The following is a 72,089-nucleotide window of genomic DNA, read 5'->3' as shown; positions in this document are numbered from 1 at the left end:
TAAAACTTTTTGGATCATTAATAACTTGCTTATGTTGTACTTTTCCTTTATATTTATCTGCATATCTCCTATTTTTTCTGTCTACGCTGATATCTTAAGATATTATTTGCAGTAGTGCACGATGGATCCTGGTCTAATCTAATACTATGCATTGCTTTTATCAGGTCTACTTTTGTAAATATTTTTGTTGATCTGTTCCCTGCTCTATGCTTTTCAAACAGTGACACTTCTTGTCGTAATTGCTTCATAGTTTTCTCTGTTCAATAAATCCATGATGGCATTTGATTTCTTCCCTTTCTTTTCCTTATTAACCTGTATTTTATGGTAAGACTTTCCCACAGATTTAATAAACTCTGTGTAGGAATATTGTAAGTCCTACATGGAGTGTACTATGACCATGCCTGCAGCTCCCACTCGGCAGCTTGCCTTGCATATTAATGAAGGCTTGCTACTGAGAGACAGCCATGTAACACAGTGTCTGCAGATGAGTAACACACCCCCTGAACTATTAACGTGCTGTATGGCACTGAAATAATAAAGCAAAATACGTTTAAATAATTTTTTTTTTGTATTTGGGTGGCACGGCGTGGCACTTAGCAAAAGACATGTCCCAGACATGTAAAAATAGAAACCAAATGCATTTAATTAGTTAGAAAAGGTCATGTTTAAGCATAGCTAAGTGGGTTTGCATGGTGTGGCATGCTGCTCAGCAGTGCTTAAATGCAACTGTGAGCTATACAGAACTGTGTAGCTCTACTTACCATATCCATGGTAGCTGAATGTTAGAGTGATGGCCTCGTGTGCAGCAAATGCGTGGTTCTAATACAGGCCGTTCAGCTTTTTATATTCAGTAGGGAAATGTTTTATTTTTTTTTATGTATACATTGACATTTGTCAACTGGGTTAGTCCAGCTGGACCAGAAGCCCATATTCAGTGGAGACCCAAGGATAAAAGTCCCAGTTACACACAAGTGTCTAATACATCAAAGTTACACTCCAAGATAATGCAGTGAAATACATATGTTTAGGAGATACAAAGTAAAATATACACACATAATAAAGTATCATTAATGAACAATTACTTTCAATAGCTGTTTTTTTTGTTATTTTTGAAAAACTCTGGTTTGCCCATAGCTAAGCTCTGCTAAGCATTGCTAAGCCAAGCCAACCAGTGCTTAAACAGGACCTGTTTTTGCAGTACTTAGCAACACACAGCTCTGCTTAGCTAAGCAATCCCAGTTTAAGCAGTCCTCAGCTCAGGTAAGTGAGTTTGTGCACCGCTAAGCATTGCTAAGCATTGTCAGTTTAAGCTCTGCTCAGCTAAGCAGGTTTGAGCAGTGCTGATCTTTGCATCGAATTTTTTAAAAATGGTCCAGTGGTGGCAAAGTGGTGGCAAAGGGTGGGAAAACAACCTTATTTGAGCTGAACAGGCAGAAATATAGCCAGAACCTGTTGGAGTTTGATCAATGCAGGAACTATGGCTGGAGCTAGAGAGGCTGCATGCTTCTGAGTTAAGCACTGGGGCATTTTGGTGTTCAGGGTCATGGTTGGCCTCCTTCTGAAAGACCATGGTGACTGGTGGCTATAGAGTCAGTACCAGGGCTCTGAATACAAGTCAGAGGCCTGGAACTGGATGTTACATGATCTCACCACTGCAACTGGCATCCTCACACTGGTGAGCAGGTGTTTCATCATTATGATGACCTGAAGCATAGGATGTGGGCACTCTTGGCCCAGTGGATCCAAGAGGCTTGAAACCGCAATGTCCCAGAAGTTTGTAAGCATAGGAACCAAATTCTAGCATGAATATCTGATAGACAGGTAAGCATAATGGTGTATTTTCCTCCCACAGCTGCATAGTTGAGGGCTCACAACCTGGAGGCCCATGCACGGTGCCTGGCCAGGATGCACCAAGAGTGTGGTAAGTACAGATATATCTTGCAATATATAGTAATCTACTTAAGCAAGAGTACAGTAGCAACTGCCAGTAGGTATAGTCTGTTGCGAGTGTACTGCAATGAATGTGTACATAGACCTGGACTGATATACGTGAGTATTGCCAGGTATAGTTCAATATAGATGAAAGCATGAAACATGCTACTGTTATGGAAAGAAAGTTAATACAGCATTAATAATGTTTGGGGATAACATGTATAATATATTCATAATGCATGTTCTGGTAAAAAAGTGCACTGGCATTGAAAATGTGAAGGGAATAAATGAAATGCATTCCTAATCTACAGGACGTGCAGTGCAACTGCTGTCAGAATTGTGAAGAAATAAAGGTAGTACAGCATAGATTGTGTAATAACAGATGTCTTCCAATGCCTGCATTATGCTAAAGTGTAGAACAATAAAGATTGTCATCTGTTTACCAATCACTGTGTCATCTCACCCACTATAAATATGTGTTTTGCCAGTTGTTGTGTGTATTCTGGACTGTTGTACAAGAAAACAAATATTATGGGTTTTGCGAAGTAAACATGGGTATAACACCATGAAGTGACTGAAGGTTGGCCAATAAATAACTGTTATGCTAAAGTGTAGCTGTAGAGCTATACTACAAGATATAATGCAATATGATATTTGTTCTGCATTAAGATGTGAACCTGGAGTAGTACTATCTAAGGAATTATAGTGTGTTTCTCCCCAGGATTGTCTTATGTTAACCTTTGGATTTCAGCTATATGCATCCGTGAATGTAGGTATGCTAATACAGGCAAGTATGAAACTATAATAGCTGTAGACTGCAAATATACAATCTGCAAATGTATATTGGTCAATTAGGCAACCCAGCACCCCAATATGGGCTGTACAGATCACACATATTCCCATCCACTAGGGATTAATTGTGTGCACCTGCATTCCATGCATTAACACACAGTTCACCTACTATCTCTGTCATGCATTAATCTCATGCATGTATGTTCAACTGTCATTGCAGTCTTGTGTGACACTCTACCTATATTACCAGGTCATGATTTGTCACCAGGTGAGCTTTAGTTACATATCACTTGTTCAGCACACAGCAGTGGCCCACTAGCTCAGTGTGATAAGCAATATATAGGTTATTCATTTTGCCACACACAGGCCAGGGTTTGAATCCAGGGAAAGGTACTAAGATATATTTATAGTAACAGACAAGTAGTACTGGCTATTTATAGAAACAGTTATGTATTGTTAACAGATATTCTCCCCGCAGGACTTACATGTAAATAAATGTCTGTAGTAGCTGTATGAGGGGTATACTAATGTTTGTGTCCAGATGTAGTAGTGCATAAACAGTATTTCTCAGCAAGGTTATAAGACTCCATTAAATAAAACAACATGAAGTACAGTACTGTTCCAAGTTAATAAGACAAATTAAATAGTCTGTTGTTGGTACGACTGTAGGGCTGGTGTGTCTGTGAATGACTGCTGATAGTCTAACTCTATGCCTGCCAATGATGCCAGGATAAGTGTAAACTTACTGTACTGTGCACGGTGCATGTCTCTCAAGTGTCACACTGTCACAGATAGTGATCACTGCTGCCAAAAACCTTGGACACAGATATAAACCCAGTTGAAGTATGCCATTAGCACACTCACACAACATCAGTGCACAGTACACCTTGGTAGTCGTATGTTCCCCTGACATGTAGTAGTCCCCTGTAGTTATGTAACTGTAGGTGATACTGCTTGACCAATACCATCACATCTGGATAGCTTGACAGTTATGCATGTGCTACAGAAGCTATAGGTCACTTGTAGACATAAAGTAAGGGCAGACATGTAGAGTATTGAGCAGTACTGTTGTGAAAAATATAGCCTATATAGATGGTAATGGAATGTCTCCCCCCCACCCCTTATCTGCATCACACATGATTATTCTTATACTATGTGTATGGTTCCATTTTCACATATGTTGTTCTCAAAACCTAATGTTGGGCCTTGTATTGCATTATTGGTTATATATTACAATGGTTGCATACTAACATACCTTGTTGAAATACCAATGTTGTTGGCCTTTTGTTGTAAATGTTACTGGCATACTGTTACAATATTGACTGTTATTCTGTTTATGCCTGTGTTCTGTATGCTATGCACTTCTATTGTTCTGCGTTAATTGGAACACCCATGCATGCTGTTATAACTAATGTTGAAATGTTCTGTTCTAACTAACCAATACACTTTGACAAACCTCAACACCATAGCATGATTGGGTAGGCCGGTTCCAGCGGATCCACCTATCTCACTTCATCTGGCTGTGGCAGCGGGTCTCAGCATGTCTGGGACCCAACCTGCAGCTGCCCCCCTGCTGGTCCTGCACCCCCCCCCCACAGGTGGAACTGCCTCATGGAACAGGGCCCATTCCCTCCGGGCACAGGCATGGAGAGGATGTGGTCACCAGAAATCAATTCCCAGGGATGGTGTACAGGGTTATCCAGCATGATTTGGATGACCGACTGCACCAGATCAAGGGCAGACTGACACTTTGAGGGGCAGGCTGGCCCCAGCGCCCAGCCCACAACCACCTTTGGGGCCATAAAGGAGCATTGGTGACTGCCCATGGGTGAGAAGTTCAGTCTCACTGTTGCCATGTGGGGGATTTGAGGCTCCAAATTCCAAATTCTCCACAACATGCATAGCTGTTGCTGTACAAGAAATGGAGAGCTATCGTCCTTTCCTACACCCTTCATGCACATTCCTACCTGCCTTTCACATTGTTTTTCCCCCTGCTTGCCCCCATTTCACCACTTTCCTATCACCCCTTTTTTCTTTTCTTTTTTTGGAAATAGCACGGGTTTAAGTGGGACAAAGCACCTCTAAGCATTGCTGCTCAGCATGCAAACCCACACAAACCCACTTAAAACTGCTTTAATCACCTTATTCATTTATTTATTTATTTTACATTTGTTGACCGGGATACTCCAACTAGATTAATGTCCATTTTCATAGGCAGCCTGTGGAGAAAAGCTCCAAGATAGACAGATAAGTAATAACAAAGAAGGCATATTACCAATGTAGACAGATAAGTAATAACAAAGAAGACATATTACAGATGAGATATTTACAAATGATATAAGCAGACAAGAAATAGACAATATCACAAGTTTGAGTAACACCTGGTAACAGTCAGGGAAAAAAATAACAGTAATTTGGTTAATAGATTATATACATTCATGGTGAGAGTTAGCCATGCTTGTTACAGTGGCAAAGCCAGTTTAGTGCCAGATGTTGTTTGAGTTTAGCTTTGAATTGGGATAGGGAGGAGAGCAAAGTAATGTTAGCTGGAAGGAAGTTCGATGCTTTGCCTGCAGAGTTTACAAAGATGGAGTCACTGGCTACATTGTTAATTTTAATTGTCTTAATTTGTAGTCTGTTTTTAAGAGCTGGTGTGTTATCTGGATAATAGAGGATTTTATTAGCCATAATCAAAAGGTTAGATTGGATTAGACTGGGAAGTTCTAGCCACCCAAGTTGTTTAACTTTGATGCAATGCTGTGTTCTAAAAGGTAGGCCAGTGGCAAACCTGGCAATGTGGTTGTAACAGATTGAGAGTCTATTAAGTTCAGTTTTATTTAGATAAGAAAGAGGGGGGAATGCATACAAAAGTGTTGAAAGCAGGTGGGAGCGAGCTATGGCAACCATAGCTGGAGGGGTTAGGAAGGCTTTCATTCTATACAGTGACCCTAGTTTTTTTATTGATTGTTTTGATGGTTTTGTTTACATGAAGGTCAAATTATTTTAGGTTATTATCAATTATTACTCCTAACAGTTTTGCAGAGGAGTCAGGGGTGATTATTGTGCCATCTTTTGCATTTATGGTGAAGGTAAACAGTGTAGACCTTTGTGCTGAAGAGAATAATAGCATTTTAGTTTTTTGTGGGATTTAGCAACAATCGACATTTGGAGAGCCAGTTTCTATAGTATTAAAGATGGATTGAGTAACAGACCTTAATTCTGATGGAGATGTGGCTGAGCAAATTGGGGTGGAATCATCAGTGTATTGGATACAGCTGGCATTTGGGAATACTGTAAACAGGTTGTTTATAAAGATGGAAAACAGTAGGGGTTCTAATATGGAGCCTTGTGGCACTCCAAGGGTGTTAGGTAATAGGTTTGAGAGCTTGTTCTGCCAGAGGACAGTGTGCTGCCTCTTACTGCGGTAGGATTTAAACCATTGAATGGCACTGGTATTTAAACAGAAAGATTGCAGGGTGTGAATCAAAAGTTGGTGATCCACCATGTCAAATGCCTTTGAAAGATCTAAGAAAAGGGCTGAGGATATTTAATTATTGTTGCAATTATTATTAATGGTATTGGTGAATGCTAGTAGGGCTGTGGTTGTGCTGTGGTGTGGACAGAAGCCATGTTGGGTATCGGCCATGAGGTGATTCTGAATTAAGTGGTGCATGAGTTGTTTGTGTATACATTTTTTACATAATCTTAGCTAGTGGAGAAAGTATAGCTATTGGTCTGTAATTGGAGAATTCAGTGGAAAAACCTCCTTTATGTAATGCGATTACATAGGATGTTTTCCAAATGGTGGAAATTTCTGCCTCTGCTATGGTGCGGTTAATTAGTATAGATTCTGGATAGGCTATGGCATCAGCTGATTTTTTAAGGTACTCAGCAGGGAGTTAATCAGCTGAGAGTGTGGTGGGTTTTAATTTTTTGAGCAAGGTATGGATAAGTGATGTGGACACTGGTTGGAAGCTGAAAGGGAGTAGGCTTATAGGGGTGGTACGATCAGGGCCAGGGGAGCTGGGAGGTAATTGGCTAGCTAGGGCTTGAATTGTCTCTGTAAAGAAATGGTTAAAATTATCTGAGACATCCTCAGGAGATTTATCAATGGTAGCAATGGGGATAGGGGTAGACATTTTATCAGGATGGAGTAGATTATTCAGACCTGCCCAGAACTTCTGAGGATTGTTCTGGTTTGCTGTCTGTAAATTACAGTAGTATTGTTTTTTGTCTTATAGAATGGATTTTTTAGTCTCATTCCTAGCTTGCCTGTATTTAACATGATTGTAGGAGTCTTTAGTGAAGCGCAATAGAGCCTAGATTTTGTTTCTGCTGGAAATTTTTAGTCTAGATTCTTTAGACAGCCATGGGACAGTTATCTGATTCTAACACTGTTATGCACATCAATAAAATGATCACTGCTGCCAAGTCTTAAACCCAGGACCCTCTGAACTATAGCATAGTGTGTTAGTCCACTAGGACAACTCAGCTCTGGAGACTAGCTGGTGTTTCTATAAATATATAATTCATTACACTGACATCACACAACTATGCACCCCTGCCAAGTATCAAACTCAGGACCATGTCAAATACAGCATAGTGCATTAGCCCATGAAGTCAATTCAGCTGTGAATAACAGCTGTTGTTTTTGCAAAGATATCCTGATTGCCAGTGACACAATACTTCTATGTATAATGGGATAAATGACAGTGTACTTGGGCCTGTGATGTAGACACTGAACCAGCACACAGCCAAATACATGTTGCTGAACGTATATGATGTCTATGATGTCAGGTAGAGGACAACTGCTCAGACTGTTGCAGAATGTCCACAGTTGTGCCACCTACTTATGGCATGGTTGTCATAAAACCTATTCTGTGTGCTGAAGTACTGGCAAGTCAGTGCAGATTTAATTTACAAAATCAGGACAGACAGGTCAGTGTCACACGTCATACCCATCCAAACACATATGCTCATGCCAATCTTGTGTAACACAGTGTATGCGTGTACGTATGCCTTGTAAATACATCTGCCATAATAATGACTCAGTAGCTCTATCTGTTCCATTCCTAGCATGTGTGACATCTGGACACCCACAGTCCTGGCCCACAGTCCTGTCTGTTGCACAACAACTACATGCTTGTCAATACTACATAGAAATAACTGAGCCCTGCAAAGTCCAGCAGATCTGGTTGCTGCTATTGCAGTCATTGCCACCCAGAGTAGCTCATCAAAGGCCTGCAGGGTGAGACACATGTCACAAATATGAATACGTCTCTTAAATGTCGCCTACCACTCTCTGGATGGCACTATTCCTTAACAGATGTACCAGAGGCACATGCCTCACCTGTACTGTTATGGGTACCCTCACCCTGACCATGCTGTGACACAAGAGCTGACACTGCTCCCTCACTGATATATACAGCTTGCTGTCCCCCAATGTGTTCAGAATCCCCAGTATGACTCTTGGCCACACATGCAGCAGTGTGTTCAGCTACCTACTACAGACCTACCATACCTCTCAAACACCTAGAACAGGGTATCCACACAACACCCATACATGAAGGGTTAGGGGAAATGGTCAGGTGACAGGGACATGTGTCACAGTCTCCCCCTACAAACATACACAGCTGATAGACCAGCATCAACTGCAGCAGCATGCACATTCAGATAAAAATGATGTATGACACTGACATCTGCCTGTCTTCTTACTGACCCCAATGCACATTGTTAAACAGTAAACTGCCACAGAATCAGAAAGTCTGTTAACAACGGTCAAACATAGCTTGCAAAGCTGTGGACATACCACATCAATCTTAACAGTGGTCAGTATTTCTGCCTACCCTCTGTGATGATGTCGCTCCCACACCTCGATAATGTCTTCTTCATAGGCCAGGAAAAGGGCCAAGGCCTACATGAAGGCTTTAATTGCAGGACTGTGTTGACATGCCATTGGCTAATGTAAAAGCAACTCAGCTGTTCTGGATGCTATTAGCAAGTGTGAGTCACAGATTGGTGCACAGGCGATCACATATTTATGAGCATTACCTACAAAAGGCAATTTGCTGCCTATGATAAAGAAGTCTGTGACTTTCTTCATGAAGACAGACTGCAATTTCCAAGGAAAAATACCACTGGATTTCTGCTCACAAAGGAGTACAGCACTATACCATGTATGTCATAGAAATAACCATGTAATGGAATGCAGATGGGGGGATGCAGTCATGGGAAATAGGAATTTCAACAGTAGGTCTCAATAACATGTCTTGGAATGACTTGTTGCTGTTAGTCAGGTGTCTAGCACCTATAGTCTTCCCTTTTGGCTCTGTCTGCAGTATCATTGATCACAGCTCTGGTCCCTGCATGCCCCCAGCAATGATCAGCTCACGTACGGATGCTGCTGGACTGTCTGTTGTACAATAGTGACAGTAACTACTGGTGGGTACAGCTGGCAAATCACATCATGTACACTGTCAGTGAGCCTCTCGCAGTCTGTGAATGTCATACAGGCTTAGTTCAAAGACTGTCCAGGTGTCCCCAACTGTTCCTGATGTACTCTGGCTAGGTCACTGTGTACTCCACACCTGTATCCCATCACCTGACAGCTATGGCTAGCATACCTGGTGACCTCCTGCAGCAGGACAGCAGGTTATAGGCAGTAGTAGTGGGGGACACAGGCTGTGCCTCAGCAACAGTGTGTACGTATTGAGCATACAATGAATACATTACCAGATATTAATGTACCATTACTGTGTTCTGAGGGGTCTGGCATGTCACAGACACATTCTTCACACTCTGGGGACAACTATTACATATTGTCCAACTGGTTTCCAGACATCTACATTTGTCTGGCAGGGGGTCTACATATATCAGGCACATGTACACATTCCGCAGGCATCTGGGTACTGCAGATGTTGGACACTAATGAGGAGGAAACCCTACACCACATATGCACTGCTCTTGGTTATTGTGTAGCACAGATGTTGCTGGAATGTCCACATGCACTTGTAGTAGTACTAAAACTAAACTCATGATATTTACTGTTTCCAAAACCACCACCCTAGCTAAAACCTCATTCTCAGTCACCAGTCAAAATAATACTCTTCTCGAAACAGTCTCTAATGCTAAACTACTAGGAGTCCTGATCAATGACCAGCTAAAGTTTGATAATCATCTACAAGTAAATATCAAAAGAACACACAATAAATAGGCATACTTTACTGCCACAACTGTTACATCTCTCCCTCCACTAGGCTCATCCTCGCCAACACTTACCTTATCCCATCCCTCCTATATGTGCCTCTAGCCTTACTAACCTGCAATCCTCCCTCAAGACTAAACTCTCCTCTTGCTATAATAAAATAACCAAATTTGCAACTGGCCATAGATCCACTTCCCATCACTGCACTGCCCTACACCAACTGAATAGGCTTGAGCCTTCCAATTACCTTATCTATATTCAACTTGTCCAAGCACACAAACTTATTCTCACCCCCTCTCTCTGTCCCTCTCTTGCCAACACCTTTAAAATGCACCAATCAAATAGACTTTTGAGATCTAATTCCCAATATCTAATTGAACTGCATAAACCTGGCTGTCCACCACGCAAACATCTAATGTCCTTCTCTCTAGCACACCATTGGAATTCCCTCCCACCTCTCATCCGCACCACCAGCAACCTGTCTTCATTCAAAACCTTACTTCACACACACCTAACTTCACTATGGGAATTCTCTTGCCCCACCCCACATAATCACCCTACACTATAACTACTCTCTATATGCTATAATTCATAATAGTCTCCCATTGTTTTTTACCCCTAATAAACTCTAAAAATTAGCATAACTCCCAGAATGGTACAATTCAGTAGCCTAGATGTTAACTGCATGAATTAGCATAACTGTTAAAAATTTTAGACTGTTTTTGTTATTGCATTGTACTACTATGTTAAACTGTTAAAAACTTTGACTGTTTGCAAATATTACTCTTATTCCATTGTATTAATATGTGTACTCTATGTGTTTTTCTATTTGTTTAATTTTGCTTCATTTGTGCACATTGCATTTCTCTAATAACTTACTCTTATGTTAAATCTGTAATTTGTAATTTTCTGGAGCTTTTCTCCCCAGGACTCCATTGAAAATGGGCTCCTCATGGCCCAATGGACTATCCTGGCAAACAAACTATAAATAACTGAATGAATAAATAAATAAATAGTACCTCTCACCTATTTGTCAGATGTTGGCTGTATGACATGGTACTGTAATGTTGCTCATAGGGGATACACCACTGTCGGCAGTAATGGGTGTGGACACATAAAAACATAGTCTGGCACAGCACACAGGCCATAGCTGGTATACCTAGGACCATACAAGGTTACTGAGCCCCCATCTGCCTAGGCCAGATGTTAGCTCATGTGTATGCAAGACAACACCTGATGCCCCAGTCCAACAGGGACACAGGTGTTATCCCAAGGGTGTATGTGCAGTTAACCATCCAGTTATCCAGGTTCCGACTGCAAAGGTGTAGACAGCTATTTTGCTGATGTGGACAGGGTGACTATTCCACAGCAGGGTGAGTGTGTGGGACACACATGTGATTCACCAACAAGCCCAGTTGATGCCACATGCCAGGTTGAGGGTGCATGTGTGTGTTAATAGGGTGGAGCTTGAGTTGCACTTGTGCAGCAGTGCCAGCAATGTGGAATTCGTGATTGCCTTGCATGCCAGACAGAGGTCACCTCTGTGGAGTATGTATGAAACCAGGTAGAGGGTTGGGCATATAGCCTTTCTGTGTACTGTAGATGCTTGAGACCCTGTTATTCCCTGGTGGTGAACCTCTGAGAAGTCCCCAGCTGCTGCATGTGCTGTGTGAGGTGAATGACAAACGGAGCATTTTACACAATAATGGGGCTTATTGGGGGGAAATACAGGTATGTTAGGACCCCATGTCCCTGGATGACATACTCTTATTTATGAGGTGGGCCATGCCGAAGGTTTACCATACAATGGAAGCAACATGGTGGTGAAATGTCATGTTGCCATCAACCTGTGTGCACAGATCCCTCACAACTGATATTGTGCCTAGGATGTTGTTAGTACTGTGATAATATGTGGGGACATCACTCTCCCCAAAAGGGTTGACACTGCATTTCCTGGTATGTGGCCTGAGGCCATGTTTCTGGCACCAGTCATGTATCTGTGTGAGACCCTCCTAGGTAGATGTCCACAGACATGGTCGGCCATAGGCCAATGGCTGTGCTCTGCACCTCAAAAGTGTACATCACACATAACAGAGGCCCAAACACAGAACAACAGGCTATGCCACTAGTTATGGGTCAACCGCTTGAGGTGGATTCCCCTATGTGGAGTACTTGGGTCATGTCAGTGCACCAGTGTTCTACCCCTATGGTAACATATGGTGTGATACATACTTGGGAGCATATATCTATTATGGCCAAGTGGGTTATACTGTCAAAAACTTTGTCCAGATCAAGGTAGGCAGTGTGCACTGTCACCCCCATCCATGGCTTTGGTGACTGTGTCAAAAAGGTCAACCGAGTGTAACAAACATGATCCCTTCCTTGACAAATCCTAACCACATGTGATGGAGTGTATGGAATTCACTAATGTCCTTGTTAATGAGGTTCACTATAAACTGTGCTATGGCCTTGCAGAGCAGTCTAGTCGGGTATATAATGTGACAGATTGGTGGATGCCCCACCTTAGTGCAAAGGGGTGATAGTGGTTGTCCTTCACATGGCTGGGACAAAGGCGGTAGACAGGCCTCCTTTGAATACAGTGCCTTACGGTGTTGCAAGGCTATGCTTGGGGTCATGTAGGATGCATCCTGTGATGTGAAAGGCTCCCATGGCATATGTATACCATGACTTTCACATGGCAGTGGTGACCTGTTCCCTACATATTGGAGAAGGGGGCAGGTACTGTGGACATCCTGATGTACTGATGGGAGAGGACAGGGGTGAAGCTTACACTGACTCGGTCAGGCATCAAGTATGCTATACCTACAGCACTGGTATATCTGATGTCCTTGATCACCACATGTGAGCAGATGCAAGTGCTTCCTGTGATGTTGCAGACATATGTGCAGAACGGGAGATGATTGTCTGTAGTGGATGTCGACAATGTGGGCTTGAGGTTTGCTGTGCAGGTTTCCAGGAGTGATCCCATTCACTTGTTCATGCTAAGGAGACATTGCTTCAAAATGGGCACCTGCTCATACTTTGTTTCGGGCAGTGGTCATCCCTGTTATAGACACTATATATTGCAGATGTCCACCAGACAGATGTATGTATCCTTGCAGAGGATGATGTAGTTCTGTCAGTTATACCTGTCTCCATGCATCTATACAAATGCACATATAGCATTTGTGTGTATGTGTGGATATTGGTGCCAGTCCCTACAGAGGGGGTTGGGGGCTATGAAGCTGTGTATATCACCCCCAGGAGGCTGTATTCCATGTAGGAGGTGTATGTATGTCTGACCCTAGCCAGATGGGTATTGTGGGAGATGGTGACTGCAAACATGACCGCATGGTGGTTGCTCTGCCATGGAGGATGCCACTGTAGGGATGCTGCAGTGGTAACCCATGTTGTGTAATATCAACTCCAACACACCTTCACCTTATGTGGAGGTAGCCCCTAGCTGCACTGAGGTGTTTGTAATTCCACTGCTGATGGCTCTCTGGCCATTTTTGTGCTGGCATGAGTATGTCTTCCAATGTATGTTTGGGTCATTCAAGTGACCCAGGATCAGGGTACAGACCCAAATCATAATACAGCTGATGAGGTCCATATAGGCAGAATGCGCTTCCTGGTCACATGTGGTGGCTGGTAGCTAGTTATGATTTGAGTAGGTGTGTTGGCAATGGTGAACTGCCCCTGCAGTGTCCCCTGTGTATCTTACTGCCTGTACAGTGTGGAGGGGTGTATGTGCCTCATATATATACTGAAATCCCATGTCCTATAGCATTTCTGCTCACACTTTGGGGTATGACTGTATGATAGCATGGTTGACAAGGTAAGGCTCGGGTACTCTGTGCAGCTTTGAACCATGTGTATGTGACTGCATAGATGTCAGCATCTCCCAGGTTTAAGAATGCTTGCATTAAGGGCCGAGTCATGTGTAGACACCTAGTATTTAGCAGCATGTCCTTCAATGTGTGCTGCACTGACAGTTGTATGTTGGTAGTGATAACCTCACCACTTTTCCTAAGGAAGGCACTATGGGGGTGGTGAGAACCATTGTCAGATGCCTGAAGGGCAGTTGAGACAGATGGAGGCCATCTCTGGCTAAGCATTATGGTCTGTTGACCATATCATCCCAGGCTCACAGATACTGGAACCCCGTGGAATATCGCAGGATAAAAGGCCACATGTTAAGGTCAATGATTTCCTGAGTATATTGCAGCATCAGTCTAGGTGGCAATGGAATGCTGCATAAGTCTAAGGACATACCTGCTTGGGACACATAATCAGTGTGTTCACTCATATCTCACTGCATATAGTCCAGGTATGTACATCTCAGGTCAGCCACACCAACATGGACTGTGAAAGACTCATGACAGTACCTGTTGATGAGAGACAACAGTGTGTTTGCAATATGGTGAATTCTGTCACCTGACAAACAGGTAACTCTGACCATCCACATATACAGCCAGGTGAGAGGCACATCAGTGTGTCTCACAATGGAGTCTTCTATGTGTAATATGTTTGACATGTGGTGATGCCTGTGTGGCTGTGGGAGACAGGTTTGTGGTCATGTGTGGTATGTGCTGTGTAGAGCTGTGGCATTCACATATGGCTTTGCCTCGGAGGTCTCCTTTGTTTCTGGATGTGTATATTGAGGACCTCTGCAAATGTGTGTGTGTGTGTGCTGTGTAGGTGGTGTGGAAGGTGTACTGATTGTGTTCACAACCTGTTTTTGAATAGATATGTGCACTTTACGGGTAGAGAACATGGACTGTAGGTTCCTAATGTCATTGCATCTCTCACACAGCGTGTTCCTTGGTGATGTTTGTAGATTGTTGTCCATCCATGTACATAAGGCAGGTGCTACACTGTGGCAGGATGCCCATATCAACTGGACTGGCAGGGGAAATGGTAGGACATTGTCCAGCCATATAGTCCAGAATCTGAGGGAGGAAGGCCAGGGGCACCTAAGGGGCAGGCCTACAGCCCAGGTGCACAATACAACAATAGGAGGCTGATACCACTGCATACAATGTAGACAGACTATGAACAAGCAATAATAGATGCAACAGGAAAATGCATCTGAACACCTTATAGGAGATTCAGCAAGTAGCAGGAAACATCAAGATCAGGAGGGCAATGCATGATGTATTGCCACTATGTTGCTGATAGCCACATACATACTGTGGTGATAGATGGCAGGGTATGATGTGGGAATTAGTGGTGGATAGTTCTGGCAAATGTGGATGTGCAGGGTGTGTACATAATGGTGAGCAATGTATGTGGTCTTGTGATGTCTTCCCCTCTTCTTATCTTTCAGGTGGGATGTACCACTGTAGGAATCCACCTTTCTTAGAAGCTGAGAACACTACCATAATTGATGCCCTGAGACTCCATCAGCAGGAGCTGTTCTCAAGGAGTTGCCATAGCCAGCTACACTGTGGGCAGACCTCATGGCATAGGTTAATCATGTGGGCCAGCACGACAGGAGCTGTGAGCAGGTCCGACACCAGGCCACTGATCTGATACATCATGCATAGCAAAGGGCCGCAGCTGTGGCCAGAGACCATGGTGGCACCAGTGGAGAGCCAGCTATACAACAACCACTCTCGGCCACAGAGGAGTTCCTGGCAAACCTGGGTTCAACCACCATCTCACAAGAATCAATCACACCATATGTCAAGGAGGTGGGTGGCACAGTTTCCATGGCTGAGGACCTTCCAGATAAGCCTCCAGTTGACATCACATTCATACTGTGGCATTCATAGTGGCAGCCTCTGCATACCTGTACATATATGTCAGGTCAATCTGTATTTGTGAAGGGGGGTGTTGTAATGCCACACATATTGTGAATGTTGGCAGTGTGGGTAGTATCACAGTTTGTACTGCACATGTTGATATATGCACATATTATTCTGTACCAATGCCACATCTGTGTCTGCTAAAAATACCACTCCCCTACACATCCATAGGTACCTCTGGTGTGGCCAGGGTCCATCATCCTGTAGCCGGTGAGTGTGGAATTGTTTTGTTATGGGTCATCTATACCCTAAGCATGTTAAGGGATGCTAGTTTGCCATAGACACAACTGTTAAGCTTAGCTGTATTGCAATACTTGCATGTTCACTTGTGGAGGTGTTCACTGCAGTCCATTACATCAGTAATCACATTAGAATATTTTCAGGAGTTGTAACATATTGGCATGTATTTTTGTGAAGGTGTAGGCGTTCTGCTATAAAGGGGTGCATTAATATTGTGGAAATGGGTGCGGTGTGTTTTAGGTGAAAGTCCAACACATACAGTGACATGTCTCTTATCTCACAGGTGTATAGCACTAGCAACATTAACTGGACATAGTTGCACTGCATGTTGTTAAGGGCCTGTCTTGTGTGAGTGCCTACTGTGGTCTGCATGTGTGTTGTGCATGGCAACAGTCATAACGTGTGATCTGTATAATGCATTTGTGGCACCTCATGTGTGTGTGTGTGTGTGTGTGTGTGTGTGTGTGTGTGTGTGTGTGTGTGTGTGTGTGTGTGTGTGTGTGTGCGCGTGTGTGGATCATCAGACATTATAGTGCAGGAATTAATGTAGTCCTCTTGTTTTCCCCTCACAGGTGATCATGGGGGTTGGAGTATGTCCCCCTCACAACCTGATGTCAGTGTCTCATCAGATTCTGATGATGATGGTGGCCATAGTGAGGCAGAGGTGGGGTTGCTGGGGGCTGAATCTGTCCGATTGGTTGACATCCCACTTCCTCCCCCAATGTCCCTGCACACAGTCACTATGCCCACACATACCCAGTCCCCAGCAGCCATAGATATTGGACAGTCAGAGGGTAATGGCATTGAATAAGAGAGTGTAGTGAATATGGCATCTGTGACTGTAGGCACTAGCCATAGCCAGAGAGCTGGTGAGGTCCCACACAGGTAGATTGACAGGTGTGATCGCAGGAGGACTGCTGTCCATCCAGCACCTGTCAGAGGTGTCACAGCAAGTGTCACCCAAAGCATGTTTTGGCCTGTCATGGAGGCACAGGCATGTTGTGAACGGTACAAAAGATGGATGCTCAAGGTCATGGATGCCACACTCCTTGCATGCATGACTCCATCCATGGCATTGGTGATGTATTTTGTCATTTTGCTGATGTAGTGGATAGACGGTGGGGTGAGACATTATCAGTCCTTAACCGTGCAATGTCTGTGCTTGAAATTGTAGTGGGAGTAGGACATTGGACACGTGGACGTATGCAGCAATGACATCAGCTGAGAGCTCACGTGACCATGCACAGTCATACTCCCATAGTGACAATACCACCAGCACTACTGAAGGGAGGGTGCTGTCCACACCATGATGTGACAGGCCATGGACATGTGGTACTGGGTAGTTCCGTGAGGGACACAGACCCAGCAGACACTGTTCACCATCAGCAAGTGGTAGTACCTCTGGCCCTGGGTATGGTAGTGCCAGTGCCAATCCTGGTGGAACCAATTCCTGTGTTTGTGGCCAGATAAGCTGAACTGTAAATTCTGCCATGTATGGTCAACACCTTTCCATCATACCCTCATGTAGGGCTGGCACATGGCTTGACTGTGTACATGCACAAACACACACTTCACTGTCATATGCAGGTCACTACCAGATATACACAGCTCTTCTCCATGGCCCAGCTGGTCAGCACCCTTCCAGACACACACACATGATGTCAACTGTGTGTCACAGCCTAGACCTTTGGCAACCTCACACCACACCTGTGCATGTGATGATACCTGTGGAAAATCCCTGTCATCCATATCATCAATGCAGGGACATGCTAATATGTGTCTGATGCACAGGGTGAATATAGTACACTTAATGGCAGTCTGTAGTGCAGTAGTGCTATGCCCTGTAAGGTGTTGCTTGCTGGCAGTTGTCATGTGTACACATCAAAGTGTATTGCTGTTAGTATTGCTGACTGACTGTTGTCTCCCATACCTTATTCTTTATCTGTTCCAGGTATCTGTGTGTCTATATCATGGGGACCTGCTGCCAATACAGCAGCTCAGGATGGCATAGTGGCAACACAGAAATGTGACACCACCAATGTATGGCTGTATATGTGCATGGTTACCTAGGTGTGTATGTGTAGAACAGTGTGTGAGGAACAATGGGGGCAGATAGCATAATCTAGCATGCATACCCCTTGACACAGCATGCTACTCTTGATACATGTCACCTGGGAGTTTTGTAGGATCACAGTTTCAAAGGATCATAGTATTTTACTAGAGTAATGGCCCTTGGTCCCTTACAAACCTAGCCATTACTTTATCCTCAGCAGAATCATTGATCAGCACCTGCTGCCCCATCATTGAGGGACACAGGTGTGACCCCCTGGGACAGACTTGTGGTTTCCCATCCACTCCTCATGGGTGCACTTGATGAGGGTCTGCATGGTAATTTGTTTGACATGTCTGGGAAGTGCATTCCTGACAGACAAAACTGTTTCTCCACCAGGTTTTGTTGATGTTGCATATTAGATTCAAGCCTGCCATGCTGGTAATGGGTGAAGAGTTACACTCATATATATGAGCCAACTGTTGAAGTTCTGGGCACAACATTGCCCTCTAGGCGTGTGCAGCCCACATGTGAACAACCTGTCCTATACCCAGTGGGGCACTACTGATTCAAGGCTGTCTGCATGGAACAGGTGTTGGAGGCCATGGATTACCTTTGTGGGTATTACTATGGCCTTTCCAGTTGCTGCAGATGTCTGGATAGGTACATACCAAACAGACCATGGTACTACATTATTGTTGTACTGACTGTCTGAGGACTATACAGAGGTAATAATAGTCCAATAATAGTGACCAGTGAATAAACGCTCTCAAAACTTGAACCATGAATAAACTTTGGAAATATATCATGTTTGTTGCCTATAAGTGATTTGGTTTGCTACGTTTATGTGGATTTATTTGGTCAGCCTTGGAGCGCTCCTGTACTTGCTTTTTACTTACTATACAGAGGTAATGTCCACCTTTAGTCTGGATGCACTCCCTTTAACTATGTGGTGTACCATGTGCAAGTCTTTTCTGACCACTGTTGTTACTTCAGCGCTGAATGTAACAGTGTTATCAACCTGACTACCCAGGTCTCTCATGGCAGGTTGTGTGTTTATGGGGTTGCCATTAATCTGGGAAATAGTGGGGCCATGTCCTTGCCATATGGTATGATGGTACTGTTTCCTGCATTCAGCTTGAGGCCAGGACCTTGGTCCAATCCATACTCAATGTATGACCCCATTGCAGTGTGTTAACATCAGTTGGTGGGTCAATGACAGACAGCACACTACTTACAGTCACCACAGCCTTAGGCAATACCTACAAATGTGTGTGGAGGCAGTTAACATTCATGCCTAGCTACATGTGAGTCATTGGGGGCTGCAGCTACTCACAGTGCCTCCAAATGTCTATGTATTGAGCATACATGGGCAACACAAAGTAGGGTTGCCACCTTATAAATGTGCAATGTGGGACACTTCTTGTAGTATCGTGAGAGTTGGCAGGAAAAAACATACCTATGGCAAGTGCAACGGACATAACATGTCTTGGTCTTCCAATATGCCAGCTTATTTTTGTCACATTTCCATAGCTTATGCTATTCCTCATAACATTAAGGTACTTCTGATGTACAATAACTGCTTTATGCAACTATTACACAACTTTAAGAAATGATTGTTGTCTTACACTCTTGGGACCTCTGTATTGTTTGAGTTGTTTTCATAGGTCACACCTGGCCACACATGGACTGCAACCTGAAGGGTGGGACAGATGGTGGCCATACCTCCCACCTGTACAGATTTCTGCAGATTGTCCTGATGTTTGCTATATATTTTTGGTCTGTTTTTTATAACATTGTGGTTTGCTGGCAAATTACTGGGAAATCATTAAAGACTGAAGTTAGACAATAATGACAGATATTTTATTTTCAGACTTCATACCTTTTAGAAAATTCATGCTAATATACAACCTGTTATACTATCAACTTTCTATGTTTGAAAGAGCAATATTTAAACATTGCCCCTATTACTTGGCTTTGTCATAATCTTCTAAGAGGTTGAGAGTTATGATGGGGGGGGGACTAACACAACCACACTGCTGTAAGGGGATCTACTCACAAAGCTCCCTGTTTTGGGAATAGAGCCCCTACCTATTTAGTTATATATACTATAGCACTGCATACATATTGCATGCGCCACAGAGCTTATGCACTTGGAGAGGGTCTAACAGTGCATCTACGGTAAATGACACCAGCAGGCCCTGTAAAGTAATCCAATGGGGGGATTAACAGGGTGGAACAGGCCCTCAAAATGGTATAACCATCACACACACAAGGCAGCCACACTGCTGCAAGGGATATATATGTCTCACACACATACACACACACACACACACACACACACACACACACACACACACACACACACACACACACACAGTTTCCAGTTGTGAGATTAGAACCCCTACCTATCTAGTGGTATGTACTATAGTACTATGTACTTATCACATGCGCTATAGAGCTTATGTGCCTGGAGAATGTCTAATGGTACATTTAAGGTGAATGACACCAGCAGGCCCTGTAAAGTAATTCAATGAGGGGGTTAACAGGGTGGAACAGGCCTTAAAATGTACACACATAGTCAAGACATATGCACCACTGCAAGGGGATATTGTTACGCACATGCACTGAATTACCATTGTTGGGATTAGAACCCCTACCTATCTAGCTGTATACACTATAGTGCAACACACTTATCCCATGCACCACAGACCTTATGTGTTTGGAGAGTGTCTAACTGTGCTTCTAAGGTTGATGACATTAGCAGGCCCTGTAAAGAAGGCCAATGGGGGGGGGTTCACAGTTAGTCACAGGCTTTAAAATGTATTGGCATTTCACATTCATAGGCAAGGACTACACACAGCTGCAAGGGGATATATTTACACAAATGTACATATGCTCACTGAGTTGCTGTTGGCGGGATTAGAACCACTACCTATCTAGCTGTATACATTATAATGATATGTAGTTATCGCGTGTTCCACAGAGCTTATGCATTTGGATAGTGTCTGCCACTGCTGTTGGGGTGGATGACATCTGTAGCTGCTGACAGGGAGGCCACTGTTGTGGAGGACACCCATTACAGGCCATAAAATGAGTGAACATTGTTTAGACATAAGCCTGTTGTGCATGTGCATTCTGCTGTATGTGGAATATATACACAGACACAGACAAGACAGCCGATGTGAGATTAGAACCACTTCCTACCTACTCTTACACACTACTGCTCACATTACTATTTGCGCACATCACTGGTTACAATTGGTGTACAAGTGGCTGCAGCACTACATCACACTATGCCTTTCTGGGTCTCTCTCTCTCTCTCTCTCTATCTCTCTCTCTCCCTATCTGTCTCTTTCTCTCTCCCCCTCTGTCTGCCTCTCTATAAATGATATATATCTGTCTACATTAAACTCAACAGTTCCAGATATATCTTATATGTGCCACATAAACATATATAAGGGCAATTATGTCTGATGGTGATAGGGAGAGACAGTCAAGGTATACATAGCTCTCTGTATGAGCAGAGACATATGGACATCATAGTTCTATAGTAAGATGTGGGTTCAGACATGGGCTGAAATTAGCTAAGTGTAGGAGCATGCCCAGTAAGACCATCATTAATTATAATGGGACTCCAGGCCAGAAATACCTGTACTTCAGTCCAGGATTTTTTGTGCTACAGCCAATTGTCTGCTGTACCTGGTGGAACAGTACAGCACCTCCCTGATATACTGCCTGAGGGATTTCCTGGCTATGTGCTGTCTGTAATATCTGACCCATATGTAGGGTGTGTACAGAGTGTATTGGAGTGAACCAAGTTTTGCATAATATATCTGGTACATTTTACATAGCACTTTGATATCTTGGTACATCACTGGCAGATCATTATACATTGATGTGAGGAAACGCTGACAGACATTTGGGTTACCAACACCATACACTGCAGGGAACCTATGCTACTACATGAACTGTTGTATTCTGCACTTTCTACATTAACCTGGCTAGTAGTTCCTCCTTCCACTTATATGTGGGCCTTTGTCCTGCCATACTCCAGTTCCGGGCTTTGCCCTCAGTTGCTGTTCTATGTAGTTGTAGGTATGTTGTGACTGGGGTAAGAGATGTAACACCACACACAGCGTTTCTTACTTCACACCTCTGACTGTGCTTGTTTTGCAGGTTGTCCAGTATAGTGCCCCATATGTCTGCTCTGGTCCTCAGACATTTTGTCTTGTACTGTTATAAGGCTACATGTTGCCCAATCCTCTCATACTTTTTCAGCCATTAATGTGGACAGGGCAATATATAACATTGGGACATAGGCACACACATGTTATTAGTTTTTCTCTTCAGCCTTTAGTCATTTGCTAATAGTTTGCCTGAAAACTGCAAATGTTATGACAAACAGAACAGATATATGAGACATAAATGTGGATATTCTCTTAAACTCTGTACATTTGTGGGGTATGGATGGTGCCCACTGACTTGTTGTAAGTACTGACACAGTTACGTGACAGCCTTTATATCCTACTGCTACACTGACTTGTTATAACCTGCTGTTCTACTAGCCACCATCTAGGTTACTGAGGGTTGCATACTGTCCATCTCCATGGCACTCTGTCCCTCCATTGTGTCTGTCTTTGTCCAGCTTTCTTGCAGTAAGAAATACTGACATATGGACAGTCTGTAGAACTCCTATCATAGATGTAGCTCACATGCAAAACAGTAGGTGCAGCCAGTCTTGAACCATGTACCCCATCATCCATGGCAATGTGCTTACCCACTAAGCCACAACAGCCACCAGTCAGTGCAGTTTACTTCCTGATGCTGTCAACCACAGACAAGCATAGCACTTTGACCCCTACATATTGTGGGAATTGTAGATGTCACCAGGTTTATTGGGACAGCCCAAGGATTGTGTGGTCTGCTGCTACTACCTTGCAAACATACTGTGACTGCAGTTGTATGGGAACATGGGTATGTTGGGGGTAGGGGACTCTAGCATTGAAAGTCAAGCATCTGTCCAGTGACCCCGCTGTATGTCATTCTGTCACATAGTGCATTAGGTTTTGCTGGCATGGAGCCTGCAGCATATTAAGGGTCGGCCAGTATTGGATGGAGAGTTCCTGTTGTCCCACACAGCTGTCAGTTGTCTGCAGCTATCCTGGTAGCCCACTCTATTCTCTTGCATATAAGCGGCAGGTCCATACATATGCTACTACAGTCTACTAACCCATTCATTTCTTGTAAGGAAGAGTGACTTACCTTGTGCCATCAGTGATTGAGATAGTGTTTCAGGGCTGTCGCTGTGTGATGCATGCCATACACAGCCAATACATGGTAAGGTACAGGTTGTGTAGTGTGGCTGGCATCCTTTTTACTATGTATGTGAGTTTGAGTGAGGTTTCAGTCCCTAGGTTCCTAGGTTGTCAGTGCATGTGCTGTGCATTGCCTCTGGCAAAGCCAGGGCATAGTGAACATGCCTACATCTCCCTACAGGGATAGGCTCAGGGGGTTCCTCCTCTGAGTTCTCCTGTGGCTGTGGGGACCTTGGCACTGGTGGGGGGCTGTGTGTCCCTTCCCTGTGATGTTCCTGCCACAGCTGTTTCCACAGAATCATATTGTGTAGTATGGCACATACTGTAAACGTGTGCACATGTGGCTGGAGAGTACTGCATGGCTCCACCACATATATCGAGGCAGTGGAACCGTGACTTGAGCAGTCCAAATACATGCTCTATGATGTTCCTAGTTTGTGCATGTGCCTCAGTATGGCTTTCTTAAGTAGGTGTGTGTGTGTGTGTGTGTGTGTGTGTGTGTGTGTGTGTGTGTGTGTGTGTGTGTGTGTGTGTGTGTGTGTGTGTGTGTGTGTGTGTGTGTGTGTTTGTGTGTGTGCATTTCTGATGGGTGTCATCATCCATGGTTCTAGTGTGTAGGCAGCATCCCCCAGTAGATAGCCTTATGGGATGTCCCCCCTGGCAAACATCTAGTACAGCTTTGAGGCATGCCAGATGTGGGAGTCGTGATGGCTGCCAAGGCAGCCAACACATGCATTCATGATAATGCCCTGGGCACATAACCTGGCAGTTGATGGAGTGATACCCCTTGAGGTTGACATAGACCCTACTCTCTTCACCTGGTGGTGCTTTGATGTACGCATGAATGTTGTCTATGACACCCAGTACCTCAGGGTAGTGTGCTACATGGTGAAAAAGATGCATATTGCTGGCCATCTCCTCAGGGATGTGGGGTAAATAAAGGTGCTCACTGGCATGTGCTTGCACAGCATCCAGGATCTGGTGGAGTACCCAGGATGCAGATGCCCTTGAGATCCCCATTATATCCCCAGTTGGTCTTTGAAAAGGACTTGTAGCTAATATTCTAAGGGCTAAACGTACCTTTGTTTCCACGGAGATGGGTTCCCCTCTTGTTGGCTCTGGCTCTGAGTTGAGGGTGGCAGGGCTCGGTGAGTTCTTTTAGTATGTCCTTGTCCTCCTGTAGCACTCTATAATCTCCAACTCATGTAGCCCCTGGAAGGTCACCCTGAGTCTGAACACTCTTCTTCTTCTCAGTCTGGACCTATTGTCAGCATCATCATCTTCACTGACCTCAGCCTGAAGCACAAGTTAAAAATTCCAAGTGTGTACTCCAGTGGTACAGAGTATGTCTGAAAATCAGATTGTAGGATGTATGCATACTTTATAGTGGTGTGCTGCATTTGCAGCCTGTGTGATTGGCTCATTGTGCTGCATTCCACCTGATAGGTATTGCACTGGGGGGTTGAATGGGCCAGTGTCTGTTGAACACGGCTTATCAGTCATTTCTACCTGATTGGCTTTCCAAGGCAATTTTTTTTTTTTTACTTTTTTTTCCTATTTCTTTCACTGCTAAGCAGTGCAGCGTGCCTTGCAAACCCACCATGCTACTGTAAACAATGCTCAGCAGTTTTGATCCTCCCACAACCATGCCCATGCTCAGCTTTTCTTTAACTAGCTAAGACACACTCAGCAGCATCATAAACACCCCCTGCTTAGCTGTGCTTAGCTGACCACAAACTGCCGCCGCTGAGCTCCAGTCCACATTAACATAGCGAGACACTCCTCCTTCTGATGTCAGGTACCTGTTCTACCACTACCTACATGGTTCTAGCCCAACCACTGGCTGTATCTGTGGACACTGTAGCCCTTTTTGCTTTTCAGTAACCCCAGCTCATTTACATACGGCTAATTGAGTATACCCTGGATACTGCACTACTCCAGGTCCTGCCTCCATAGCAACCACTGACACCTGCATTGTAATGCTCTATATCCTGGTCACTATAATCCATTATATTGCCAAATGTGTACTTTTGACTTTTTTACACTTAAATATATGTATTAACAAAAAATATTAATTTTTAATGATTTGAATTGCTTTCAGGACTCACTGCCCTTAGTTTGACCATTTGTATGCATACAGTCCCATATCCACCCTTTTCTCTAGCCTTTTACAGCTCCTGTGTGATTTTTGTAGTCCAGTACACAGTTTGTATTCTCATACATTTCTTGCACCAACACAGCACCTACACGGGTGCCTTTCTGTTTACTGGATCACATATCAACCTCATTTGCATGGTTTTCACCAGCTTATGAGGTGATTTGCATCCTGCAGACCCCTCCATGTCTGCACGCTCATGCATGCCCCTCAGCCCTTTTTCCTGGATTGCTCGGCGACCATGTTCCATGTTTGGGCTGCAGCACTATTCCTACATGGAGACTCGCTCCTTGTAGGCTTTAATGAATTCCACCCCTTATCTATTATTAATTTTGTTGCATGGTAATGTATCCCATTTATTTCTGTCATATCTCACAAATTTCTGTAAATAGTCTTAATTAGTGTTTACATTTCTAACATGTTGTGTCTTATTGGCTTTTTGTAACCTATTTCTTTCATCAATCTTAATATGTCTATCTAACACTATTAAATCAAGCAACTCTTCCCTTAGATCTTTTTCTTCTAAACTGAGTGCACATTATTTATTCTCCATTTTCTGTGGGCATTCTAGAGAAAGTTCCAGAATCACTTTCTGTGACATATTTTCTTCAGCTATATCATGCCTTATCCATTGCTCTTTCATCTGGGAACTCAATGGGCTATCACTCCACAACATTAACTTTGTCAACGTTGCCACCATTTCCTGTTTCATCCCTTGCTGTGCAGCTCCAACTAAAGTTTTGTACTTGTTTCCTACTGAGAGCTCCAAAGTATCTTCATGTGGCAACTGATCAGATGCTTCCTGTTACAGCTGATTCTCCTTAGTTTGGGGACTCACTGTTCCATTATGCTGTGACAGTACGCAAGTTGAATTTTCTACACTAAATCCTTCATTTCACAGGTAATCTATAACATCAGTTTCTATTTCTTTAACTTCTTCATTACTAATCCTGATTTTTTTCTTTCCCTTTTCTTTTTTTTTTTTTTTTTTTGTATTGTAAAAATGTCCATATCTGGCTGCATCTGCCTGCTATTTCTTTTCATATACTTTTGGTGCTGCTTTTTTGTATTGATTATTTTTGCTTTCTTCTTTCCATAAATATTGTACCATATTAAATGACTTTTTCTTTTCCGCAGCCATATTACATCTTCATATGTCTCTCACTTCACGTATTTCTCCTTACTTTGGGACTCATTGTTCCATAATGCTGTGACATAACATATGTTAGACTTTCTACACTAAATCTTTCACTTCTCAGGTATTCCATAACTTCAGCTCGTATTTGTCTAACTTCTGCTTTACTAATCTTCTGTTCTACATTCTCCCTTTGTGATCATATTTTTCATATTGTGAAATTTTCCATATCTAGGTGTCTTTGCCTGTATTTCTCTTCAAATATCATTGGAGCTGCTTTTTTGTATTGGTTAGTTTAGCTTTTTCCTTTGTATAAATATCACCCCATACCTGATCTCACTTTCTTTCCCATGTTTATGTTTCTTTTTTATACCTTTCAAAAATATCTAGGTTTTGTTCTTTATATTTTTGCACTTCCTCAGTCACTTCTTTTTCCAAATACCCCAGTGTATCTTGATCTATATAATCATGAATCTGTTGTATTATTGATCATGAATTTGCATTTGAAGCTTTTAAAGTTTTTTCTTGGGCAAGTATTTTTCTTTCCCCTAATTTCTCTCTTAATCTTTTTAAATAGCTTCTATCCAGAAATTCTGGGCTTCTCGCATAATAGTAACAATACATAATTTCCTTCTTCTCCTCAATAATCCACTCTACCATCTTTATGACTCTTTTGGCCTGTCAGTTCTTTTTTTGTTTTTATGCACTACTACTTCCTTCTACCACAGGGGGGCACCATCCTCTCTCTAAGCCTGACCTAACCCCATTGTAGGAATGTTTCTGTGTCTTGAGGATACTATGCTGTTTTTTTCCCAGTCCTGGCAACAGTGTACTTACCAGGGCTGGGCACTTTTTTATACTGGGTCTTGTGCACACAGGTGTCTTTTTTTTTAATTTTATAACCTACTTCTGTCCATGATATATGCTATGTAAAATACCGTTTATATATCAGTGTCATCTTGGTGAGATTTTGTAAAAACATGGTCCGCCTCAAGAAGGTGCTCACAAAGACCTGAGGATGAATTTAATTTCTTTTCCTTTGCTTGCTGATTTTATCATTTTTCCATTCCAACCACTATAACCTTTTTTTGAGTTACCATTGAAATAGTAATTACATATTTGGGAGTTTTTACCCATGCTGATTGACTGGAAGAAAAAAATACAGTCTGCTTTCTGGGAATAGGGGCTATAGTGTCAGTTATTACATGCAATTCAGTGAGCATTTCTCTGGGCATCCACTAGGAAAGAGCTCAGTATGGAGATGTATGGAGGTGATCTGCAGGCTTTTTGCAGTCACATTTAAGGTGGTGTAATGGCTCCCACAGTGCCATAACTGGAATATCTCCTTAAACATGATTTCTTGTAGAGAATATGTAAATATATTGCATACTACTCCTCATCATATCCCTCTGTGGTGGTTCCATTTCATAAGCAAATTACCTGGACTTTCATACATATTTCAAGCCATCTTGGAGATGGCTTGAACTGCAATGACACTACTGGCTACAGGGAACTGAATATATTAGGGAGAAATGCAGTGATGAAGAATGAGGAGTAAGAGAAGAGCCTAAATTTGAGTATGACCCTTGAAAAAGATACAGATTTATGTGGTTTAACTGAAGGTATCTCCATTGTTTGGGAGATGAATAAAAAAGCAAAATTTAGTAAAAATTTCAGAACAGCAGAGTTAAAGCCACATACATTTGATAGACTGATGTTGGAAACCATGCCACTGAAGTCACTGTCACTGAAAAGACTAATTCAAGAAACAATTGTGCTGGTCAGTTCACAGAATATATTAATAAATTCCACCTTCTGTCACAAAAACAATATGGCTTCTGGTCAGGAAAGAGCATGGACACTTCCATCTAGTCTTTGACTGTGTCAATGGACAAAGGTATGTTTACTGGTAAAATTTTTATGGACTTCACCAGTGCCTTTGACTTAGTCAATCACTCTTCTCTAATAATTCACTTTCATTTCTAGGCTTTAGCCCTGACTCAATCTATTTGTTCCAAAGTTATCTGACTAACCTCCGTCTCATAGAGAACTATAACTCTTGTACCTTACCTCTCTTTCCTCTGAATGCCTCTCTCATCATTTCTATGTCTTCCCATGGTATCCTTTCCTGGAGCTATTCACACTCACATCTTCTAATGTCTGCCTACCTCTCTATATAATAATATTATGCTAGCCCTGTAGCACAAGCCATCTCAGTCATTATGGCTACATGTTATCTAAAACGTTCTTCTAAGTATGATTTCATTTTTTCCATCCATGTTTGTTACTGTAGACTGCTTTTGAACTAAATGTTGTAGCATATCATTGTATCTGTAAATATGTTTTTTTAAATTTATTATGTGATCCTATTCACCCAAGCTGTGACTGCAGACGGGCCATTGAGATGACTGCACTACCCTATTAAACATATATATATATATGTATATATATATATATATATATATATATATATATATATATATATATATATATATATATATATATATATATATATACATATATATATATATAGATATATATATAGATATATATATAGATATATATATATATCTATATACATATCTATATATATATATATATACATATACATCTATATCTATATATCTATATATATATATATATATATATATATATATATATCTATATATATATATATATATATATATATATATATATATATATATATATATATATATATAGTTTACTATAATATAGTTGACACACAAAAGACCATCTTACCTGAAATGTCGACTAAAATGTTAAACATGGAATGTCGAGAAGGTCAGAATTTCACAAACAAATGTTCTGATGCAAATTCGGCCCTTCTCGAGATCCATAGAATCCAGTCCTACACAGCACAACATGTGGCGTGATGATATAGCACTACAGTAGGGAAAAGGGTAAATTGCATGATCCCCACTGTACCGCAATCTCTAATTACAAGACCGACCTCATCTGTGCGAATGCATTGTGCAGTCGCTGAACCGGGACTTGCACAATGGAAGGATCAGCAACACAGGTTGGCCATCTGTAATGGGACAACCCGTGGTTGCCGATCCTTCCCTTGAAATTTTAAATGCATACTATATATATATATATATATATATATATATATATATATATATATATATATATATATATATATATATATATATATATATGGGATCCGGACACATGCTCGACTAGCATATGTCTGAATCACAAAACATCGAACACACATACACGAATGCACTTAACAACGAAAAGCGCTTCCGTGTATGTGTGTCTGATACTAAATAAGGCAGACTAGCTCCCAGTTAACCAAGGGGCAGACCTGCTCCTAGGATCTCAACTCTGCAAGCTCTTACATGAAAATACTCTTCCTTATTTAATCTCAAAATTAATAAAACACAACCCCACATACAGCCTTAGAAACTTTAACCACTCACGCCCTAAAACACAAACACCACACTCCAAGCTGCATATCTCTAATAATATATTCTCAGTTCTCAGACCCAAAGTGTGTATGTGTGTGTGTGTGTGGGGGGGGGGGTGTCCCCTCCCACATGAAAATAAATACTCCTCTTATTCCAGGTTCCGTTCTGTACTAAAATCACATTTAGTTAATCAACCAGAATGTACCCATCATCCCTAAGTTCACATTACTTAAATCTACTTTAACTCATCTCCTCTCTAACTCAGCCACTAAGATACATGCTCCTTTTTACATATCTAATTTATCATGCTTAGAAACGTTCATACATATTGTAAATTTGTATTTTTATATATTTTTTTTAACATTAGTTAACTGGGAAAGTCTGACTTGGAACAAGACAATTTTCAGTGGATGCTTAGGGAGAAATGCTCCAGACGCATATGTTTGTAATGTGGGTGAAAACCAGAGCACCCGGAGGACACCCACACAAATGCAGGGAGGAAAAGCAGACTCCGCACAGAAAGCACCCAGCTAAAAATCAAACCAGAGAACCTCTTGGTGAGAGTCAACAATACTAACCACTGCACCACTGTGCCAGAATTAAGTTGTTACGTGTACTATGTATCTAAATCTCAACTTTGCCATTATATTGTTTTAGTGTAACTTATGTATTATTGTACTCTTAAATAGTTTGAATGTCAGGTCAGTTTTTGACCCCAGGCTGATACAGAAATTGGTCATATTTATCAGTGCTCCCTTCCTGTAAACAAATTCAAATCTGCTGGCACCATAAGGGGCATTGCAGAGAAATATGATTCCAGCTAATGTGCTGGAAGAGGCATCTGCTCTGCTGACACTGGGATTGGGGGTATCAGAATTATCAATCCATAAGAAGGTATCAAAAACTCGGCTTGTACAACATTCAGCAGGTAAAACAGCACTGTATTGCTAGAACTGGGAAAACAAGTTCCTGAATTATAGTAATCAGTGCAACAAATGCTAGCACTGGAACTGAAGTTTAGGCCACTGATCACGAACAGTTTGCAGCAAGGGAAAGGATGTACCAGGTAGAAAGGAAGAAAACAACTCCTGATGCCTTTTGGCAGTGGAGATAATGGTGTAGATTAGATTATAATCTTTTGGATCTGGTGTGCCTTACTATAACTACAATTACCCTTCTAAAACATGAGAAAACTGCTGCCTATGTGGAACTGTTCACAGAAACCTCATGCACGCATGTTAATAGCTGCATAGTAGTAGCTGTACTCAGACGGAATAAGTACAGAACCACATCAAAAAAACAAGCCCCCTGACTGAATCACAATATCAATGCAAAGAATAACAGAAGGAAGAAAATCCTGGCCAAAATTAGGAGGTGCAGCACCCAGCAGGATAAGCACTCTCATGAAACTAATCAAGCAAGCCAGAGGATAAAAAAAGTCTACTAAAGCTGAATTTCAGAAGAATTTGGCCTTCCAGGCCAAGGACAACCATAGGACATTTTTAGCTATGTCTACTACCTCAAAGGCAATACACAATTGTGTGCAGAGCTCATTGTTAATAGAGCCACCTATACTGAGCCAGAAGATATAACGGACTTACTAGCAAACATATTCAGATCTAACTTTACCCTTGTCTCCCCTCTAGCATCTCCTTAGGAAGTGCCCTAAACATAACTTTCCCTACTATCTCTAGGGAACAGCTCCTGAATGCTCTCTCTAAAGCTAAGAACAATCCCAAAAAAGGCCCGGCAATATCCAGGCTGTCTTCTAAATATCATGAAACGTTGCCTATCAGGGCCTCAGGAACCACTGTTTAACCATAGCCTCCAAACAGGCTTCATGCCTCATGAATGAAGAATGGCGACCATTATTGCTTTGCATAAAGGCAGGCCATCTACAGAACCTGAAAACTACAGATCCATAAGTCTCATTAGTCTCATATGTAAAGAGATGGAAAGGATTATCAAGAACATGATCAGTAATGACATATGAGACCTCCAGACTCTGGATCCAGTTCAGTTTGGTTTTGTTAAGAGCAGATCATGCCTAGTCAACCTGACAGACTTCTTTGAGATGGTCACCAAAGAAATGAATGAGAACAAAACATTTCACACTGTCTACCTTGACCTTTCCAAGGCATTTTACATAATGCCCCACTCAGACATTGTTGACAAACTCAAAAGGTGAGATATAAACCCTTATGTCACCCGGCAGATAGCCAGCTAGCTCACAAAAAGAGACTCATGAAGTTAGAATTTGAGAGTCTGACTCTACAAAAATAGCTAGGCACCAGTGGAGTTCCTCAGGGATCAGTCCTGGGACTGCACCTTTTCGGCAACTACTTCCTAGTAGTCAAGGCCAATGTCAAGGGCCTCTGCCTGACAGGATTTGCAGATGATTACTAATATGTAGCAGGCATAGAATCCCCCAATAACTCTAATGTTTTCCAAGAAGGGCTGTCACAGACAAATATCTGATGTCAGAGATATGGACTAAAACTAAATGCCCAGAAGTGCATCATAGTATCCTTGGGAAGTCAGCAATTCCTCATAACTATCATATCGACAACACATCGCTAAGTGATGACCCTGTAGTCATAGACTTGAGGACACTCATAGACAGTAATCTAGTCTTTAACTGTTACATGTCTACAGTAGTGAGAAACCTATTCTGTGTTGTGCAACTTATAAACAAAGGTATGGTATCTTGGTCCAAAGATGTTAATGTTCCACTGAATTCAGCATTCATCAGACCTCTCATTGAATACAGTGCTCCCTTTGATATGTACCTAGCCAGGCACAACCAAGAACTGGAACATCCAGAGAGGTTCTTTATTAAAAGAATACAGGGCATAAACAACATGTTGTATGCAGACCGCATCAAAGCCCTGTCCCTGTTTTCTGTCTCTTACAGGCTACTGAGGGGTGATCTATGCCTGGAATGCAAGACATCTTTGGACCCCACTCTGACAGAGCTTCTGCATATCCGCAAAACAAACAGCACAATAATTATTTGTCCTAAAAAAATCTGTTTTAAAGAGTTAAACCTTGCTTGTGATGCAAATAGGCTCTGCTGGAGAGACAGGTATGTATCCAGGAGACTATCCCATCTCTGAAACAAGCTCCCCATCCATGTGAGGCAAAGTTCCTCCCTAATCCAATTCAAGCTGGAAGCCAACTGTAAGCCAAGCTCTCTCTAGCCAAAACTGGACTGGACAGTCAAGAGGAGAAGGTTAATACCTGCAGCACACCACACTCAACACATAGTCCTTCAAAACCCACACTACCAAAACCCACACATAGAAACACAAAGCACACACCCACATTCACGGAGGCTCTCAATAAAAATCTGCCAAAGCAATAGAGACCTCCCAAGCTGAAACGCAGACAACCACCACCCCCCAACACTACCCAAATGGCACATAGCCAAAAAAAATCAGTGTGCTACTCAAACTCAGCCCATAGGGCAAAACAATGTACCCAACACACTAGTCATAGGTGACTCTATAGTTAGGCACACTGATGTCCCACTCACCAGGCTAAACAAGGAGAAATTTACTGTCAGCTGCCTGTCGTGTGCCAAGATCCATCACATAATGCAAGCACTCAGGTCACTCCACAACAAGTACAAATACAACTCTGTCATTGTTAATATTGGTGTGAATGAACTGAGATGTACCTCCCTGGACTACATGAAAAGAGACATGGAGGAGCTCTTGGATCTTATAGCCCAGGCAGGTATGACCCTAGCTCTGAGGAGCATCCAGCCATCACTTAGAATGATACCATAGTACAAGGACAAAATTATTGACTTCCACAATTGGCTAAGCTTCTGGTGTCATTCTAAGGGGATCCAGTATCTGTCTGCCTGGGAAGACATAGCTGACAGACCAGGATGCTTTGCCAGAGATGGCCTGCACCTGTTGCCCCTGGGATTCTGGATACTGGCTAAGGCTCTTGCCAGCCCTATAGTGCCTTTTTTAGGCAAGGTTCAAATGCCAAATTCACCACCATAACAGGTACAAGCAAGCGAACTCTGAGGGTAATGCTACTTAATGCTAGAAGTCTAAACCTCAAAATGCACTCACTGAAGGCACTCCTTAAAATGGAGAACATCGACATCTGTGCAGTGACAGAGACCTGGTTCAAGGCTGCAGAGAGCACCCCTGTATTACCAGGCTATAATTCATATCACACCTTTCAGCCACCTAACCTGGACCAAAACACTAAAGGTGGAGGCGTGTTCATATTCATTAAGGAAATCCACACCTCCAGGCTAGTTGCTCAACATAATGCATCTGAAATTATCCAAATGCAACTAACACTGGGCAAGACTGCAATCCATGTTGTAGCTTGTTACAGAACCCCACCATGCCCTAGGATTCCCACTCTTCATTTCTTAAGATACTGGAATATATTAAGGTACAACCCAATACCTTAATTATGGGCGATTTCAACTACCCCACCATCAACTGGGAAAACTACTCATGTGTCAACTCATTCGCTCAATGTTTTCTGGAATTCATAAATTCCAATGCCTTGGATTAGCTTGTCCACACCCCCACCAGAGGCAGCAATATCCTAGACCTGGTCATTACCAATATGGATAACTGGTGTGCCACGCCAGAGGTCAACTCCTCGCTGGTCAGATCCGACCACAAGCTAATCACCCTAGACATCCATATCCCACTCCCATCCCCCATTAAGGACACCACTGTCAAAAACTACTCCACAGCCAATTTCGTGCTTCTTAAGACAGAGCTGGCAAACTTCACAACAACCATGCAGACAGAAAATAGAGGTACGACTGCTGAATCTTACACAAATGCACTGTATAAGCACATACACGAGTGCATGTATCATGCCATCCCCAACAGAATCAAGGAGCTATCCTCCAAAAAAAGGAAGCCAATCTTGTGGTTCCCTGCCATAAACAAACTCTACAACAGAAGGAAGAAGGAACTCCCTGGTCAGCCTCAGCAAGAAGCTGAGATCCCTCATAAAATCCTCCAAAGCCAGTTATGAAAATAAAATCACCACTGATTCCAAAGACAACCACAAAGCATTCTCCAGCTATATTAAGAATCTTAATGGCAACACTCAGATCTGCTCTGAGCTACAGCACAATGGCACTAAATATACAGAACCAACCGATATTGCCAACATCCTGGCTGACAGGTTCAATGCTAACTTTACCCCCCTCTCACCCTCCAAAGGGCCCATCTTAATACCGAAAGAATGCAAAGCCCCTGTAATCACAGATGAACAAGTAAAGACTGCACCCTCCAAAGCCAAGAACACAGCATCCTTGGGACCAGACAACATCCCAGGGTGCGTACTGCACGAACTACAGAACAAACTGGCACCCCACCTAAGTACCATGTTCAGTCCTAGCCTCACCTCAGGCCATGTGCCTACTGAATGGCGCACAGTGATAGTTATCCCTCTCCACAAAGGGGGTGCCACCACGGACCCTGGAAACTACTGCCCCATTAGCCTGATGAGTCTGTTCTGCAAGGCCATGGAACATATCATCTTGGAGCTTATAAACAAAAACATAGGTAACCTCCAAACCCTGGACCCCACTCAGTTTGGGTTTGTAAAAGGTAGATCATGTCTACTAAACCTGATAGACTTCTTTGAAGCAGTCACCAGAGCCATAGACGAGGACAAGGTAGTGCACACAGCCTATCTTGACTTATCCAAGGCTTTCAATACCATCCCCCACTCTGGAATTATAGATAAACTCACTAAACTGGCTATAAATCCCTATGTCACAAGATGAATAGCCAAGCTGCTCACTGACAGAACCCATACAGTAAAAGTAGCTGACTGCAAGTCCGACTTCAGACCAGTGATGAGTAGAGTACCACAGGGTTCAGTCCTGGGTGCTCTCCTGTTTTGCATCTACTTCTCTGAAGTGCAGGCCAACACAGAAGGTCTTTGGCTAACAAAGTTCACAGATGACTGCAAACTGGGATCCATAATAGAATCACGTAATGATGTCGACATTCTACAAAAGGGACTCACAGAGACAGATGCTTGGTGTCAAAGTCATGGCCTCAAGCTCAATGCCAAGAAGTGCATTATCATCCCCTTTGAGAAAAATTCAGTACCCATGAACTACCACATAGGCTCACTAAACACCAAAAGTGTAATAAGAGACCTCGGGACACAGGTGGACAGTAGTCTCTCCTTTGATAACCACATCTCCACAGTAGTCAGGAAATCCTTCTACATGGCACACATCATCACAAAAGGGTTTTCATCTAGAAAAAAGGAGGTCATTGTTCCTCTGTACTCATCTCTCATCAGACCCATTATAGTACAATGCCCCATTTGGCATGTCTCTCACAAGACACATACAACAATTGGAAAGGTCACAGAAACACCTCACTAAGAGAATTACTGGCCTCAAACAGATGCCATACGCAGACCATCACAAAACCTTGTCACCACATTAAACAGAACATGCTGGAGGGATAGATTCCTGTCCCAGAGACTTCCCATACTCTGGAAAAAAACACCCATTTATATCAAGCAAAGCTCCTCACTGGCCCTCTTTAAGAAAAATCTTGACGACTGGATGGGAAACAGAAAATTAACCCTGGCGATCACTTCTGCAGCACTGCTTAACAGGGGCACAGGAAAATAATTTTCTTGGGTGGCGAAAGCCAGGGAACCTTTTTGGCTAGGCTTATATAGGCCCTGGGGCCAATAGCCTAGTACCTACCTATGAACCTATGAACCTAACTTGGAGAACTGGATGGGGAACAGGAAATTCATCCCTAATTAAACACCTATGTCTCTAATGGACACAGGCAGCCTGTAAATGTTTCATATCCCAAGCCCCTGCTTACATTTACCAAGGGTACCAGAACTTGTCAGAAATTTGGTATTATGGGTAGGCTTAAAATGGTCCCTAATACAAAGCTATGAACGATTGCACTTGAATCTGTATTCTAACTCCAAGATTACATAATACCAAGGAAAGTACATATTCCCCAGCCCCAGTAATGTAGTGATCTTGCATACCTGTCGACCATCTTGGTTAAGTCAACCAAATTGTGTCAGCTAAATAGATGTAGACTTTAATTAATGGCACACACACACACACACACACACACACACACACACACACACACACACACACACACACATATATATATATATATATATATATATATATATATATATATAGAGAGAGAGAGGGGGGGGAGAGACAGACAGAGAGAGAGAGAGAGAGAGAGAGAGAGAGAGAAGAGAGAGACAGATCTTCAAAAGTGTGATTTGAGATTATAAAGTGGTGGCTGGTCAGGAGAAGGTGAAAAAGTATTTTTATTTATTTATTTTTATTTATTTTACATTTGTTGACTGGGATTGTTTGACTGGATACATGTCCATTTTGAGCGGAGGTCCGGGGAGAAAAGCTGCACTTATTGTACAAAAGCAATTACAAAAACAGAGCAAAAACAGAAGAAAAAGATACAATATTTCTCAGTTTAACACAAGGTACAAACAGGCAAAGCTGTCAATTATACAATAATTCATTTGAAATGTACAATGGTCAGTTTGCTAATAAGGAGTTGAGTAAAGAACACCGATTGTAGAGTTGGGTTAGTCAGTGTTTAAGCAAGGGCAGAGTCAGTGTGATTTAAAGTATTTTTGAGGCCTTTTTTAAATAGGGTAATGAAGATTCCTGAGTAAGGTCTGCAGGAAGTAGGTTCCAAGTTTTACCAACAGAGTTGGCAAATAGAGAATCCCCAGCAGAGTTATTGGATTTTAGGGTTAGGACCAATAGTTAATTTGATGATCGTAGTGGCCTGAGAGCAGTATGAGGGCTGATAATGTTTTTGAGGGCAGGGGTATTTTCAGGTTGGTTGAGTACTTTGTGCATTACTTTGAGCTGGTTGAACTGCAGAAGGGTAGGAAATTCTGGCCAGTCAAGTAGTTTTAAGTTGTTACAGTGGTGAGTCCTATATGCCATACCAGTAGCAAATCTAGCTATGTGGTTGTAACAGGAGGATAGTTTGTTGAGGTCAGTTTTGGAAAGGTTGGTAAATACTGGAGAGGCATAAAGAAGGGTAGAGAGAAGATGGGTACGTGCAATACCAACCCTAGCAAGAGGGGTGAGGAAAAGATTTAAGCTTGTACAAGGAGCCAAGTTATTTGTTAATGGACTTAATTGTATGGTTAACATGCATATCAAATTTAAGGTTATTATCTATTAGTACTCCTAGGAGCATAGTTTGGTCATCTGGGGAGATAATAGTGCCATTGTTAGACTTAATAGTGAAGAATGGAGGAGAGGACCTACGGGTAGGGGAGAAAAGTAGCCACTTGGTTTTGTTAAGATTCAGGAGCAGTTGGCGATTAGCTAGCCAGTTTTCTACGGTGATGAACGTATTCTGATGTTGAAGGTATTACATGAAATAAATGGAAAAAGATGACTTCAGACACAATTTAAGAATGCTCAGAATGACTATATAATTGCTCCTTACCTGAGTTGGAGGGAATAATCTGTTATGCGATTATAATTTACAGCATTTCAATTATAATGTACAGGATATGATAGGGGGTAGTACCTATGGTGAGATGGGCATGGAGTAGCTCAAGTGAGGCATGTAGTTGGGCCAGTCAGCAGTGCACATGTCCTTCATAAACACTGAGACACCTCCTCCCTTTACTTTATCTTGAGCTGAGGGGGATCAAAATGTATGAAAGGCATTGTAGACTTTGATAGACAGTGGTTTTCTATGGTTCTGAACCATGTTTGCATGACTGCACACATGTCTGCATTCTCCATGATGAGGAGTGCATCCAGGGAGTGCAGTTTTTTTATTTAACTCACAGTGTTGGGCAGCAGTACCTTTAGGTAGTTCAGAGTGATTTTTGTTGTGTTGGAGGGTTTAACAACTTGTCACAGCCTAAAAAAGGCATTATGGGGAATACATAAAGTTTTTGCCAGTATCCAGAAGCTAAGTGGTGACAAGGGCAGACCATCTCTGGGAAAGCATCGTTGTTTGTCGAGCATGTCTCCTCAGGCTGACAGATATTGGATCCCCTTGTTGTGACACCAGACACTAAGCCAATTGTTAAAGTCAATCTTTTTTTGCTGATACTGTGGCATCATCGTTGGTGAAGGTAGGATGCTACTCAAGGCTAGATTCATACCTGACTGGGACACATACTCAGAGAGCTCTATCATGTCTCTCTTCATATAGCCCAGTGAGGTTGTTTACACCCAGATGGACTATGACCATGTCATACTGGTACTTCTGGGCTAAAGACCTAAGTACATGTGTGATCTGTTGGATCCTTGCTCCAGACAGACAGCTCACTGTGATCTTCTCCTTGTTTAGCCTGGTAAGGGGGACATCAGTATGTCTTACAATGGAATCCCCAATCACTAGAATGTTTGGTTGTGTGTGTTGTCTTATGAGCTTGGCTGTGGGGTTACTATGATTTTCAGAGTTATGTGCATTTAGAATTGTTGCCCTTTTTGAGTGTGTACAGGGCCACTGAGAAATAATTTTAGGAGGTCTTGGAGGTTTGGGTAGATTACAAGTGAGTACCTCCACATGTGTGGGTCTATGTGTCTGTTCCTTAGTGTTGGTAGTGAGTGTTTTGAGTGTAATGCTAACAACCTGGTTTGCATTTTTCATGTGTGTTTGTGAGAGCTTTGCCTCCAATGTGTATCTACATTTCTCACACTGTGTTTGTCTGTTCTAAATTAAATGGTTGTCAGTGAACATTAGGCAGTTACTACACTGGCTCAGGATACTTGTATCCTGCAGGCCAGAAACAGAGATGACAGATAAGTGCCTATCCATTATACTAGATCCTTAGTAGATGGGAAACAGTAAGGGAGAGTCACTTAAAGCTGAAAGAGAGAGAGAGTATTTATTAGCATATTAGATGAACTCCAGTGATACTGCCCTCTGCACAAACTGGCAGCTCTTCAAGCAGCTGTGAACAGTGGGAAACTATGGAGATTTTTTCCTATAGAGAATTTTAAACTGGAGAGGTTTGACTATATACAAGGCACAGAGGAACTGCATTTGCACATCACTTTTATAGACAGCAGGATGAAAGACTTTTACAACAGATAAGCCCCAGGCCCATCAGCTAAATACACAATAAACCTTCCAACAGCTGTTTCCAATGTGGGTGGGTTGAATTCAACTCTCTGCTCCCACCAGAGTGCAAAAGAACCAACTGGTTTTGAGCTCACGTGCAGCAACAAATGCTTTGCAACAAAATTCAGAATTCCTGCAGTATCAGGAATCCTTGGAAATAAATTCAATAACCCTTAGAAATGTTCACAAATTACAAAAAAAAAAAAAAAAAAAAAACACACAAACCTTCCACCAGCAGTTTCCAACTTGGATGGGTTGAATTCAACTCTCTGCTCCCACCAGAGTGCAAAAGAACCATCTTAATGTAAAACAAACTGATTTTGAGCTCAGTTGCTGTAACAGAGTAGAAGACAGTTCCACAAGAGAGACAATCTCTGTGATATATATCTATCCCTCTGACATGTCCTGTTTATGTTGTAAAATATGCTGAGATCCCTTGATCATGTGTATATTCTACCACTGACCTTGACAATGTGTAATAAGTCTGACAGGTTAGGGTTGTCCGAGACTGTGTATATGAGACAGAGGTCATCTGTTAGTAATCTGTATGATAACAAGAAAAGGGACAAAGACTCGAGATGGTCTGCATAGTTTGATTTAATCCCTTGATTTATTTTAGTTTGAAAGAATCATGGTCATTCTACTTCTAGCAAGAGTTTGGACAGGTATATACACAAAGTGGAATTATATTCAATGATTGACCTAATGAGAGTTGAATACAGTAGAATGATTACATTCCTGGTCTGGGACACCATACCTTTAGAAATAAGCTGAGAGATGAAAAGGGACTTCCTTATAATAGTCGAAGGATGGTGGTCAAAAGACATTGCATTGTTAACAGAGGCTCCAAGATCCCTGAATATGGGATCAACTTTCAATGTTTTCTTGTCAATGTGATAGGGTGGTCATGCTTACCATAGGATGCAGTTCTACATTTCTTGGCATTTAGTTTTAGTCCATGGTTTTGACACAAGCTATTTGTTTGGGAAAGGCCTTCTTAGAGGATCATGTTGTCCTCTGGGGAGTTTATGATGGTATCATTTTACAGTCATCTGCAAACCTGCACATCCTTAAACACTTATCATTTGCTTTAACCTCAGAAAAGTAAATGCCAAAGAGGAGTTACCCAATGAATGAACTCTGTGGTGTACTGCTAGTGATAGGTCTTTTAGCAGAGGTAGAGGCACTCACCCTAATCTCCTGGGTTATATTTGTGAGACATTTTTCTATTCAGCAAGTTATATTGGGGTTCATATTTAAATGGAGATTTTCTCAACAATGCCTGAATGTAGGATGGTGAGGATTGCCTTTGCAAGGTCTAGTTTTGTGGTAACAATTGAGTTCCCATAACCTATTGCTTCAGTAATCTCAAAAAGTTCAAATGGGTTAAGTAGGCAGGATCTCCCTTTAACAAATTCAAACTGGCTGGGGTCAAGAGTTTGTAGGTTGCCTATGTCCTTATTTAGCACTTCTACAATGATTTTTCTTATAAAATTACAGAAGAGGTGGCCAGACTTATGGGTCTAAAATTGCTCAGGTCAGTTGATGCCCCACCTTTTTTCAAGGGGATGACTCTTGCTGTCTTCCACTTATCTGGCACAAAGCCTGTTAGGGAGCTGATAATGAATTCCCTCCAGAAAGGGTCTAACAAGACTTTTTTCAGACTAATTAGTATGCTGGCTGACATGTTATCTTGCCCCAAGAAAGGAGTGTTATGCCGTTGGAAATTTCCCAAAGTGCTTCTTCTTTGGAAATTTTAGGGAGGGGGGGTGTAGATGTGGGTATGTCATCCGGGAATATAGGAGGGGAAATTTGTCTGCTAGTAGATTGACTATGTTCTCTGAATCTGAGCATGTGATATAATTTACTATTAGCTTGTAATGCATTGCTTGTGTGCTTGTGTATATGTGTGTGTGTGTGTGTGTGTGTGTGTGTGTGTGTGTGTGTGTGTGTGTGTGTGTGTGTGTGTGTGTGTGTGTGTGTGTGTGTGTGTGTGTATATATATATATATATATATAGTGAACTGGATGGAAAATAGATTGAAGTGTATTAAAAATCTTTATTTACTACATCTCCAAGATTGTAGAGGATATTGTTTAATCTCCAGAACTATGATTTAAAGGGAAAATATAGAAAAGTCAAAGAATTAGACTAACTAGATATGATACGTAAAAGATAGCTAACAGAAAAACAAGAGGAACTACTAGAAGAAGAATAAGAGATTAAATGGGTAACACTATTTTAAAATGGCATATTTTAAAGGTATGTATTCATATCTAATGCTGTCGTTTTTAAGGTTAAAATGTTTGGAATAAATTAGGAATATATATTATAGTTTCATAGTTTCATAGTTTCATAGTAGTGTACTAGGCTATCTGCCCGGGGGCATTTATAAGCCTAGCCAACAGTGATGTGGCTTTACGCCACCCCATACTATATAGTTGTGCCTCTCTAGTAGTGACACATGTGGGACCCCATTATTAAGTAAACTATACCTCTGTCTAGTAGTGACACTGAGGTCACTCCCGGGGTAAACTTGCGATCTCCCATCCATGCATCGAGATTTTTCTTGAACAGTGCCAATGAAGGGCTCTGTCTCACATGAACTGGGATTTTGTTCCAGAGTATGGGTAACCTCTGTGTTATGAATCTATCCCTCCAGCATGTCCTATTCATATTTGTGCAGAGGTTGAAATCTTTAGCTCGTGTGGTTCTGGTGGATTTGGATTTTTGAGATGGAGCATGTCCATCAATTCCTGGTTGGACATGGCCCTGTATGTTAGGCACAAATCACCTCTGAGCAGGCGGTATGCTACTGAATAGAGCTGGAGTTTCTTTAATCTAGCTGGATAAGGCACATGTTTGAGACCTATGATCCTCTTTGTGAGGTACTTCTGGGGTCTTTCCAGTTGTTGCATGTGCCGGGTGAGATACATCCCAAATGGAGCATTATATTCAATCATGGGCCTGACAAGGGAGGAATATAGAGGTACAATGACCTCCTTTGATCTGGATGAGAATCCCTTCATGATGAGATGGGCAAGGTAGAATGTCTTTCTGACCACTTTGGCAACATGGTTGTCAAAGGAGAGGTCACTATCGACTTGAGTCCCCAGGTCTCTGATTACTTCTTCCGTATTCAGTGGGTTATTGTCTACGTGATAATTTGTGGGTACTTTGTTTTTCCCAAAGGGGATGACTATGCATTTTTTGGCGTTAAGTTTGAGGCCATGATTCCAGCACCAGTTGTCCGTTTCAGTGAGACCTTTCTGTAGGATGTGTGTGTCGGCAGGTGAATCAACTATGGCACCCAGTTTGCAGTCATCTGCAAACTTTGTCAGCCATAATCCTTCCATATTTGCTTTCACATCTGAGAAGTAAATGCCGAATAGGAGTGGACCCAAGACTGAGCCCTGTGGGACACCACTTGTGACTGGTTTTGAGTCTGACATGGCTCCAGCAATTTTAACCTTATGGGTTCTGTTTTTTAGCCAGTTTGCTACCCATCTTGTGACATATGGATTTACATTTAGGCTGCTGAGCTTGTCAATGATGCCAGAGTGTGGTATCGTGTCAAAGGCCTTAGCCAAGTCCAAATAGGCAGTGTGGACAGCCTTGCCCTCATCGATGGCACTAGTGACTGTCTCAAAGAAGTCAACCAGGTTTAAGAGGCAGGATCTGCCTTTACAAAACCGAACTGTGTGGGATCAAGGGTCTGCAGATCCCCAATGTCGCCATTTATGAGTTCCATGATGATTCTTTCATAGCCTTACAGATCAGGCTGGTCAAACTTATGGGGCGGTAGTTACCTGGGTCAGTAGAATTTCCCCTTTGTGGAGTGGGACCACTGTTGCTGTGCGCCAGTGTTCAGGTACATATCCTGTAGTGAGGCTAAGATTGAATAGAGTTCTTAGGGGCGGGTTTAGTTCATCTTGAGTTCACGTAACACGCAACCGGGATACCATCGGGTCCCATAGATGCTGTGTTTTTGCCTTGTTGAGTGCTGATTTCACCTGTGTGTCTGTGATGACAGGTAGGTTACATTCAGCAGGGATAATTACTTCATCTTTAGGGGTGAGGGAGGGAGAAATTTGCACTGAACCTATCTGCCAGAATGTTGGCAATGTCAGTAGGGTCAGTGAATTTTTGTCATAGTGTACTAGCTCAGAGCAGATCTGAGAATTTCCTCCCAAGGTTATGACATAATTGAAGAAGTCTTTGTGATTGTCTTTGGTATCCTTGGCAATCTTTTTCTCAAAGTTTGCTTTGATGTTTTATGAGAGAACATAGTTTTTTACTTGTGCTGATCAGGGAAGCCTTTCCCTTGTGGGATTTGGCTTTGTCCTGCAGTAGCTTCCTTCTTTTGTTGTACAGTTTGTTTATAGCCGGGTCCACCAAACCGGGCGTTTTCCCTTGGTGGAGAGGGTCTTGGTTTTAGTTGGGATTGCTTGATCCATGCATTCTTGGAGATGTCCGTAGAAGGCTTTTGTGAAGGATTCAGCATTTTGGGATGTGATTTCCATTAACCCAGTAGGCTTAAAGGATATCATTTCTGACTTGAGGAGCACAAAGTCAGCTTTTGAAAAGTTTTTCACTGTAGTCTTTTGTTCTGGGGTGGGGTGGGATATGTACATCCAACGTGATCAGTTTATGGTCAGATCTTACCAGTGAGGAGTTTATATCCGGTGGAGCATTTGGACCCCATGTTTGTGATAATCAGGTCAAGTATATCATCTCTCCTCGTAGGAGAAGTGACCAGTTGCTCCATAGCATTTGAGTTTATGAATTCCAGGAATCTTTGGGCTAGGTGTTAGGGCTAGAATAGTGGGCCCAGTCTATGTTGGGGTAGTTGAAGTCACCCAATATGATGGTGTTTGGTGTGACATTCATATCCTCTAGTGTTTTCAGGAATGCTTGATGGGATTCCTGGGATTGGGAGGAGTTCTATAACATGCGACCAGTTGTATGGCAGTTTTGCCTATGGTGAGTAAAACTTGTATGGTTTCTGATGCTTCATGGTAGCCACCAACCGAGAGGTGTAGGTGTCCTTTATGAAAATGGACACTCCCTCCCTTTGTGGTTCGCCTGGAACTTGAGGTCGAAACGCATGATATGAGGTATAGCCTGGTAGCGCTGGAGTGCTCTCAGGAGCCTTAAACCAGGTTTCGGTTACTGCACAGACATCGATGTTCTCCATACTGAGAAGTGCTTCGAGTGCCTGCATCTTGAGATTTAGACTTCTGGCGTTGAGCAGCATTACCCTTAATTTTTTCCATTTTTGTTTTTTATGGAGGTTGATTTGTCCTTTGAGCATTGCCTAAAAAAGGCACTATGGGGGTGGCAAGAGCCTTGGCCAGTATCCGGAAGCCCAGTGGTGACAGGTGCAAGCCATCCCTTGCGAAGCAACGTGGCTTGTCCAGCATATCATCCCAGGCTGACAGACATTGGATCCCCCTAGAATGACACCAGTGATTAAGCCAATTGTTAAAGCTGATCATTTTGTCTTTGTACTGAGGCATCATTCTTGGTGAAGGCAGGATGCTGCTCAGGGTCAGGGTCATACCAGTCTGGGCTACATAATCGGAGAGCTCCTCGATGTCTCTTTTCATGTAGTCCAGGGAGGTACATCTCAGGTCATTCACACCAGCATGGACAATGACTGAATCATACTTGTACTTGCTTTGGAGCGACCTGAGTGCGTGTGTAATGTGGCGGATCCTAGCCCCCGATAGGCAGCTCACCGTTACCCTCTCCTTATTCAGCCTGGTAAGTGGAACATCAGTGTGTCTGACTATAGAGTCACCTATTACTAATGTCTCTGGCATAGTATTTTGCCTTAGGGGCTGTGATTGTGCGACACACCTGTTGCTTGAGGTATGTGTTGTAGGTGTTGCGTTTTGGGGGGTGTATTTCTGGGTGTCTGCTTTGGAGGCCTCTGTTGTTTTGGTAAGTTTTTTACAAGAGCCTCCGAGTATGTCTTTGTGTTTTATGTGTTTGGTTTGCATTAGTGGTGGTTTTATGTGTGACTGGTTTTGCTTTGGGTGTGGGTACCATCTCCTCCTGACTGGTCTTGCCAGTCCTGAGTTGAAAGAGTTCAGCCTCCAGTCTGGCTATATAGTTGCATCTCTCACAAGTATATGTGTTAGTAGGAAGGAGGAGAGGGTTGTCTGTGTACATGAGACAATTGTAACATTGTCTTAAGATTCCCAGATTAACCAGCTGAACAAGAGAGGATGCTAGTGGTCTACCACTCGACATACTAGAATATTATAAGGAGTGTTGTGCCTTTAAGGGAAGTGGGTATTCACAGGGGTAGTGGATGCCTGTGGTGCTTACTTTAGGGTAAGAGTGCTTGGTTTTATTATGAGTGCTTGCTAAGGATAGAAGTTCGAAAACAAGTGCTAATATATACAGCTAAATAGACTGAGTAGAGCTTCTAAGGGAAAAATTGAAGAGCAGACTTGGCGGAGCCAGAAAAGTTAAAACCTGTATAGAATAGTTTACACCTGTATAACCGCTGTTGCGCTTAGGGACCCACAAAAACGCAAAACGCCCTGAGGCGGATTTTATACAGGGAACTTGAAAAGAGCTAGAAATGGTCCAAGGCAACCAATGAATTACAGCTCAAGTGCTGAGATCACTTCCCCCAGGGACAGATAGGCTGCTCAAGGCTCCCCACTCCCACTGGTGAGCTCAGAAACTTCCTTCTATCCAAGTAAGGCAATGGCCAACGCAGGAACTACACACAGCCCAGAATACAGCAAAGCCTGTATACTGGTCTTAACTAGTCGAGCAAAGGCGGAAAACAAGGAGTATTTTTTTGTTTTTTTTAGGAAAGAACACAGAAATGCAGTTAGGCAAACAGTAAAATCGATTTACACAGGCTAGCACACTTTAGTGAGCAGCCTCAGCAATTAAATTAGCAAAAAAACAGTATTATTCGACCAGAGTCGACCAAAATGCTACTTTTAAGTGCAGATACTTTAGAATACAGCAGAAAAACACAAAAACAGTTATATCTTATTAAATGAAAGCCAGAGAGGACAATGCAGATAAAAAAAGCCAAAAAGTACTTAAATCAGGAAAGTGGTCGCTTCTTTCAGTTCTCTGTTGCCAGGACCCCTCTGCAGGACCACGTGGAGCTCTGCTTGGGTATATAGCCAAAAAAAACGCCCTGAGGCGGATTTTTATACAGGGAACTTGAAAAGAGCTAGAAATGGTCCAAGGCAACCAATGAATTACAGCTCAAGTGCTGAGATCACTTCCCCCAGGGACAGATAGGCTGCTCAAGGCTCCCCACTCCCACTGGTGAGCTCAGAAACTTCCTTCTATCCAAGTAAGGCAATGGCCAACACAGGAACTACACACAGCCCAGAATACAGCAAAGCCTGTATACTGGTCTTAACTAGTCGAGCAAAGGCGGGAAAACAAGGAGTATTTTTTTTTGTTTTTTGTTTTTTTAGGAAAGAACACAGAAATGCAGTTAGGCAAACAGTAAAATCGATTTACACAGGCTAGCACACTTTAGTGAGCAGCCTCAGCAATTAAATTAGCAAAAAAAACAGTATTATTCGACCAGAGTCGACCAAAATGCTACTTTTAAGTGCAGATACTTTAGAATACAGCAGAAAAACACAAAAACAGTTATATCTTATTAAATGAAAGCCAGAGAGGACAATGCAGATAAAAAAAGCCAAAAAGTACTTAAATCAGGAAAGTGGTCACTTCTTTCAGTTCTCTGTTGCCAGGACCCCTCTGCAGGACCACGTGGAGCTCTGCTTGGGTATATAGCCAAAAAAAACGCCCTGAGTCAGATTTTTATACAGGGAACTTGAAAAGAGCTAGAAATGGACCAAGGCAACCAATGAATTACAGCTCAAGTGCTGAGATCACTTCCCCCAGGGACAGATAGGCTGCTCAAGGCTCCCCACTCCCACTGGTGAGCTCAGAAACTTCCTTCTATCCAAGTAAGGCAATGGCCAACACAGGAACTACACACAGCCCAGAATACAGCAAAGCCTGTATACTGGTCTTAACTAGTCGAGCAAAGGCGGGAAAACAAGGAGTATTTTTTTTTTGTTTTTTTTAGGAAAGAACACAGAAATGCAGTTAGGCAAACAGTAAAATCGATTTACACAGGCTAGCACACTTTAGTGAGCAGCCTCAGCAATTAAATTAGCAAAAAACAGTATTATTCGACCAGAGTCGACCAAAATGCTACTTTTAAGTGCAGATGCTTCAGAATACAGCAGAAAAACACAAAACAGTTATATCTTATTAAATGAAAGCCAGAGAGGACAATGCAGATAAAAAAAGCCAAAAAGTACTTAAATCAGGAAAGTGGTCGCTTCTTTCAGTTCTCTGTTGCCAGGACCCCTCTGCAGGACCACGTGGAGCTCTGCTTGGGTATATAGCCAAAAAACGCCCTGAGGCGGATTTTTATACAGGGAACTTGAAAAGAGCTAGAAATGGTCCAAGGCAACCAATGAATTACAGCTCAAGTGCTGAGATCACTTCCCCCAGGGACAGATAGGCTGCTCAAGGCTCCCCACTCCCACTGGTGAGCTCAGAAACTTCCTTCTATCCAAGTAAGGCAATGGCCAACACAGGAACTACACACAGCCCAGAATACAGCAAAGCCTGTATACTGGTCTTAACTAGTCGAGCAAAGGCGGAAAACAAGGAGTATTTTTTTTGTTTTTGTTTTTAGGAAAGAACACAGAAATGCAGTTAGGCAAACAGTAAAATCGATTTACACAGGCTAGCACACTTTAGTGAGCAGCCTCAGCAATTAAATTAGCAAAAAAAACAGTATTATTCGACCAGAGTCGACCAAAATGCTACTTTTAAGTGCAGATACTTTAGAATACAGCAGAAAAACACAAAACAGTTATATCTTATTAAATGAAAGCCAGAGAGGACAATGCAGATAAAAAGCCAAAAAGTACTTAAATCAGGAAAGTGGTCGCTTCTTTCAGTTCTCTGTTGCCAGGACCCTTCTGCAGGACCACGTGGAGCTCTGCTTGGGTATATAGCCAAAAAAACCGCCCTGAGGCGGATTTTTATACAGCGAACTTGAAAAGAGCTAGAAATGGTCCAAGGCAACCAATGAATTACAGCTCAAGTGCTGAGATCACTTCCCCCAGGGACAGATAGGCTGCTCAAGGCTCCCCACTCCCACTGGTGAGCTCAGAAACTTCCTTCTATCCAAGTAAGGCAATGGCCAACACAGGAACTACACACAGCCCAGAATACAGCAAAGCCTGTATACTGGTCTTAACTAGTCGAGCAAAGGCGGAAAACAAGGAGTATTTTTTTTGTTTTTTGTTTTTTTAGGAAAGAACACAGAAATGCAGTTAGGCAAACAGTAAAATCGACTTACACAGGCTAGCACACTTTAGTGAGCAGCCTCAGCAATTAAATTAGCAAAAACAGTATTATTCGACCAGAGTCGACCAAAATGCTACTTTTAAGTGCAGATACTTTAGAATACAGCAGAAAAACACAAAAACAGTTATATCTTATTAAATGAAAGCCAGAGAGGACAATGCAGATAAAAAAGCCAAAAGTACTTAAATCAGGAAAGTGGTCGCTTCTTTCAGTTCTCTGTTGCCAGGACCCTCTGCAGGACCACGTGGAGCTCTGCTTGGGTATATAGCCAAAAAAAATGCCCTGAGGCGGATTTTTATACAGGAACTTGAAAAGAGCTAGAAATGGTCCAAGGCAACCAATGAATTACAGCTCAAGTGCTGAGATCATTCCCCAGGGACAGATAGGCTGCTCAAGGCTCCCCACTCCCACTGGTGAGCTCAGAAACTTCCTTCTATCCAAGTAAGGCAATGGCCAACACAGGAACTACACACAGCCCAGAATACAGCAAAGCCTGTATACTGGTCTTAACTAGTCGAGCAAAGGCGGGAAAACAAGGAGTATTTTTTTTTTGTTTTTTTAGGAAAGAACACAGAAATGCAGTTAGGCAAACAGTAAAATCGATTTACACAGGCTAGCACACTTTAGTGAGCAGCCTCAGCAATTAAATTAGCAAAAAAAACAGTATTATTCGACCAGAGTCGACCAAAATGCTACTTTTAAGTGCAGATACTTTAGAATACAGCAGAAAAACACAAAAACAGTTATATCTTATTAAATGAAAGCCAGAGAGGACAATGCAGATAAAAAAGCCAAAAAGTACTTAAATCAGGAAAGTGGTCGCTTCTTTCAGTTCTCTGTTGCCAGGACCCCTCTGCAGGACCACGTGGAGCTCTGCTTGGGTATATAGCCCATTATAATGATCAGTGTCAATGTACATTAGCCTTAACACATTATAGTAAGTTGTCAAAGGTTATTTACATCAAAACCTAACTTTTGCACATTCTAAGACTGTCCTCCTTTTTTTTCAGTGGTCAACCCCATCCGGAGAATTCCACAAGGCACATCACACTTGACATCTGGTCAAGCTTTTGAGACGTTCATGGTACACAGCAGCTTTATATGGAGGCATTATTTTATGGATCTGTACCTGTATTCACTAATAATTCATTCATGTTAAATGTTAATGAGATAACTACTGTTACTGATAGGCCATGTGCAACATGGAAGTTCCAGGCCATTTAGCTTTCAGTGCAGACCTCATAAAGTTTGGTACAAATCTGCTGTCCGTTAGATATTGAGTCTTCCAATATAATGAAGCCCACTGAATCAGTTAAGCAGCAAATAATTAACACATCAAATAAATAAATAAATCATGGCATTTCAAATTGAAGAATTTCCGCAAAGACAGAATGGTGGGGAAAATGAAAGCTGTTTGCTTACTTCCATAATTGTGCCCAAGGACTCAGTACCGGGGTCATGACTGTTCTCGTTAACTACCTTCCATGGGACAAATTGGACTTAAATATTATCTTTTATACTGATGACAGAGTGACTCGGTCACCACTGCTCTTTTGTCTCACCCTTAAACCATTAAGCTGTCTAGTTAACAATTAGGTCATAGTTACAATTTGGCTCCCATGAAAAGAAGTGTAAAGATTTCTCATCTTCTTTTTGTGGATAATGTAAAGCTGCATAATTCTTCAGATAAGGAGCTAAAAGCACAACTGCAAGTGGTCAAAACTTTTTCAGATAATGTAAGAATGTCATTTAGACTTGATAAATCTGAAAAAGCAACATTTAAACCAGAAAAGCAACAGCAACAAAAAATATCAGTCTGGAACAGGAATGTGATATAAAGGAACTTGAGCAGGAAGGAGTATATAAATGTTTGGAAAATGATGAAGGATCGACATTACAGTATGTAAATGTGAACAAGACTCAGTAAGGAATATTTTAAAAGACTAAAATTAATATTGAAAATAGCCCTGCCGTCTAGTAACAAAGTCCAAGCTGTAAACTCATTTTCTTTTCTTGTTCTAACTTACAATTTGGAGATGATTAACTGGCCCCAAATGGTACTGGATCAGTTGGATAGGAAAACAAACAAAATACTTCATGCTTATCAAATGATATATAAAAATCAGTGTAAAGCAAGATTATATATTCCTCATTCGGACAAAGGTCTTGACATCCTCTAAATTGATTACATGTATAGCTCTGCATTCGTTGGACTGCATATTTATCTGCTGACCTCACAAGATCAAACAGAGTGAAATTTTTAAAACATGAGGATAAGTCAAAAACGACTTCCCTGCTTAGTTTATCAGATGCACATCGGTGTCAAGTGGAAATGGAAATCAAACCAGAAGTTGACAAAAATCAGGCAGCAATTGAATGTGCCAAAAAATGAAAGAATATGAGGAGAAGGATCAGATGAGAAGGCAAGAAGTGTGGAAAAGGCATAAATATAGTTGCAAGTACAGAAACCCCCTGGAATAACCTCATTTCTATCAGGATCTGATGCAGGAAAGGTTAAGGAGTGGTGAATTTTAACCAAAAGGTGAAAAAGGTAATATTGGTGGCACAAGATAGCGGACTACATTCACATTTGTATACAAGGTCCATTTAACATGTGGGAGAAGCAGACAAATGCAGGTTTTGTAAAACAGAACTAGAAACAGTTGTACATCTTGTTGCTAGGTGTGATACACTAATGGCAGTAGGACCTGTATACTGAAAGACATAGTAATGTGGTAAGACTGCTGCACTGGGCATTGTGCAAACATTATAAAACTGAAGTAGCTGAGAAGCATTGGAAACATGACCCACAAAGAATTATAGACAGTAATAAAGTTTATATCATACAGGCTCACCCACTACCAACAGTTCAAAAAACAGATGCAAGAAAAACAGATATAGTAGTCTGTGAAAAGAAGACAAAAGTAGCATTGATCACTTAAATTGCTATACTGATTACAGTGTCTTCCGTACAGAGAGACGCATAGTCATAAATACAACGATGAGCAGGCAAAAATGACAGCACTGTAGAAGGACACCCAGACAGTTCAGAACCAAAAAACTTATACAACAGGCTGCACTACTAAGATACAATGCAACAGAAGCCACCACAAAAACACGATAAAATACAATACCTTTAATGAACACTAGACTGGTGCTTCTATGTGTACAACTCAGGAATTCAACAGAACTAATAAGATCAAGATACAAAATGAATTTACAAGTATCAATCAGAATCACATGTACAATTTCACCCAATCAAAAACCATCTTCATATACCATAAATGTATGAAATGAAACACGGAATGATATTCATTTAAAATGTGTTTTGATTACATCTTCATTAAATATAAATATAATAAAACTAATTAAACATATCCACACAGGGTACCGGTACCATATAATACCGACAGACTGATCATTTTATTTTTATTTTGTATCTTGATCTTGTTAGTTCTGATAAAGTCCTGAGTTGTTCGGATGAAAGCATTAAACTATTGTTCATTAAATGCTTGTTTTATTTTATCCTACACAGTGTTGTGTTTTGGTGCTGGCTTCTGCTGAGCTGTATCTTAGAAGTATACCCAGACAGAATTTACACTTGTTTTTAAATATGTTACTAATACATGTAACTGTATAAATTACAGGAGTCAGTTCTGATCACCTTGCGTGTATTACAAAGAGCACTTTTACTAATTTCATGAACATTAATTATAGTTTGACTTAGGAATGGGGTCCATTCTCATCATGGTACGAGATACCAAAAGACTTGAAGTAAGGGTTATGGTTCTGTGCAATATCTGAAATGTCTCTCTGATTGTGTGTTGGATTTTGAACATTTGTGTTCCATTGCTTTAGTACTGAAAATTATTTCACCATTCCTAGCTTCTCACAAGTCACACAACTCAAAACATCAGGAGACTTCAGTTCTATCTAGCTGTCAAAATAGATGAGCATATATACACACTTTATCTTGTGTGTCAAGCAGGCACAAATCTTTGTATTTTCTTATAGGATACTTCACTGTATGTCAGTATAAAAATAAAATTTTGAATTACACTCACTAATTCTCAGAATTTTTTTTTACCAAGAATGTACAATTCACTCGTGTTTTACTGTTTCAAATGCATTTTGAAGTTTGCAGTATCACAGATTTTGATTTTATGTCATGTCCCTTCATTTCTAAAATACCAGCAAATGCTAATTTTTGCTCAGCAACATGCAAACTAAATAAAAATAAATGGCTCAGAGTGCAGAGAGGTGCAGAATAGCAAGACCAACTGAAAAAAGAAAGCTGCACAAAACTTACACAACCACCACGTTTATTAGCAAAGAAATAAAAGTAAAAAAGATAACATAGCTACAGGAGCAGTCGTGAAAGCACTAACGTTATCTGTTTTACTTTTATTTCTTTGATAATAAACGTGGTGGTTGTGTAAGTTTGGTGCAGTGCAACATGCAAACTAGTTTGAAGCACATGGTATTATATTTGCGCATTTTTGCTTTACCGGAGGGAAAAAAAACTGCGGTTGAAGTGTGTACAGACAAAAAATATAGCAGAAACTAAAGACTTAATTGAAGATGCAACAATATTAAATAAGAGTAGAATAGGCCCTGACAAAACCATATACAGAGTATTTTCAGAATGACAGACCATGGCGTTATTTGCGTTTAGAAACACTGATTGCCAGTTATAATACTTACTGTTCAATATGTTGACTCCAGAAGAATAGGAAGAAGACATTATTTCTGGAAGATACAGACTGCTTGTGCCATGCCAAACAACTTCACAGAATATTCACACCTCCTAGTTCAGGCTTCCTATCTTACAACCACATAATAGCCCTTTACTTCTGCATAACAATTAGCATCCAAATACTATTTCCTATTATCATATAGCTTATCCAGCTCTCAAATCTGCTCCTCCAACTGCTAATTCCAATTAAACATTCAATAAATATTTTACATTTTTTTTATGTCAAAACTGCAGCAGTTTGTTTTCTTTCTGATGTACTGCTTATTCAACACTGCAGTTATAATGCATCCTTTTATATAGTGCATTCTGTGATTCTGTGATTATTGTACTAGTGGTGTTATTGTTGATTTGCATTTATTGCATCAGTATTGTTTTATATATTTGGTTCTCCTTGTGCTTAAACTAAATGGTCCAGCCTAAACTTAATTTTAAAATTGTTTTTTTCTCAAAACTTGCATATTTTCTGTCTTTGACCTAGCACTCTTGTGTGGGGTCATTTACTGCACTGTTATGACTTGATATTACTTGTGAACCTCTGCTATCTCTGAAAATAAAAACAAAAAAATCTTGCTTTTTTCCCACTTTTCTGAGATTTAAAAAAGTTCAAGTTACAGGCTTGCTGTTCTTGAACTTTTTTGTAAGTTTCTGTGAGGCCATTTTTGCTTGGGCTAGAGGAAAGTCTCTCTCTTGATCAGTGGCAGTGTAAAACATTGAGCTGCTTCCCTGCCTCCCATGGGAGTGGTTACTGACTTGAAACTGTAGTTTTATTGGCCAAGGTCATTTCAAAACTCCTTCATCTTTCACTCTTAAAACCTAGTTGCCTCGTGGTTTTGGCATCTTTTCAGGCTTGTTGGCTGTTGGTGAAGCACCCACCAAGAGGAGAAAACACTGAGAGAAGAAAGGAGCCACTTTTGAGATTTTAAGTATTTTCCTCTGTTTATTTGATAAGTTTTTCTGCATAGCTGCCTAGTTTGAGCATTTTCTGGCTTGTTAAACTTGATTTCTGCATTAGTAGCTGTATTAGAGCACAACCAAAAGCTGTTTACTGAATTTCCTGTTTGCACTTAATTTTAAAATTGTTGTTTTTCTCAAAACTTGCATATTTTCTGTCTTTGACCTAGCACTCTTGTGTGGGGTCATTTACTGCACTGTTATAACTTGATATTACTTGTGAACCTCTGCTATCTCTGAAAAACAAAAACAAAAAAAAAATCTTCTTTTTTCCCACTTTTCTGAGATTTAAAAAAGTTCAAGTTACAGGCTTGCTGTTCTTGAACTGTTTTGTAAGTTTCTGTGAGGCCATTTTTGCTTGGGCTAGAGGAAAGTCTCTCTGTTGATCAGTGGCAGTGTAAAACATTGAGCTGCTTCCCTGCCCCCCGTGGAAGTGGTTACTGACTTGAAACTGTAGTTTTATTGGCCATTTTGGGTCAATTCCTGGCTCTTTCCAGCCCCTGCTATCAAGCACGCTTTAGAGTGCTTTAGCGCAATTTAGCGCGGAGTTGCTACTAGAGCAGCATCGGGCAGTGCTGGTTTAACAAGGTTAAACTTTTTCTGGCTCCATAAAGTCTGTTCTTCATTTTTTCCCTTAGAACTGCTCTACTAGTAATCTAAACAGTATATCCCTTAACTAAAAAGCACAGCACTTGTTCCTAAAAGCTTTTACTTGTCTTAAAAGCATCTTCTTTTCAGGTTTTAGCACTTCTGTATTATACAAAGTCCCTCACTAGCAACCCCCCCCCCCCAGGAGTACCCACTTCCTCACTAAGTCCTCTCTTATTCATTTACACCCTTAACTTCTAAATTTCTCTAGCATGTCGAAGGGCCAGATGCTGGCGTCCTCTCCTGTCCAGTTGGTGAATTTGGGAATATTGAGGCAATGTTACAATTGCCTCATGTACACTGACAACCCTCTCCTCCTCCCACATAAGACAAATACTTGCGAGATGCAGCTATTTAGCCAAACTGGAGGCTGAGCTCTCTCAACTCAGGACTGGCAAGACCAGACAGGAGGAGAAGGCAGCTACACACACCACAAAACCAGTCTCACATAAAGCTATCACAACAATGAATCAAACACATAAACACACAAAGTCATACTCTGAGGCTCTGAGCAAAAATTTACCTAAACAGCAGCGGCCTCCAAAGCAGACATCCAAGCAACTGCCACCTCATGACACACCACAGGCAACACATAAACCACAAAATCAGTGTGCAAAGCAGTCACAGCCCTTAAGGCCAAATACAACACCAAACATACTTGTCATAGGTGACTCCATAGTCAGACACACTGACGTCCCACTCACCAGGCTGAACAAGGAGAGGGTCACAGTAAGCTGCCAATCAGGTGCTAGAATCTGCCACATAACACAAGCACTCGGGTCACTCCACAGCAAGTACAAATATGACACAGTCATTGTCCATGCTGGTGTGAACGACCTGAGACATACCTCCCTGGACTACATGAAAAGAGACATAGAGGAGCTCTCTGATTATGTAGCCCAGGCAGGTATGACCCTGACCCTGAGCAGTATCCTTCCTTCACCAAGAATGATGCCACAACATAGAGACAAGATGATCAGCTTTAACAATTGGCTTAACTTCTGGTGTCATTCAAAGGGGATCCAGTGTCTGTCTGCCTGGGCTGACATGCTTGACAAGCCACGCTGCTTCGCAAGGGACAGCTTGCACCTGTCACCCCTGGGATTCCGGATATTGGCTAAGGCTCTTGCCATCCCCATAGTGCCTTTTTTAGGCAAGGCTCAAATTCTAAACCTACCACCCTAGAAAACAAAAATGGGAAGAAACTAAGGGTAATGCTGCTCAATGCCAGAAGTCTAAATCTCAAAATGCACGCACTCGAGGCCCTTCTCAGTATGGAGAACATCGATGTCTGTGCTGTGACTGAAACCTGGTTCAAGGCTCCAGAGAGCACCCCGGCACTATCAGGTTTTACCTCATATCATGCCCGCCCCAAAACCCAGACCACACCACAAAAGGAGGGGGTGTATCCATATTCATCAAGAATACCCACACCTCCAGGTTGGTGGCAATGCACGAAGCATCGGAAACCATCCAGGTGCAATTAACCATAGGCAAAACTGCTCTACAATTTGTGGCATGCTATAGGCCACCCTCTCAAACTCAGGAACCCCACACAGCCTTCCTGAAGACACTGGAGGGTATAAATGTATCTCCAAACACCATTATTTTGTGTGACTTCAACTACCCGAATATAGACTGGGAACATTACTCAAGCCCCAACTTTCTAGCCCAAAGGTTCCTGGAGTTCATAAATTCAAATGCCATGGAACAACTAGTCACCGTTCCCACAAGAGGAGAAAATATACTAGATCTCATCATCACAAACATGGGGACAAAATGCTCCACACCGGAAGTATATCCCTCATTGGTGAGATCAGATGACAAACTTATCTCACTGGAAATCCACATCCCGCCCCCACCCCAAACAAAAAAGACCACAGTGAAGAACCGAGCCAGTGGAAACCACAATCCAAGCTGCAGAAGCCCTTACAAATGCCTTCTACGAACACCTCCAGGACTGCATGGATCAGGCAATCCCTAATAAAACCAAGACTCTTTCCACCAAGGGCAAACGTCCAGTCTGGTGGACCCCAGCCATAAACAAACTTTACAATAAGAGGAGAAAGCTGTTACATGATAGAGCAAGATCCATAAAAGAGAAGACACCCTTGATCATTATTAGTAAAAAAATACGAGCACTCATAAAATCATCCAAGGCCAACTTTGAGAGAAAAATTGCAATAGATTCAAAAGACAATCGTAAGGCCTTCTTCAGCTATGTTAGAAACCTGGGTGGAAACTCCCAGATATGTGCAGAATTAGTCCAAAATAATACAAAAATCACTGAACCCACAGACATTGCCAACATACTAGCAGACAGGTTCAGTGCAAACTTCACCCCTCCCCAAAAGGAGAGATAACTATCCCAGCAGAGTGTAGGCTCCCAGACATCTCAAATGGGCAGGTGAAAGCTGCTCTCTAAAGCTAAAAACACAGCATCAATGGGACCGGATGGTGTCCCCAGCTGTGTGCTACACGAACTCAATGAGAAACTAAACCCGCATATAAGGCAGCTGTTTAATCTTAGCCTTACCACAGGATATGTGCCCAAGGAGTGGCGTACGGCAACTGTGGTCCCACTCCACAAAGGCGGTGCCTCTACGGACCCTGGTAATTACCGCCCCATAAGATTAACAAGCCTGGTCTGCAAAGCTATGGAGAGGATCATAATGGAACTCATAAACAAAGACATAGGGGACTTGCAGACATTGGACCCGACCCAGTTTGGCTTTCTCAAGGGCAGATCATGCCTTTTGTACTTGGTTGACTTCTTCGAAACAGTCACCAAGGCCATCGATGAGGGAAAGGCAGTCCATACAGCCTACCTTGACCTTGCAAAGTTCGACACAATACCCCACTCGGGTATTATAGAGAAACTTACCAGCTTAAACGTAAACCCATATGTCACAAGATGGGTTGCAAATTGGCTAAAGGACAGAACCCACAGGGTTAGAGTTGCTGATGCCATGTCAGACTCCAAGCTGGTCACAAGTGGTGTCCCACAGGGCTCAGTCCTTGGCCCCTTGTTGTTCGGCATCTACTTCTCAGAAGTACAGGCAAACACAGGAGGACTATGGCTGACAAAGTTTGCAGATGACTGCAAACTGGGCGCCATAGTGGAAAGTACATCGGACACAGATATCCTTCAGAGGGGTCTCATGGAAACTGATAACTGGTGCCAGAGCCATGGCCTGAAGTTAAATGCCAAAAAATGTATAGTCATACCCTTCGGGAAAAACAAGGTAACCCCAAGCTACCATATAGGTGGCAATCCATTAAGCACAGAAGAGGTTATCAGGGACCTGGGGACCCAGGTTGACAGTGGCCTTTCTTTTGACACTCACATTGCTAAAGTGGTTAGAAAGACCTTCTACATTGCCCACCTGATCATGAAGGGATTCACATCCAGATCAAGTGAGGTCATTATTCCCCTGTACTCTTCACTTATCAGACCAATGATCGAGTACAATGCCCCATTCGGTATGTATCTCACCTGACACCTGCAGCAATTGGAGAGACCCCAAAAGTTCCTCACCAAAAGGATAAAGGGACTCCAAAATCTGTCATATGCTGCCAGACTGAAGAAACTCCAGCTCTATTCAGTTGCATACCGTCTGCTCAGAGGTGACCTGTGCCTGACATACAAGACCATGTCCAACCCGGAATTAATGGACATGCTCCACCTCAAAAAATCCAAATCTACCAGATCCACTAGAGCAAGCGACTTAAACCTTAGCACGGATATAAATAGGACATGCTGGAGGGATAGATTTGTCACCCAGAGACTCCCTATGCTGTGGAATAAAATCCCGATCCATGTGAGGCAGAGCACCTCGCTGGCACTTTTCAAGAGAAATCTTGACCGGTTGATGGGAGATCTTAGGTTTACCCCGAGAATCATCTCTGTGTCACTGCTGGACAGAGGCACAACAAACTAATGGGCACAGTATTTTTTAACATAAGGGGTGGCGTAAGCCACAAAACTTTGGGCTAGGCTTATAAATGCCTTAGGGCAGATAGCCTAGTATAAACCTATGAACCTATGAACCTATAAACTAAAATAAATAAATATGAAAAGAAATAAGTAAGTAAATAAATAAATAAATGAATGCAGTTAGCCGCTATATTACGCAAAACAGTAAAGGATGCATGGCAACCTTCCAGAATTCAGCACTCTGTCCCATCAAGTGTACCCAGCAACCTCCACCACAGATAGCACATGTTCTAGGACAGCTCACTTCTTCATTATTAAAAAAAAAAAAAAAAAAAAAAAGTCATAAACTCATAAAATAACATCTTCGTAAAACACATTAGCTAGAATGAAATTGAGAAAAAAATGTTTACCAATGTTTAACAAAATATATAAATTAATAAATGTAAGGATAGTAAATATACCAAGGTTTTTTAAGTTGAAATTCTTGCATACATCAATGCACAATGTTTTTGTGACTCTATTTTCACTTTTCACAGCACAGCACAGCACACATCTTTACGTAGTACCTGCTTTTGGTATCCAACTTATCACAGCTAACCCATCCAGCAGAAAACCAGCAGTTCTGCATTTATAATGATGCTTTTTTTAAGCTCTCAGCAACTCATCAGCATTTATGTTGGCCTGTGGATCACCTTATATTGAAGGGGGTTTAGGCATATTGCCCATTAGTGCAATTTCATATTGCCATTGCACATAGTATGTTACCAAATGGAAATGTCTGCCTTACAAATAGTAATTTAAGGCATTGAATGTTGCAGTCCAGGTGACCGGATTGCTGACACTGCAGTGTAGCATTGGTTTTGTGTGTGTGTGTGTGTGTGTGTGTGTGTGTGTGTGTGTGTGTGTGTGCATGTGCATGTGCATGTGTGAGCGCGCACACGCGCGCGCGTGTGTGTGTATATGTGCATTTGTGTATGTGCATTGGTGTGTGTGTGTGTGTGTGTGTCTGTGTGTGTGTGTGTGTGTGTGTGTGTGTGTGTGTGTGTGTGTGCACACGTGTGTGTGTGTGTGTGTGTGTGTGTGTGTGTGTGTGTGTGTGTGTGTGTGTGTGTGTGTGTAAAGAAAGGGGGATGCTGTTTTCTTGAGTGTGCCATTTTATAGATGAGACTTCCCATCTGCCTGATCTGGCAGCAGTTCAGGTCGGTGTAAAATATCCCATGGCACCTATCTAAAAAAGTTGTGGATGTTCCCTGATGCCCTGACTAAATTTTCCCTAGCAGGGTAAATATCACTTGTGGTCTGCCATGAAAAGAGGCCACTAGCATAGTGGGATTAGCCCACTCAATAAAAGGATAAATCAATCAATCAAGCAACCGATCAATCAAGCAGTCAATCAATCAGTCAATAAAAAAGGCCCACTTTATCATAAGGCATTCTCTTTCAGTCTTTGAGTATCTCCTTTCTCTATTGCAAATTGTGCTGCTGATATTGCACACAGGGGGTCTTTACCTTGTATGTTTTCAGAGGCTGTGCTAAACCAACACCTGATGCCTCAGCATACAGGCTGAACTATTTATTTTATTTAGTAACATTGTTCCACAGGCGTTTGAGGTGAAAACATTTTCATTCTCTTTTTCAGAGATTACATTTTGGATAAAATGATCATACGCAGGGCTTTTTTTGGGCTGGTACACACTGCTATGGCATACCAGCACCTCTGCTACCCTGTTTCTTTAAAAAAAAAAAAAAAAAAAAAAACTTTCCTTTTTAAGGGTGTTTTAAGAATGCCCTTTGCATTGGGTTGCACAGACGCAGAAGACCTTCTGTGTCTATGCGATGTGCGACCGATCATTTACATCTTCCTGGTCCGCACACGCAGAATTTGAATTCCTGAAGATATTTGGACTATAGACCATGAACAGACAAGTGAGTGGTAGGTTTGCGTGTGTATAAGTTTTTAAGAGTAGTGTGTGTGTGCGTGTGTGCAAGAAATAGGTAGGCGGGTGTGTGTGTGTGTGTGTGTGTGTGTGTGTGTGTGTGTGTGTGTGTGTGTGTGTAGAAGAAGTAGGTAGGTCTGTGATTAAGAAGTAGGTAGGTCTGTCTGTGTGTTTGTGTGTGGGTGAGTGAATGAAATGTCCAGATTTTTTCAGAACTACAAGATTTTGTCTGCAAGGAATACCTCTCTACTGTCCATAATTTTTCAGAATGCCCAGATTTTTACCTTATGTACTGATCTATTTCCCATAAAATTTGTACGTTTCTAGCAAACTTTTGAAGACTTAAGTTACTAAGAAATGACAGGTATTTGAGTTTCAGATTTTGTATCCTTTAGAAAATTCATGCTAATCATAAACCTGTTATTCTAGCAATGTTCCAAGTTTATATGAGAAATATTAAAAAAATGTGCCTGATTTTGGCCCTTTGTCCCCTAATTATTTTTGACTTTGTCCACAATTCTTGCTCTAGGAAGTATGTTGTAAGGAGTCCAGATGACACCATACAAAAAGAGCTAATGACTGACTTGCCACCTGATTTACTGTTTGAGATAGTTTTGCCATAGAAATGCTATTGTTAACACATTGGCCATACTAAACACACTGACATATTTTCATAATTCTTCAGAACCAAACTTTTAGCTAGTTATATTGAGGTCTTCTCCCTACCACATGATTAACATACTGCACTTCTTCTTCTTTCAGCTTTTCCTGGTTAGGGGTTGCCACAGCGGATCACCTGTCCGCTCATGATTGGCAGTAGAGTTTTTACGGTGTCGAGTTGTCAGCCCGGTGCCCAACCTTCCACTGGAGGCACACACATGCACACACTCATGCCTAGGGCCAATTTAGAGTGTGTAATCCACCTTCACCTTAACGAATGATTTCACATTTTCTGTGGACAAATACCCTTTTATGTGATGCAGTGGAAGTTTACACGGTCTGTCCCCACGGATCACATAAGAAAATACTAAAATGCATATATAAATAAGTATATTTACTGAAATAAATAAAATCTAAATAAATTACCAAGATTTAGCTATTTGCTGAAAGTCTTCTAGAAATATACTGTGTAAATATCCCCCAAAAATGTGTCATAAGGGCTTTAGCTCACATTGCATTCAACTCCCAAAAGCAAAATCATATCTTCAGTCTAGCAAAAAAAGGTGATAAAGCAACACTGGAAAATAAAGGTGGTAACAAAGGAAAGGTTGTTTAACAGTTAATGATTCCATAACCATAGGTTCATTCTCTTACACAGGAGAGCTTCATTTTTTCCTAGGAGAAAATAGATCGTTTTCTTTATTTTCAGATACTGACAATGACTGACTGTACCTCTGACAACCTCACCCTGCAAATTACTAACACTAAATGACTCATTACACTCTATTAGGAGTTTAGGAGTCTATGTGTGTGCATATTTTATATATATATATATATATATATATATATATATATATATATATATATATATATATATATGTATATATATATATATCTATATCTATATATCTATATATATGTATATGTAAAATGCACACACATAGAGTCCTAACAGAGTGTAATGACATATACATGTAGAGCCACGGTGGTACAGCGGTTAGCGTTGTCGTCTCACAGCAAGAGATTCTCCCGTTCGATTCTCGGCTGGAGCACCTTCTGTATGGAATCTGCATGTCCTCCCCATGGTCGAGTGACATTAAAAGACATGCAGGTAGGTGTGTGCATGAATGGGTGCACCTTCTTTGAAGTTTGGGTGTCGGGCTGGCAACTTGGCACTGTAAAAATCCACTGCCAATCATTAGTGGACTGAAGTTCTGCTGTGGTGACCCCTAACTGGGAAAAGCCAAAAGACATTAGTTATATATATACATATATATATTATACACACACACGTGTGTGTCTGTGTGCATGTGTGTGTGTGTCTGTGTGTGCATGTGCAGACATGTACACATTCCCTGTTCTGGTTTAAGGAGGAATTCAGCCACTAACAAGCATTAACATTGAAGTTGTAAGTAGTGACATGGGAAAACTACCCAAGCAGTGTTGTGAGACCCAATGCGACATATACAGGACCTTCCTACCCCTAGTATGTCTATTATTTCCCCTGTAATGTCCACCTTGAGGGTATTACTGTGCTTAGAAAATGGACTATGCATTTTTATTTGTTGATGTTGTCCTGCTACGTGGCATTTTTTGTGTATCCTGTACTACCTGCTTACCCTGTGGAGGCAGGGGGACCGTATTAGGCAGACATCTCAGCGAAGAGTGCACTGACTGAATCCTCAGTGCACTGCATGCAATGAAGCACACTTATCTATGGTGTCTTTGGTCATGTTATGTGTGGATGCTAAACTAGTAGTAAGATGTGATTTTAAAGCTCTGAACCTGAAGTGTGATAATCTTCGAGGATATACTTATCTGATTTTACCCACTGAAGAAAGCAAGGAAGTGAATGGAACAAACATTTAACATTAAAAAATACTGCTCAATCTCTCATAAGCAGCTGTTTTCATTTGGTTTGACAGCTAAGACAACCGGTTACTAACCTAACACTGACTACATAAATTATGTGATAGGAGCACAACAGGAACCACCACTTGGAAATGTGATTACTACTAACTGAAGTGAACACATAACCTAACGTGAACTAGAATACCTTATTACACAACTGGAGCACTGGGAAGCCAGTCATCAGAGAGCATGTTCATCTTTCAGTTACATGTAGTGCATTCAGCTATGTCTACAGGCAAAAACTGTCCAACATTTTAATACAGAGCTTTTTAGCATTTAACCAATGATATTGCAGTATTAACAATTGTGTGAATAATGTGTAAGGCTATGTGTGTCAATTTCTTTTACCTCAGAGAATAGACCAGTCAGGTCATTTTAGGGCTTTTCTATGGAAATGCAGAGACAATAGCTATGGCAGTAGTTTGGTAAAATGATGCCCTGGAATGAAGCAGTGTTGCTGGGACAGTGATCCAATGACACCTTGGTCCCTCCTGAAGTTCTAGAAAGACTATGGAACCCACATAGCAATCACCCAGCTATGGATTTCTCTGTTAACTCAATTCAGTAAATGCTATCTAAAACTATATCATACTTCATTTTAAAACAACATAAACACAACTTTAAATGTTTTAATTTACAGTACAATGCTTGAACACAAGTATTATCACTCAAAAGTTAAATAGAGTTGTGGAATCTGCCATTGCAATATGAAAAAGTCATGTTTTGCTGATTAAAAGAAACAAGTCTCTTATCTGCCTGTGTATCCAATAAAGGGAATGCCATTCCTACTACCATCAAAATTGAATCTAGTATCTCTTCCTCCTGTCCCAACCTGCATACATCAAAACTTCTAAGAGTTCTCCTCTGACTTGGTCATTTACCTACAACTCCACACCCACCAAATTCTACCATTTCTACTTTCTTTCTCCACCTATGCAGTTATACTAGTAACCCTTCTAATTTTAGTCTCACATCCGTGGTCAGTTTCTCATAAAACTGTGTTTTTCTGGCAATCCCTGGCAAATCATTGAGGATTAAGACAGCAAATAATGGCAGACATTGGAGCTATAGACTTCATATCCTTCAGAAAGTTCATTCTGATGCAAAACTTGTTGTTCTATCAACTTTCTAAGTTTGTAAGAACAATATTTAAAAGGTGTCCCTATTTTTGGACATTGGTGCCTCCCCCATGTGTGTCTTTGTCCAGATTTCTTGCTCTAAAAGGTTGAGAGGTATGGGGAAGGGTCTAAGAGGGAGGTAGGGGTGTAGGTGTGTGTAATACCTCTCAGCTGTACAGATTTTCACAGAATGTCCAGATTTTTGCTTTATATTTTTGGTCTGTTCTTCATAAAAAGTGTCTTTTTTTTCTGAGAAATCACCGGGATGATCTAAGGATTAAAGTTACTAACTAATGGCATGAGTTTAGTTTCAGACTTCATATCTTCTAGAAAATGCATTCTAACACAAATCCTGTTATTCTAGTAACTTTCTAAATGTACAAGAGCAATATTTAAAATATGTCCCTAGTTTTGAGCCTTTGTCCCCCCATTATGACAGGCTTTGCCCAGACGTCTTGTGCTAAGGGGTTGAGAGGTATGGTGTGTGTGTGTGTGTGTGTGTGTGTGTGTGTGTGTGTGTGTGTGTGTGTGTGTGTGTGTGTGTGTTTGTAAGAGATAGGTAGCATACCCCTCAACTGCCCAGATTTTTGCAGAATGTCCAGATTTTTTGCCCAATATTTTTGTTTTTTCCTCATAAAAAGATTGAAGTTGCTAAATAATGATGGATATTTGAGGTTTAGACTTCATATCCCTTCAAAAAATGCATACTAACACAAATCCTGTTATTCTAGTAATTTTCTAAGTTTATGAGAAAAATATTTATACTCTGTTCCTATTTATTTTAGACTTTGTCCAGATTTCTTGCATTAAAAGGTCAAGGTGTGTGTGTGTGTGTGTGTGTGTGTGTGTGTGTGTGTGTGTGTGTGTGTGTGTGTGTGAGAGAGAGAGAGAGAGAGACAGTGAAATGCCCTAGTTAGGGTTAACACATGGTTAGTAATTTGTTTAGGTTCAAGCCCTGTACCCTAGCTACAGGAAACAAGAGCCTGAATCCTCTACCCAAAATATGCAACTATTTTGCTTAGCAAATGGTATCACTGTTGTGTGTTCAGAGTTTTAAAGGAGTATTAGTAGCACAGCAAGTAGCATACTTTTGTTTTAATGCAGAAGGTTATATGGCCCAGTCCCACAACATGTAGATGGATTGCTGATACTATGTTGAATTTTAAGAGGGTGGGGTGCTGCAGTCCTGAGTATGCCCTCCTTTGGATAAGATGCCTAGTAACCATGAACCTGTTTTAGTTTGCAATCCATTCCCTATTGCAATATTACCAACTTATAATTTTTAATGTAACAGACAATTTATTCTTCAAGGGCAGCAGGCAGTGAATTTGTAGATGAAATACTTAAATATAAAGTTTTTTTTTGCTAGCAGCAACCTTTTCATTAGTTACAGTCAAATCTCTTTAATGTGGAATTATTCAGATAACTTTTACTTCTGCAGAGACTGTGCATATTGACTGATATTGGTGGGTTGTAATGAAAGAAGTTTGAGTGACTTTTATGGTTGAAATGTTCTGAATTGGGCAGTTTTGGCATTATTGGTTTATATGTTTTGTTTCTTTGCTTATTGGCTATAAATTTAAAACATGCTGTAACAAGTGTTGCTGCATTATACAAGGGATATAATTTAATTATTATATATTATAATTTAATACAATCAGGAAGGTGAATCAAAGAAATTTTGCATGGTTCTAAAAATGTGTGCAAGGGGTCTATGATTTGAAAACAGCCCAAAGGTAAACTTAGATGCATTTTCTTTGTATGTGGGTTTCAATGCTGTTTCAATGAATGTGAGTTTCAAAGTCACAGAAGTTTTAATGCTAATTTTGGTTTCATTGTGAGACTGTATTGCTTTGTTTAGGAAAACATCTATCAGTGTTTGGCTGAAAATTTTGAAATAAAAGTTTTAAATTAAATTCAAATATCTGTAATCATTGTAGAAGTAAAGCAGAAAGCAGTATGCACACTGAGAGTTTTGAACAGTGTTTATGGAAACTGGGGGGAAATAATAATGGGACACTGGAATGGCTGTGTGTGTGTGTGGGGGAGGGGTATACCCAAATGCAACATATGCATACCACCACCTGTTTGTTTACAAAAAAGTACTGATCATATGCCTGTGTGATGTCCCCATCCTTGGCCAGTAATCAAGGATCCTGAATCGTTGCAGCCTGCATTGCTTTTAAAGACTATTTTATAATACATCAATAATGTACTACTGTGTTCCTGAGGTGGGGATGGCCCTCCAGCTATACAGGCATGTGTAAGAAGCACTATGTGGGATGTGCAAGGGAGTGTCACTCACGTTATTTATTTATTTATTTTACATTTGATTAACAGATAAGTGTCCGGCATTTTCAGTGGAGACCCAGAGAGAAAAACTCTATATAAAAGCAAACAAATTACAGTAAAAGATAAATTTACGAAAAACAATTTACAGCAATATGATAAAAATATGAAGAACAAGTAGTGAAAATAGAAAACTAGTAGAACAAAGAACAAGATGGTGATAACAAGACATCTGTCAAAGATTTGTTATTCAATATAAGAATTGTCAATTGTGTGTTGGCAGGGGCTGATACACCATTGACATGCTTACAAATGTTCTGCCTTACTACAACCTAACACACATATGTAGATGTGAGGTCATGGAGAATGCATACTTTGACTGATATTGACATAGTGTTAAATGGATAGGATGGGTAACATAAGGTGGATTTGAAATGCATTGCTGGATCCTGTAGCAGTGTGTACTTATAGAGATAGACAGTGTATAACAGAACACAATTTCACCAATCCACACTTGAGGTGGAGGCCGTATATTTGCTGTTGTTGGCCTTTGACACACAACACAGGATATGCTATGGATATGTGATTCAGTACTGTCTTCTTTGCAGGTTAATTCTGCTGCTTGTGTATCAAGAACACATGTACAATATCATAGTGTCTGCTACAAAATGGCAGGCACCTGTACAGATGTAACAAAGTGCCTGGTATTACTGGTCTTTGGTGTTTAGTACTGCAATATAGGTTTCAGAGGTATAAAACATCATCAGAGTTAAATGTCTGCATCAAATGTTTGTTGCTAGAGTTACCGTTAAACTGCCTGAGAAAGAGAGGAAAAGGAAGGAAAAGCTCTTCCATGAAGACAGAATGACCATGTTCTGCAGGCCCTCCATGAACCTGTCTTTTGACAGTATGTCTGCTGGACATTGTTCAACAGGTGAATATAGTTACTAGCCATAATGCATGTTTGGACTTCAGCAGCAACATAAGTCTGCACAACATATGTGGTGTAATTCATTTAGCGTGCAACACTGTTTTATAGCTGTATTATCAGTAAGATGCAGGTCTGTGAAAAAAGGTAAATTAATGCACACAGGTGTGCGTCTGTATTTTCACAGATGCTTCAATGTCAGGATCCTCCACTATGGATATTTTCATGGCTGATATCAGAAAAGTGCCTAATCACAATGATGATAGTTGAAATAGACCAGTACACTTCATAGTTATGGTGGCAGTGTTAGACATGGGTAATATGACAGGCAAACTGCCTTCCTAGAACACTGCTCCTGTATCTGTGCAGCCCATCTCTCAGTACCAAGATGTCACAGAAGGACAGGAAATGCCAGACACATCAATAGAAGGTGTCAACTTTTTCCCTGTAGTAGAGACATCCTTGGTTACTGACACTAGGCAAATAATTGGGATCAGTATACTGGTGGTTGGCAGTGTCATGGGTATTGCCCACTTTTGAGTTGAGTGTCTCCATTGCCACCACACAGCATACATGTAGAGTTATCATATAGGGGAGGAAGATAGAACTACAGCTGTAACTGAGCTGATGGGTGTTGTATACAGTTCACATGATGACTTCCATGATGACCAGGAAATTTATACAGTATTTTTGGAAGCTAGGGAGTAAGCCTGTATGCTGCTGATGTCCCTGTCTGGCCACATATTTTAGCTATCTCCATTCTCATGGCCAGTCTTCTTCCACTTTTGCTGGAGAAGCCCCCATGAAAGGGTGAGTTCCTGTAGCATCACCACCTCAACATCTACATCCGATATTGATAGCATTGCAGGACACTACTGGCATAGACATGGGCATGATGTTTATGCTGAAATCACATATAGCACCACATGCCATTTATAGTCATGTAGCAGTCAATCCATTGTGAGTTCTGTAGATAATGTCAATGACAGTCTCTGAAGAAGGTGCCCTTGTGACCAGCAAAATACAGGGTCATCATGGATAATGCCTCTGGGTGCCCTAAACCTGTCAGTTAGACCCATGCACAGTGCAGCACCTTCTGTATGATCTATGTCCATGCACATTCACATATGCTTATCAGCAAAGCCACCAATGCCCAGTTGCACTACACTGCCATACTCTCTCTAACCAGTCATCTTGCCTTATTTCAATCAGCAGACCATGAGATACATACTTTCTCACACCAGTAGTCCCACCCTCCCCCACACACAAATAAACACACAGTGCCCATTGCTGACAAATATCACTGTGGCTCTTTCCACTTGTGCATATGTGCCTTGGTCTCAGTGCTGTGATTCTTGAGTAGCCTGTGAATGAGGGTAGAGTATGGCTAATCTGGCCTATAGTTGTGAACCAGACTTTGTCTCCTAGCCAGTGCCTGGAGTATTACACCCTGGTCTGCCACTTGTGATCATCACTTGTGGACAGCACCTCCATGGGTTGCTCATAAAACATTTATTCCACTTCTGACTTTGGAACTTCCTCCTGCTGAGTGTCAGTAGTATTCTGTATTTGTCTACATGGCACCATGTTATCTAATACTGACAACACAGCAAATATTTTGCTGCATATTTCTGAATCATATAACAGGGTAGCACAAGAGATATCTAGACAGCAGAAGTGGGCCTTCGTCAGTCCAAATACATGCTTAGCAATGTTTAGGGACTGTAATAGAGCAATCAATTACCATGGCCTTTGGGTTTCTTATTGGCGTCAGTAGCCATGGTACCATGTCATATATGGCATCCCCATTAACATGTCCCTGGATGAAATCATGCCACACAAATCACTGATATAAGTCAGATATGAGCTACTTGTGGGAATCATAGCAACTGTCTTGGGAAGTGTGCTGACACATTATATATTATACTTTGTGCATTACAGACTACCTGCCAGTTTTTACAGTGGAATAACTTACATTTGATATACTACTATTCTTGTTACAAAGTGGGGCATTTATGGCAATGTGTGTACAATTAATAGCTCCCAGTATCTTAAGGAAATGAGCTGTTTCATAAAATGCCCACACAAAATTGATTCTGTCCTCTCTGGTACATGGGAAACACATATGCTCCACCACATATTATAGATTGGCATATAGAAACAAGTGTGGTATCCTTGAGTCAGATGCCTGGTATACAAACACAGTGAGTCCTCTTGGTCAGTTAAAAGTCCCAGAAGTCACTGTTTTCAAAGTTACTCATAGATTGTATACACAAACATGGTTATTCCATGCGTCCTATAGCCTTGTATAGGATGGGAACAAGTCTCAACAAGCTCCTGAATGGTGGCTACATTGATACAGTGAACTCCACTGTTTCTGTATTATGAAAGGGATGAGAAACAAACCTAAAAGCTATACCCTTGTGGAATATTGCCTCCCTATGTGAGGAGGAATAAACTAAGTACAATAATACCCTAGTGGTGCAGCGTGGCTCAGTTCCATGTAGTGGTCAATGTTCCAACTCTAGACAACACTTCGGGATAACTTTAGTAATAAAATTTTACTCTGCAGGATTGGACTGGTCTGAGATTTCTTTTCTTTTCATCAAGAGAATTACCTCCACAACACAAGATTGCTAAATTTCAGGCTCTTACTAACTAGGACACCTGACCAGCTAACACTGCCTCAAGTCTGGACTTTTTTAAGACTCCTCCACAAGCATATTCATTTTACAGGTATATTTCTGGTACAGGACTGAACTGGAATAATGCTCCCTAAAACAAGGTCTTTTTAAAGACCCCTTAAAAGGAACACAGTCTTTTTAAAGACCCCTCAAAAGGAATACGTTCTTTTTAAAGACCTCTCCACAGGTGTTTTTTATTTTACAGGACAAACGTGAGGTACCACTCCCTAAAACAAGGTCTTTTTAAAGACCCCTCAGAAGGAATATGGTCTTTTTAAAGACCCCATCCACAGGAATCAATTTGTTACCAGAATTGTACCATGAAACCAATACCTTAAATAGAGTTTTCCCAAGAAACACTGACCACTACACGGAACTGAGCCACACTGCACCACTAGGGTATTATTTGGCTTTGTATTATGAAAGGGATGAAATTTTAGGTGTGCTTAGATAGCTCAGCAGCATGGAGAGTCAGGGCTACACTTCCATGACACTGATTGCAAGGATGGCCTTTTGCTTATACATATCTGTTAAACCTGCAGCTACCACATGATTTTGTGGTCTCTATCTCTGAACATCAGGATTATTCTATGAACAGCTAGTCTTTTGGTTGCAACTGATCTTGCTATTTTTATACATTTGTGAATCACGTTACCATATTGACTATC

This window comes from Protopterus annectens, chromosome 5.part1 (genome assembly GCF_019279795.1).
Source record: "Protopterus annectens isolate FY-2018-M chromosome 5.part1, PAN1.0, whole genome shotgun sequence".
NCBI lineage: Eukaryota > Metazoa > Chordata > Ceratodontiformes > Protopteridae > Protopterus > Protopterus annectens.
This window is presented reverse-complemented; position numbering follows the sequence as displayed.